This window comes from Sceloporus occidentalis, unplaced genomic scaffold, assembly GCF_023333645.1.
Source record: "Sceloporus occidentalis isolate IW3139 unplaced genomic scaffold, rSceOcc1.0.p SCAF_163, whole genome shotgun sequence".
In the NCBI taxonomy this organism is placed as follows: Eukaryota; Metazoa; Chordata; class Lepidosauria; order Squamata; family Phrynosomatidae; genus Sceloporus; species Sceloporus occidentalis.
Genome location: NW_028317143.1, coordinates 159,151 through 231,239, shown reverse-complemented (window position 1 = coordinate 231,239; position 72,089 = coordinate 159,151). Strand labels below are relative to the sequence as shown.

The 72,089-nt window shown below is 44.4% G+C and overlaps 1 protein-coding gene across 1 annotated transcript; it reads right to left on the bottom strand.

The window, feature by feature from the left end:
• Positions 1-14,078: 14,078 nt before the first annotated feature.
• LOC149279512 (solute carrier family 4 member 11-like) lies at positions 14,079-57,259 on the bottom strand. The gene is made up of 20 exons (XM_089501079.1): positions 57,251-57,259; positions 52,716-52,764; positions 44,370-44,528; positions 40,983-41,029; positions 38,521-38,752; positions 34,003-34,084; positions 32,522-32,645; positions 30,490-30,693; positions 27,666-27,750; positions 26,135-26,260; positions 24,846-24,959; positions 24,430-24,562; positions 23,749-23,822; positions 20,490-20,739; positions 20,083-20,189; positions 17,031-17,199; positions 16,425-16,598; positions 15,661-15,856; positions 14,370-14,539; positions 14,079-14,142 (listed from the first exon to the last, which is right to left on the bottom strand). Exons 2-20 carry the CDS (start codon positions 52,747-52,749, stop codon positions 14,079-14,081), a joined length of 2,544 nt encoding a protein of 847 aa, XP_089357205.1. The 5' UTR covers positions 52,750-52,764; positions 57,251-57,259.
• Positions 57,260-72,089: the final 14,830 nt, after the last annotated feature.

The following is a 72,089-nucleotide window of genomic DNA, read 5'->3' as shown; positions in this document are numbered from 1 at the left end:
TTGTTTTGTGCTGCATTATAGCGACATGGTGCTTAGAAGTGGTCAAGCACATTTAGGTTAGATGCCCAGGGACCTTCTCCTGTGATGTCCATGTAATGCAGTAAGGGACTTTCTATTGGTCTGTTCCACAAACGGATGGTATCCACGTCTCAAATAGGTTCATGTAATAAGTTGTGAAAGTAGATTACTGAACGATTCACATTATTTACACGACAGCCGACACCACCGTTTTTCAGTAAACCAGGAGAGCGGCATTCTGCATCCTTTTACTAAACAGATATGAGTCAGACCGGTTCCATTTCATGGCAATGCAAGAATTACGTATCGAACCGGTGATCCAGAACAATGAGCATCCCGGTGAATATGGAATGACTCCCTTAAATATTTATATCGGTCGTACAAAATTTATGAAGGTGGCTGTTCACGAGAACATTATTCACCCAAACAGCGAGCGGCTGATAAGTGCGCTGAAAGTCCAAATAATAGCAAAATCTAAAGCGATAATAGCGGGCATAGGTTAGGCACCCGCAATGAGCTTATTATATAGCAATAACGAATAGGAAGAAAATCCTATAAGATTGTTTTATTATTATTATTGTTAAGGATCTCCAAGAATCTGCAACATTTGTTACAGAAAAGCATCCCTTTGATATTTTGTGTCATGACTATTGCCCTAAGCTGGCTGCGCTGGGGATCTTCTGAAAAGGTCTAAGACGCGGCCATCTGGAGTAGTGGGTAAGAGTGGGATAGAAAAAGAAGATCGATCATCTCGCCATTAGCACTATGGAGGAACGCGTATCCTTTAAAGGATATGACATCGGGATATGATGTCATGTTCCGGCACTCAGAAGGATGGTGGCTCAGGGGAGATGGCTGGTGATGCTGCCCTGGGTTAAGCCTTGGATATCACCCAAAATTAATACCCCACCTATGCCCCATTAATCATAAGTAACCAAGCAATAGGATAAGGGTGAGTGAAGTGAGCAACCCTGCCCCATCCAAATAGATAGCAGATGGGATAGAGGAAAACGGTCAGGGACTAGTTAATTCATATCCCCCCCCCCACCTCCCCTGCTAAATAGCGGGTTTGGGGTCCCTTATTTATTAATTATTAATTATTAAAGGCGGAAGCTTGATTGAACAACTGTGTAATTAAATATTTGGGGAGGACTAATCATGCAGATCCTGAGAACAGGAAGTTACAACTGCTGCTCCTACACATCCAAAAGTGGGGTAAAATGACAGATCCATTTTAAGCTCCTTTTATTAATATGAGATCCGGTAAGGTGATGGTTACTCGTTGATTCATTACATAGTAAGAGAGACAAAAACATTAAATTCATCCTTTTTTTGATCCTTTTTTCATCGACTAAGAAGATATTCAAACCCAATATAACTAAAGAGCTTCACTGGAGAGGAATATCAATGTGTGTAACCTGAATATAGATATTTAGTTAGGATAATCCTAGATTAAAAAAACCCAAAAAACTTTACTTTTATTAAAATATATAAAAATATAATAATTATACTTTTGCTTATTTTACTAAAAGTTAAGTTGTATCTTTTTATTCTTATTTCTTCTTGATATCCAAAGCCACCAGTTACATTAAAGGGGAAGTATCATGGAAAAAAATGGTGATACCAGGAAAATGATGGTGGGTGTTCCTCTTTAAGGTTAATGTTCTAATGGTTTACCAGTGGTCCTTTTGCATGACGTGTGAAAACCGGTCAAATGGTGTTCAGCTCACCCCGGTAGAGTGTCCAGAAACAAGCCGAAACAAGCCGGTTTGTCTTTCTATTGCGACAGCTGAGAATCTGCAGTACATAATAGTTGCCACATGGCGGCAGTAGTGAACAATAGACCTTTAGGGGCTGTTACTCATAATCTTGACTTGTAACAAGTTCTAGAACAAGATGAAAACGTGTTTTGCAGGACGAGAAACAGCACAGACAGTTAAAAATAAATAAATAACTAGACACTGCTCCTAATCTCTGGGTACATTTAACGTGGGGTTTTTTTTGTTTTCTTCTGGATTGAACTCGATGGACTTGTCTTTTTTTTTTTCCATCTGTTACTATGTTGCAAGCCTATCGGAATTGCGAACACATCAAATGGTTAATATAGTAATGCATTGAACTCCAAAGTATTTCTTCGTCTGTTTCAGTGGCAAAGTTCATTCCATGCATGTATTTGCCACAAACTGCTTTAACCTGGCATTCATCATATAAGACATGGCGGGACACAATGAGCCGTCAAAATAAATCTTCTCTGATGGCTGGAACAGTAATGACTTCCATTAATAAATCATTATTGACCCTGAGTCCAGCATTTGGACCCAGAGGGGAAACTCTATTTCAAATCTAATGTAACTGTGGCGTTTCACAGCTCGTAGATGTCATCATACGTTCAATGTTCAGAAAAAAGGTATATTCTCCCCGGGATCGTGAGCTTACAATCTAAACTGGGGTAGTTGTGGCTAATCTTTACCACCCTAGCTATTGTAAACTGAAGTTCTCATGTTGCTGGTACATGCTGGCCTGTAGCTACTACTACTGGTCATTTCATTTTTCCTATTAATGGGTAGCTGACATTTCCCCCCTAGCAGGAAAAACCCCTCTACTGAACCAATGAAGGTAGACAATGGGGGGGAGGGGAGGAGGTATTGCGGTGGGAGAAAATCCTGCGGATGATCGTGGACCCGACATATTTTCCTTTACACATATACTGGGGCACGCTTTTGGCAATTCGTTGCTGTACATCATTGAACCACTAGGGGCATTTCAGACACTCTCTACAGCGGAAGAAACCTCAGCGGTCCATTAGAAGATGATCCATGTCTGAAAGTATTAAGTATCATCATGAAAAGGGGGATCCCCAATCCAATAAGAAAAAGCCTTCTTATGGGGCAAAAACTCATCCAACTTCTCACACTTTGGTAAATGCCCCGGCTTGTGTCACACCAGGCGGCTTTTATTCACACGGCGTATTAAGGGTTAATTTGGGTGAAAACTCCTGTATTATACAGAAGGGTCGCTGGTTATTTACACAAAGCATCTCTTTGGTTTTCATTTGCATACCTGGGAACTCCTCAGGTTTTGCCCGGGGACCCCGTGAGAATCGCCGGTTCTCTGGGTCGACATCTGAATCCTCCAGGGTCTCCCTTAAATTTGGTTGTGTCCCATGTGTAGTCCTGGCCACATCCCGCAAGAGTGGGGTCCGGGTAACCAGAGGCTAAAAGTTCCCATGTATCTGAATCTGTCCTTTATTCGCTAAAATAACTGTCATAAAACTTTACTGAGACAGTAGTAAATACATGGAACAGTCCCAGTTACCCTAATATATTAACCCCAGGGCCGGCCTTAGGGGTGTGCGACCTGTGCGGCCGCACAGGGCGCCATGGCAACAGGGGCATCTGCCCAGGACTTAAATTAAAACATCAGGGGTTTTTTTTAACTTTATTTAACATCCTCCATGTTAAATAAAGTTTTTTTTAACTTTATTTAACACAGAGGATGTTAAATAAAGTTAAAAAAAAATAAAAATGGTGTTTTAATTTAAGTCCCGGGCAGGGGCACCGAGTGGTCACTCGTGAAGTTTTCAGCAACAGCTTGGCGCCCCTCACTCTCCGTGATTTTCTGGCACTCAGCTGTTATTATATACAGATTATTATATTACAGTATATTATGTTATATCATGCAGGGAACATATACAGATTATTATATTACAGTATATTATGTTATATTATGCAGGAAACATATACAGATTATTATGTTACAGTATATCACTGCCTGATATAACATAATATACTGTAATATAATAAACTGGATATGTTCCCTGCCTGATATAACAAAATATACTGTAACATAATAATCTTTGTATGATCCCTGTCTGATATAATCAGGGCCGGCCCAAGGCAAAATGCCGCCTGGGGCGAATTTTAAAATGCTGCCCCCCCCCCTTATCTACCCTTCCTCTCCCTCCGTCCCTGCCGCCCCCCCCTTATCTACCCTTCCTCTCCCTCCATCCCTGCCGCCCCCCCCTTCTTGTACTTACCTTTCAGCAGTCCTGCGGCGAGTCTCCCTGTTCGGTCTCGGTGCCGGCTTGTAATGCTGAGCGCCGGAAATCTTCCGGCAGTCAGCATTACAAGCTGGCACCGAGACCGAACAGGGAGACTCGCCGCAGAGGAGAGAGCGAGGGGCGCCGAGCGGTACTGACAGTTTGGTAAGCGAAAACCACTCGGCGCCCCTTTCTCTCTCTTTCGCTTTTAAAAAAAAAAAAAAAAGGGGCGGCGAAGTGCCACCCCTTCAAGAGTCGGCCGGCCCTGGATATAATATACTTCAACATAATAATCTGTATATGTTCCCTGCCTGATATAACATTATATACATAGATCAGCCATAACATCATGAGCATTCTGACTCATTTACATCCTCCCAGTTGCCTCCCCACCTTTTCCAGAATCTTCTCCAAAAAAAAAAACCCACCTGCTCTCTGTTTGTATTTCCACCAACAGCCACACGAGGGCACTGTCACCCCATCGATATATATAAACACTTATTACACCCCATGTGAAATTGCCATAATTTCCACTTGAACCGCTTTATTGATTGACTGAGAAACATAATTCTATTCCGCTCTTGTTCAGCGTGTTATTTTCCGTGCTGATCTCAGCAGGATCAATATTCCCAGATAAATTCACACCATCCCAGCCGCGTGCGACTCACCGGCCCCCGAACGAAGCTCCAAAACTAAACATTTTGTAAAAAGTCTAAAAGCATTACGCTTATTAAATACTCCTGCTCCATTTTGTGATGAATCAATAGAGTTCGGCTTCAACGAGGGCATTGATCGGCCCAATCTATCAAATAAAAACTCGTCTCTTTGTGTCCACTGTGCTGGCTCTTCCGTAGTAGTCTATAGAGGGAATGGCAAACAACTGATAGATCTCTTGAAGGATACAGCGATCCATAGCCTCGTGGCTGGGTAAGGTCTTTTCAAAGAGCACAGAGAGTCATTTGTGTGCATCTCCTACTCTCAATACCAGAGTCGGCCTTAAGTGTTCTGGCACCCTCTGGCGCCCCTTCTCACTATCCCCCCCTCTCTGCCTCTTCTCACTAAACCCCCCCACCCCTTCTCACTACCCCCCCCTCCTGCCCCTTCTAACTATCTACTTCCTCTCCCTACATCTCATTATCCTCACTTACCTTGTTGCCGGAGTCCTGCGGTGGGAGCGGGAGGCGTCCGTCTTCCCGCTCTGCCGGGGTTCCGGCATTTCATGTTGAGCGCCGGAATATGATGTCAACATGAAATGCCGGCACCGCGATGGAGTCACGGAGAGTGAGGGGTGCCAAGCGGTTGCTGAAAACTTCACGAGCAACCGCTCGGCGCCCCTGCCCGGGACTTAAATTAATGCATGTTTTTTGTTTGTTTTTTTACTATATTTAACCTGAAGGAAGTTAAATAAAGTTTAAAAAAAACAAACAAACGATGTTTTAATTTAAGTCCCGGGCAGGCGCCCCTGCTGCCGCCATGGCGGCCGCACAGGTTGCACACCCCTAAGGCCGGCCCTGCTCAATACTCACAGCCCCTGCCTACGGTACATGCCACTTTCCCACCTGCTGAGGTCACGAAGCGTGCAATGTTCCCTGAATTAGTAACGTCTGATGTAGAACATTGTTTCCGAGCCACAACACCCCCCGTCCGTGGAGATTTCCATATTTTTCTCCTATGCTCTGGAAATTAAGGTCTCCATTAATTTACTCCCAGAGTCTCTGCCACCTTTCTGAGGTCCTACGTGAGCTTGTGTGTTTGAGTGATATCTCCGGTGGGATAAGGGAAACGATACATTTCGCTTCTTAACATCTGTGACATTTTGTAGCTGGCGCTCTAATCCACCGCGAACTCTAATGAGGAGGATGCAGCAGAAACTCAACGACCACGTCGGAACCCAGAAAAGATAAAAGGAATTTCTTGAATTACAAGATGGAAGGCGGCGGCTGGTCTGATGAATCCCGTTTTCTTTTACATCACGTGGATGGCCGGTTGCGTTGCTTACCTGGAGAGCCGGATACCACAGCGCAGCTTTAGAGGTCTAGCGGAGTCCATGCCTCGACCGGTCAAAAGGAGGCCCTACACAATATTAGGCAGGAGGTCATGATGTTATTGCCTGATTGGTGTATATAATATATAAATTTATATAAATACATTTTAACCAACATTCTTGGGTATTGTCAAGGCATGAGGAAAAAAAAATGGCTGAACAGAACCCTTCTCCCTGGATAGAGCTCCACTGCTTTGAGTCCTCTACACATCAGTAACAACCAGTAAAAGAATGAATGAAGAATGTTCTAAGCGCCAAGACGCCTACAACCTAGTCCTAGACCAAGACGTTTGGTGTTAAAACATCTCAACCACCATTGGTTCATTTAAAAAATGGAAACGTGACAGATTCAGGATAGTCAAATTAACTTAATCTTTTTCTGACAGTCATATTTTCTTTCTTCGGTAGTTTGAAATGAAAACAAAATGGAAATATTTGTTTTCTGTTGCTATGGCAATGATTTATTCTCCACCTATCGTCAACCTCTCTGCTTGTGTCACCCGGTTACATGATAAAGCGAAGGTGGATAAAAACAAAACAAAAAAAAAAGATATACTTTATGATTATGGTGCGACTAATAATAAAAAACGGCAAACCCCACAGAAAACCCCAGCTGTAAGTAACCCCGAAACCTCTGGAGTGATGACCTCAGGAAGGAAGCATTAGGATAAGATGTCAAAATGCTCTTCAAAGGTTTTGGCGAGGAAGAGGCACGCACCGGTCCCTGCCATGTCCCACCGGTGCCGAGTAAGACAGGCAGCTGCTGGATCATACGCACATCCGAATGGACCGGTGAGCTACACATCAGGTGTAGTACAATCAATGTATTCCCGGGTCACTGCCTCTTTTGTATTTTAAAAGCGCCGGTTTAGTTACCATCTGTTACAGGTTCACCGTACCCAAGGCTGGGTACCCCTGTTTGAGGGATGAGGAATCACCAGTCAGTCCCTCATACGGATCGCACTCAGCTATCCACGGATCATCCAGACCACCATTCGTAGCAAACCAAGAAGAACTCTCTTTATTACAAACACACAGAACTTATATACAATCTCAATGCAATGTGCACCGAACCCAACCCCCCATCTCATCAGCCACATCCCATCACAAATCCCATCAGTATACAGGGGATGTATCAGGTGAGGGGATTAAGGGATACAATGGGTTCCCCCACCTGTGTTATCCCCCCTGTAGTCTGGGCAGATAGGGCTGTGCTGGCTGATTAAGAGCCCCAGCCAGATTATAGGATCGTCTCTTTGAAGGCTGGAGCTGAATCCACATCAGTCTCTGGGCCGGTTACACAATAAACACAACATAAAATATTACCGGGTCACAGTATACAGAACCGGACACAAAAGTGCTCCGTGACCCGGCTAAACTTCATATGACCTATGAGCCAGCTAGCCTGGCCCTGTCACAGATCTAGCCTGGCCCTGTCACAGATCTAGCCTGGCCCTGTCACAGATCTCCCCCTTGACCAACGGTCCGGCAGACCAGGCAGATCCACACGGGTCTGCTGCAGGCTGTCCGAGTGGACAAAGTTCAAAGGTGCAGGCCTTAGTTCATGGCCCCCTTTGTCAGAAGCATCCATTGAAGGTGGGCCAGGGCCCTGGTTGCCCAAAAGGATAGTCAATAGTCCTCTGTGAATTGGAGGACGGTCCCAGCTCAGCCGGGGGCACATGGCTATCCCCCTCACCGGGGTAACAGGGGCACGTGGAGACTCTTGCTCCCTAGTCTTGGGAACTGAGTCTGGGGCAGCTGCCAGGCCAGGGTGGTTGCATGGAAGGAAAGCCCTGCTGATCGGGCCGGGGGCACTCGGGGAACCACGTAGAGGTAGTAAGCGAGGCCTCCCCCGGGACACTGGAGTGACCTAGAGGACACTCTGGGACAGGAACAGGTGCCCTTACAGGGTTATTGGGCGAGCTAAGCAGCTCTGCGGGGTACTCAGGGGACCCAGGGGAATACTCCGGGGCAGGGACAGGTGCCAATACTGGACCACCGGGAGGGTTAAGCAGACCCTCGATTTTCCTCTCTGGGACAGGTGCCTCTGCCTGGGCACGGGGAGAGTCAGAGGAACACTCTGGGACAGTGACCTGGGCTTCTAGGAGGACACTTGGGGAACCAGGGATCACTTCGGAGAACACAGGGATAGGAACCAGGGCCTGCGCCAGGCTACTGAGAGGACCCAGGGAACTCGGCAGCCCCTCTGGCATCCTCGCTAGGTTAGGGAATGGTGCCTCTACCGGGTCACCGGGGACTTCAGTGGGAACCTCTGGGGCAGTGACCCGGGCTTCTCCCAGGACACTCGGGAAATCAGGGGGACAATCTGGGGCCCTGGCTTCTACAGGCATAGATAAGGGTTTGGTGAGGGGGATTGTGCCACTTACTCGGGCGGTGGGGACAGTCATCTCTTCTGCCGGGGTAGAGCAGCCAGGGTTGTTGGTGAGGACTTGGGTCGGAGCTTTTGGCTTCCTCCTCCGCTTCTTTTTGCTGGCGAGGACCTCGGTTCTTCTCACCAGGGCAGGGGCCGAGGAGTAGGTGAAGAGGACCTCGGTCCCACTCCCGCAAGTTGTAGTATCATGCTCCCAGTCTCCTTGTAACTCCTGGAGCTCCACTCTCCGCAGCAATTCTTTATAGTCCCTCTCGAGCTGCCATTCCTCTTGGACCAGGCAATCCATAACAGCCTCCAGCTCGGGGGGAATAGTATAAACCAGGACTTCTGCACGGTTGTCCCAGATTGTATCCCTGCGATACTGGCAGGGGCTTCCGAAGGACGAGTCAAATTGGAAGGCATCATATATCAGTCCTGGGTCGACGGGGCTATACAGCATCAGATGGTCGCTGTGGTCTTCACCTGCTAACTGCTGGGAGAATCCCTGGTAGCGGCTCTGGAGGTCGAGCTCTGCATATATGAGACCCCTCAATTCGTCTTCGCACTCCGGCAACGGGTTCTCCCCCAGGAGTGGAACTCGTATATCCCACATTGTCCAGTATTGTGCCCAGTAAGTTTCAAAGTGGGGATGGGAGAAATCATCCCTCCAATCTGCAGGCACAGACTCCAACTGCCATTGCTGGTGTTCCAGCTCACACACCTCGGCTGTAACCTGGTCTGTCTCATCCTCTGGGTCTCGGAAGGGTTGGATATCCTGGTATGATATTTTGGCGGTCTGTTCCCCTAGTCTGGGAGATACAGACCCACTCTGGCTTAGTTCCTGGTGACACATTTTAATCACCGCCGTCACTTGCTCCGATGTAGCCCCTCCTGGGTACAGGGATAAGTGCCATAGAATGTTCTTTTTTAGAGCACTCAGTCCGAGGCTCTCCTCTAGGGCATCCTGGTGCTGGTCCATCTCTCTGCAGTCCGCAATCAGAGTAGCCTTTCCTTTGCTACAAACCTCCAGGAGCTCTCTTGGTGTCTCTCGTCTGCAATCCCAGTTGGTGGTTTGGATTTCACCCAAGTCGTGGGATTCATCCCACCGCTGCCAACCAATGTTACAGGGTCACCGTACCCAAGGCCGGGTCCCCCTGTTTGAGGGCTGAGGAATCACCAGTCAGTCCCTCATACGGATAGCACTCAGCTATCCACGGATCATCCAGACCACCATTCGTAGTAAACCAAGAAGAACTCTCTTTATTACAAACACACAGAACTTATATACAATCTCAATGCAATGTGTACCGAACCCAACCCCCAATCCCATCAGCCACATCCCATCACAAATCCCATCAGTATACAGGGGATGTATCAGGTGAGGGGATTAAGGGAAACAATGGGTTCCCCCACCTGTGTTATCCCCCCTGTAGTGCGGGTGCCGTCTGGGCAGATAGGGCTGTGCTGGCTGATTAAGAGCCCCAGCTAGATTATAGGATCGTCTCTTTGAAGGCTGGAGCTGAATCCACATCAGTCTCTGGGCCGGTTACACAATAAACACAACATAAAATATTACCGGGTCACGGTATACAGAACCGGACACAAAAGTGCTCCGTGACCCGGCTAAACTTCATATGACCTATGAGCCAGCTAGCCTGGCCCTGTCACACCATCACAATGACAACCGGCAAACTAAATAGCTTGGACCTCACCCTGATACACTTAGCTTCCCCCAACGCTGTTTGGAGAACGTAACCTACGCAAGCCCTCCTTATACTCTTTAAAAAGCCTTACTGTCCCTGTAAGATCACAGGTTCTGGTTCTTTTCACAAGTTTCCACCGCCGCGTTGATTCGCTTTCCACCAATCCAGCAGACGCCTGGCACTGTGCACACTGATCACGAAGCTCCCGGCACACAGCGCTTGTGACAGTTTCCAGAGGCAGCTTGGGACTCCGCAGTGAGAGATGGGAACTTCCATCGCCAATCCGTTCAGCACTAAGCGGCTCCACTCTGTGAGTGTGCATGATCTACCACTTTGTGGATGATCGGTTACTCCTAGACACTTAACTTCACAATAACAGCACTTACAGCAGACCGGAGCAGCAAGTCAGACGTTCCACAAACTGACAGCGCCACGTTTAAAGTCACTGAGCTCTCCAGTACAAACCGTTCTACCGCCAATGTCTGTCTACCGGGACGGCCGCCTTTTTTTTTTTATACACCTGTTAGTAACGAGTGCAGCTGAATCTCAAAAATTAGGAGTGGTGATCATACTTCCGGTCACATCGATTCACCATCGTCTTGTGGATTTATGCCCCAGGAGCGGATTACAAAGCAGTATGATTTCCACATGTTGCCTACATTTTTATTTTAACAGGTCATTGAATCGGGCTCCATTACTCTCCAAAATACTCTTGGTGACGTCTGCCATTATACCATAAAGAGACCGGACCACAGCAACCTTTTTTTCTACTGATCATGTTTAAACGTTCTGGTTGACCCCTGTGTGTCAAAGGAGGTCATTAGAGGCAGAAAAAAATAGGGAAAGTTAGAATAGAAACAGAGAATAGATTCTATCCTCCCCCGCCTCAAGTGGTTTCTCCCGTGGACACTTCCTGTCTGCAGTGTGAGCAGGGAGTGCTTCCTGCTGTGAGGGATACCCAGTTTGTGAGAACAGATGTGGTTCACTTGGCTTATTACTAATGTTCTCAGTGCGTTCCTGAATTGGTATATCGGTGATAATATGTAACCAGCTTGGAATCCCAACAGCAGATAGAAACAGCAAAAATTGGAACGCGTCAGTAACTAAAAGATTTAAAACACAATTAAAACTATAGCTTAAGGGGAGGCGCAAGATGTGCGCCTTTAATATAATCTCCATATAGACAAACAGATGCATATTTGTATATAAAATATATCATTTAAATAAAAGTTGGTCACAATGACTCGTTACGATGCTTTAATGGGAGTCACAATATAATACAGGTTTTTGTGCGATCTCATGTGTATGTTAAACATATGAAAGGGACCCAACAACAGAGTCCTGCCCAAGGACCCCATAAGAAAATCAGATGGCCCCGGACACGTCCTGCCCCCCCCCCAAAAAAACCCGAATAATCCATCCATTTAATCCAACACAAGACTACAGATTCTTATTGTTTTAAACCATTGTTTATTAATATAATTTTCTTCGGTGCTCTGTTCTTTGATTTCCAAACATCTTAAATATATACAGAATAGACCCGCTCATAGCATATACCCCTAAGCAGCACGTAGGATTAAAACCCCTCGGAGAAAGAGCGCGCGGCTTACTACGCCCCGTTCCCGCTGGCTCCCGTTCTCTCTCTCTCTCTCTCTCTATCCGGAAGCCACGGAAGAGAAGAGACGGGATCATTTGTTTTTTTGCTCGTCTCCTTCCCAACACTTCCACTTTCTTTAGCCCCATATAAGCCGGGTGACACTTTAAGGGGTTTGTTTTATGAAAGATGCATCCTGCAAGGCGGCCCTGGAGCAAGCATTTCTCATAAGCCTTGAAAAGCAAGTTTACTGACCTTACGGTTTAAATGCACAACACACTTTTTTGAGTTTCCCACGGTGTCTGAATGTGCAAGATTTGCAAGAGCCGGGCGCGCAGAGTGATACTTAGTATCCATATAGACGGCAGCATGCTCAAGGCTCAAGAAGAGATTGTTGGGGGAGGGGAGTTGGGGACCCCCAACACATATCATAAAATGCTGTCTTAAGAAACTAGGTTTCATATAACTTTTACAAAGCAAGAAACAAACAAACATCACAGCAAAAAATACAGAACAAGAACAGCGAGAGAGAGAGTTTTTGCCCCGAGCGTCGGAATCGAGTTTTGACCTCGAACCGACGTATTACATATTCACACAAAAATAGCCTTTTCTCTTAAAAATTTACCTTTCAGCCGTACGTTGACACCATCATGCAAAATTCACGTCAGATACTACAGAATTTAGACTTATATCGTAGTAGAGCCAGTTGTGCGTTACATTCGGATAGAAAAATGCTCATTTATTTATTTTATTATTATTATTTACGAGGACGCCGCGTCTGCACTTTGTGGCGAGACGCTGCGTTCGGTCGCCCGGCTGAACCAATGCCGCTACGGAACAGACAATGAAAACGTCTTTGGTGAGATGGAATGGACTAGACCCCTTCGACCTCTAGGTTTTATTTAAAAAAAAAAAAAAAAAAAAAAAAAAAAAAGCCTGCTTTGGACCAGACGGTTATCCCGCGGTCATCGTTGACCGAGGTCTAGTTAGGAGGACATTGTGATTATTTTGGTGATCACCCTTAAGATAGTCCTGCAAAAAAAAAAAAACGGTTTGAGATGCAAATCATTCTTTAAAAAAAATAAATATATATATATATATTTATACAAATAATGGGAAAAAAGCAGTTTTTAAGGATAATGGTGCATTGCGAGCGTAGAGGCGAAAACGCAGGGACGCCTATTTAACATTCGCCTAGCGGTCATCAACTCCAACTAGGGGTCCCGAGCATTTGTGTAAACTATAGTCAGACCTTTCCCGGCAACCGTCCAGATCCCGGGAAACAAGTGAATATTCCTTCGACGTCTTAAGCTTCGCAGCCGTCTGGCCTTCCAGAAGGAGGTCATTTATAAAAACGCTAGCGTGTTACGTTTCACTAGTGCTGTATAAACATTATACATAAATCTGCATTTTAAATCAGACATGCGTGTACTGATGTGTGTATGTACACACGTACGAATAGCACACATACACACGCACACACACACAAAAAAGCTTTAGGAGTTGAAAAGTGCTGGTATCCGAGTGAATTTCTGCATAATGCCACGTTTGCCGCTGTGCAAATTCACAACTTTTTTTTTTCTTCTCTACTTCAGACGGAACAAAAAAAAAAATAATTAGCAAAATTAAATTTCGAATAGCTTAAACTCTATGACAATATTTCGTAGCAACTAAACAATATATATATATATATAGAACACTTTTGGTTGATCGGTAGAGACTGAAAGGTGAGGGGGGGGGGGGGGTCTCCAGTTCTTCTGCCTTTAACGAAAAGGAATTCCGCTCACCCAACCCCCCCTCCGGAATCCACGGTTTGCAGTCCCCCCTTTTGTTGAGCGACATCACTTTATAAGTCATTTAAAAAAATATTTTGCCAGGTTCGTCGGAGAAAGAAAAAAAATAATTTATTTTTTTTCCTTCCCTTTTGGCCCCTGACCATTTTAAATCCTTCAAACGATATTCTCAGTCCTAGAAAAGTTGAAGATTTGGTTCATTCAGGATACAAAGTCTTAAAAAAAAAAAAAAAAATTAAACAAGAAAAAAAATTCGCTCTCTTTTCATATCCGAGGGCAAGAGACAGCATGAGATGAAGCATCGCGCAGGATCTTTGGGTGGCTTCCCGTAGCCGCGTCGTGTAAACTCGTCAGCCTTTGGATAGTTTTCTTTTTAAGAAAGTCACCTGATTTCGGCTTTGGTCATACATTCTACGTACAGATCGAGAATCGCTGGATTCCATAAGACACTACGACAGTTCTTTTAGCCGGGGAAGAAAAAAATCCTCCGCCGATTCCCAGGGTGGTTTGTCCGTTCTAGTGCTCGGCGTCCATCGCATCCAGGTATTTCGACTCGATGATCTTCGGTAGTAGGTTGTATCTAAAAAAACGCAAGATCAGCACGTTATACAAAATAATAACGGCGTTAAAAGAATGTATGTATGTATGACATCATATCCTAGCTTTAATATGTCATGGTCAGCGCATGGTCCTGTCCCCACCTCTCTACCAACAAAGGTGTCCCATTTTTTTTGCCCCCAAAATGTATAGAATTGAAGTGAAACCGCAATAAAATGACCAGGGAACCGATTTGAGCGATTATCGTACCTGATGGGTATCATCCCGATCATAATGAGAGGAAAGATCATCTTCATGTATGGGAGAGGAGACATCCCAAACCCACAGAGAATCACCAGCTGGAGGACCTGCAGGCCCGTGAAGTAGTGAATCTTTCTTTGAGGGACTCTTCTGATGTAATGAGTTGGCGGGTACGCCGTCTGCATTGAGAAAGAGGGGGGAAAGTTAATAAAAAAAACAACCAAAAAACGTTAGAATAAAATATAAGAACGGAGAGGAGTGTGGAGCAGAACGCACTCCACACGGTACGGACGCAGAGGCTATTTTATGGATACAAATTTAAAAGCAAAAAAATTATACATATCGTTTCCGTGAATTTAATTTACTAATACGGAATTACAGTAAACTGGGTCCCAAACGATATTGATTGCAGAATTATTTTTACAAAATGGCGTGAGCTGTATATACCGTATTTACTTGAATATAAGATGAGGTTTTTTCCAGAGCAAATGCTCCGAAAAATACCCCTCGTCTTATAATCGGACCTCAAATACAGGTCTGACTATAAGACTAAGATTTAGATCCTCCGCAGCGCTGCAGGGGACCCGGATCCTCCTCTCTGGTGGCCGGTGGATGTCTGAGCGATGCAGACATAATGTGACCTTCATGTGCTCAGTCTTAGAAGCCCCGGCAGAAGTGCCAAGCAGAAGCAGAGGTTGTCTGCATGCATCGCAGGGCTCTATACGGGGCAAAAAAACTAAAAACTCCACACATCGCATTTTTTTTTTTTTGCTAAAATGCAATTTATTGGGCCCTGAAAAACAGAACCAAATGTGCTTAATGGACATGTGGTGGGGGTAATGCAAAGTGTAATTACAGTGATGACGCAGAATTTATGACTTTCTAAGTTGGTTATCATCGACTTAAAGCATTTCCAGCTAATACACCAGGAATCTTTCAACACGCGCACTCTTATTAACGCACATTCTACCCGATCCGTATGGGTTCAAAAAACTCTCAAACGCCACCTGGAAACACAAAGCAATAAAACATGAACTTTCTCGGCTATTACATTTCTTTGGTCTTCTGTTCATTGTCGGTTTTTTCTTTAAACATTATATTACGTTTGATCTGTTAACCCAGACCAGGAAAAAACCCTGCGACGTATAGAAAACATTCTAAATCCCCAAAGCGCTATTAACCTCCACCTTTACACAATGGCGCCTTTGATCTGCGCCTTTTCGGTTCCGTTTAGAGGCAGCGATACACAATAAGTCCGTTTCCTGCGGAAAACGTATGTAGCGAATAAGCCTGGACGTACCTGCTCCTTCAACAGGAGGGCCACCCGCTCAAACAGCTGGCTGCCGTCAATGGAGGTCAGGGCGATGTACAGGAACAGGCCGTACAGCACAGGTTTGGGAATCCACTGCAGGGGATACGGCAGGAGGAAGAGCGAGAGGCCGACGAGGATGTTGGCGACGAGAGACGTCAGCCGCGTCTCCTTCACGCTCACGATCCTGGGGAGGAGAACAGGGAACATCAATGGTCAGGCAACGGAAAGGAGAGAGAGAGAGAGACTTGATATACCATTATTTTTACTTTTTGGGGAAAATGTCACATATATCCCAAAGATTTACAAGCCTTGGGCAACACTGATTCAAACCTATGCAAACGAGGTTTCTTTTTTTATTTATTTTTTATTATTATTTAATAATAGCATTCTTATTTTATTTAGACATCAAGACCACCATGTTGGCCATAATTTTGTCCACAGGTGCAGGGCTAGAAGACATCTAATGGCCATGGCCACACACGATGACATCTAAGCATTGCAGGCCAACGATAAATGAGAAAAGAAGAAAGGACTGTGGTTCTAATACCTGTGGAAAATCCTCAATGAGGGATATTATATAAGAGTACGCATGATGACCACACCACCACCTTCAGACAGAGCTACAACAGCTCGGCCATAGGTACAAGTTCCCTCCTAAGCACTGCCTCCATGGGAGAGCCCCACAAAAGCAAAGCCATGAATGGAGACCGAGATTTTTACGCCAACCTGAAGACGGGTCCGTCCGTACTTACGTCTCATAAATATGCCCGTGTTCCACTCTCTCCTCCACGTTGGCCAGGGCTCGGACATGCATGGGCGAGTGAGGATAGGCGGCGTGTATCCACGGCATCCCAAACAATGACAGTCCGGTGTTAATGAGGGCCACCAGCAGGAGGTCCCAGTGGTACGCTGTACCTTTAACCAATCTGATGATAAGAACAGAGGCAGAACACGTCTAATAATTAGAACGCGGGCTAACGGCATAATCAATCACGCAACGAAGAAAGGCTCTCCCCAACAGAGGCTCTGAACTTTTATTTATACATTTATCATTTTAAAACTTCTAGCCCTGAGGTGAAAAGATTTCCCAAATTAAAGTTTGAACTTTGTGCCATTAGAACGTTCCCATATTCTATAGAGTTGTGGGAGGACAATCAAAGGGAAAAAGGTCACCCTCTACGGTTTTCGCTTTTTCCCTGTAATCATTAAATCCATTAATACCATCGTGCCAGGCTAGGATTTCATTAATATTTTATTGAAATATTGGCACAATGACCCCTTTACACAGCTCCCAGGGGAGAGCCGACGGACCCCTGAAAGGTGAGAGGAGGCGAGATGAGGACGGGCAGCAAAATTACCTGTTCTCCGGCGCGTTGGTGAGAGAAGCCACGATATTCTGCTCTATGAAGAACAGCATCGACAAGAGGAATCCCAGCCCCATGGCACTGGTTATGGAGCCCATGGACAGAGATCCAATCTGGGCAAATACGAACAGGCTCTCCGTCTCAATGTAGTTAAACTTGGCAACTGCAAGACACAGACAGGTCACGGTGAGCAAACCTGGCGGTGGAGATCAAGTCATGGTGGAGATCAAGTCAACCGTTCTCTAAGAGGGACCTCGGAGATGGTTTAGCTGGCTCTACATTTTAAAGTACTACATTGGTTTGTTGTATAGCGCCAGAATCGGCTCATTCATTTAAATTTAACTTCTAGAAGCACCTAAATACTTCTCGTTTTACAGGAAGGGTCAATATTACCCTTCAACCAAGCTCCCATCTACTCCATGATGTATCTACCACGCTTTCCTCGTCAACCCTACATTCCATTATCTTCAGCCTTCTACTCAAGCGTCTCTCGCTCTTCTAGAGTTCTTTGCATAGTAATCCTGGGGTTTTAACAAATACTGACTTGCTAAAATATACAAAACCGGCTACAGGAGATATGTTTTGCCCAAAAAGGATACAAATGAATAATTTGTGGAACAAAGGTGTTCCCTCGTCTATCTTCACACTTATAAAAATAAATTACACTCGTATTTGCCAAACATACATATCATGGAACAACACCAGTGTCCCCGCAGGACAGCGTCAATTCCTGGCTGTCCTAAGTGCCTTTTCCTGGGGTGGAAACGTTACTCCGTGGTTTGTTTGTTTTTTGCCAAAAGATCCTATTGAGTTGCTACTTCCCATCGTGTGTCCAGATATCACCCACGCTCGACAATGACACACGCAAACGTGGAAAATAAACCCCCCACGGCCAAAAAAGCCTCGGCCTCACGGGTTGACGTCCAAACATCTGCATTGATGGCTACAAACCATCATCCTGTTTTGTTGATGAGAACAATTAAAGGGGGGGCATTTTCAAGAATTTTTTTTACCAGTTTGACTTTGTTGTTCCCATAAAAAATGTCCAAATTTTATGGGGTTTTTTGCGCACGCATTAAAACGAGCAATCTGTTTCCGCGTGAACTCTATTAAGATGCGGGGGCATGAGAAACTCTCCAACGGATCATTGGTATTAATCGCGCTCTACAGTACAAAAAAAAAAACACTATGCAAATTTGACAGTTTGGGATCAATTGCATTTTTTTTTTTCCCCCAACGCGGGGCTTTATTTATTTATTTTAATTAGACATTTTTATAAGCTGCGTATTTTATATATGAATTTTTTTTAGTAAATAGAATATAAAAAACTAAATATAAAAAATACACTGATAAATTTAGAACACCTTCCCAAAACGATGTATTCCATTGAGTCTTTGTAGTCGGAATCCACAAACCAGCCGAGCCTGGATCGTACCCAATTAGTTCGTTTTAAGTCGGCCAGACTAGGGGAATTTTTTTTTTTTTTTTTAATTAGCACAAGTCCTAAAGCCCTAATATCATAGCCTTTTTTTACTACGCCGTTAAGCGAGATCAAGGAGGTTCTAACACATTCTAAATTGACAGGGTTAAAAAGGTCGCAGGAAGTTAGGAAACTCGGTGAAGTGACTGACTTTTTGCATAAAAACAAGGAAATCAATGAAGTGTTAAAACTAATTAAATGAAAACAAATTTGACATTGTGCATGTCATAATTATATACATGAATAATAAAAATTATATAATATATATATATAAAGTTACGGTAGATTTGAAGCTATTTAATCTTGTTGATAATGCATTTCTCTTCTTAGATCAGATTTTTTTTTTGCATAGGTGAAAGTAAATATATATAACAAAAAGGCAATTTATGTGGTGGAGTATTAGCGGATAAGGTTAATTCTTTGTGGTTGGTAATATATTATCACCCCCCCACACACACACACACAAAAAAAAAAAAATACATAAAAAAAATAAATAAAATAAAAGGCTATTTATTTGCTATACAAGCATGGGCTTCTTGCTTCAAAACATGGTATTTCATGACGGACAGTGCGATGGGGCAATATACCCGTATTTGCTCGATTATAAGACGACCCCCCTAAAAATTTGAATATTAATTTAGAAGAAAAAAAATTAAAAAAAAGAAAAAGCCTGAATATAAGACGACACTATAAGAAAAAAAAAAGTTTTACCAGTAAATATTAATTCATGTAAACTATTTTTCATATTGATCTCTATTTGACGTCTGATTAGAAGACGACCTTGAATATAAGACGAGGGGTATTTGCATTTTTCGAGCAAACAGGTAATAAGCCCCAGAATACAGTAGCTTTTAGGTCTACATTATCTAACAGCTGGAATTATTTTAGGGCAATTGAACAGAATCATAAACGGCATAATTCATGTAGTATAACTCATACAGTTTGCAGACTCTGATTTCACGCGCCACCTGCTAAAATTAACCCTTTGGACACACAGCCGGGGGGGGGGGGGGGTTGGTTATTTTGCGTAGGATCCGTGCTGTAAACCTGAAACATGGAATTTGCTACTCAGTTCTTATGTGTTTTCTGGTGAAGTTTCCCCAAAGAGAGGGTTTAACCCCTTGGTGTTGGGTGGCCCAGAAACAGCAGAGCAATCAAAGAAGAAAGAGGATCGCTTGGTAACCCAATTCGACCCCCCCTATTTAACAAACAGGGGACCAAAGCTGGGCTGCTCTACAAAAAGAACTTCTAGAATCCCGCAAACGAAAGATTCCGCCGGTGAATAAAACGAGTAGGTCCGTGGGAACGCTTCCATCATTAGACTAATCCGTGTTACAGCGGAGCCCGCAAGGAACCCTCCCGAAGCAAAACATTTCCTCCATTCTGAACAAATTAACCAACGCCGGGGGGGGGGTTTAGGGTCGTTTGCGAGTGAAGGAGCGCTAATCCCCTTTAATTGTGAGATTAATACAATATCCCCACGCGATCCCGGCGCAGACCGCCGGCCAGCGCCAGCTCATGTTATGTCAACACGGTAAAAAAAAACGGTTAGAATGCGCCACTTACTGTGTATCTCCTTAAAGAAGTACGATCCCACCACGGAGAAGGTCAGCACGGAAATGGGCAACGCGCAGTCCGACAGCATCTCACGCACCCTCGAATGCAGGTACGGGCTGAACGTTCGAGAAAACAGGGACGTTAGAAAATAACATTTCATAAAATTAGTTCAATTCAGGGAAAGCCTGCGGTGCTTAGGAGACCAAGCCCACTGACACGGGTTATCCATACCCCACATCAAGGGCCCGGCCGGCCCCAACGAGAACGTTAAAGAGAATATTAAGATATGCTTCGGTGGTATACGGTGTTGGTAGATCGGCGCCGTCCGCTGATCGAGAACCTTATTTATGAATGGACTGGGTGGGGGAGGGGAGGCCGTGCCCCCCCCGTCGGTCATTACATTGGCCCTCGCTCACCTTTTTTTGAACTGGTACAGCGTGTGACCCAACCAGAGCGTCCCGAACATGAGCATGAGGCTGAGGACGGCGGACTCTCTCCCGTGCTGCGTGTGCTCGTGATCCGCGCTGTCGTTCTGCAGGAGCGAGCCGTTGAGGGCCGACCCGAAAAACACGTCGGGGGTGATGTTCAGGCTCGGCAAGGTTTCCGACGATCCCTTTTCATAATAGGCGTGGGGGTTTGGGACCTCCAGATAATACTTCTTAAAAACTGTGACAGAGCAAAGACAGAACATTAGGTTAACCAGGAGGAATCGGCGCTGGAGAGGGATCCGGACCCCAAAAAGGGACCCTTCGCTGTCATGGATTTTAGAAATTAATTAAAATAAATGTTATGTTTCCGGTTCAAAACTATCCCATTTTTGTGATATAATATTTCTATACTTAAAGATATATGTATAAAGGCACATTACACAAAGTCCTTATCACGCTGCCTTGCAGTAAACAATTGAATGGCTCGGTCTTGATAACCAAAGGGACCCTTTCACTCTATGGAGGAACGGACTTTACATCACCTTCACTACACAGGATAAGATCACTATGGGAACGTTGCCAAAATATCCCATTAATCTCCGTGAAGGTGACCCCTCGGCATCTAACATTCCAATGGGGAGGAATAACTAAGTAGATCCTGAGAACAGGAATTTACCTTTGCTATGGTATACATAATGTGTTCTTGTTTGTTTGTTTTTAGGCAGATAATGCATATTACAGAGGCTTATTTAGTGTACAGATCTGTACTACGTAGGAACAGGCACTAAATACGCTTAAAAAAAAAATTCACCTGCAATTTATTTATTTTTGGGGGTTTTTTTTTGGCTGCAATCCAAAATTGTTTTTAAAAAGTTGCATCAACGTGATGCTGTTCCAAAAAAAAAATTAAAAAAAATTTGCAATTAACAATTAATAGGATTTGCTTAAAGAATAAATGACCATAAATCTAAATGCAGAATTTATTCTTCAATATATATATATATATTTTAACTTAGTCATACTATATTCGCATTATAAACTATACATATTTTTTTTTCCCCACATAAAAGGATGTATTTTCCAAGGACGCCCGGCATAACGGCGCGTTTAGATAAATCGTTGGATCGGTTGGAACGCGGCATTGTGTGACTTCAAGGATTTTAACCACGAACTGGCTGCGCCGGCTTACGTTTCTATAGAAGTTCACGTTTTTACCCTTTCGTTTGCGAATTTCCGGGTTTTGCAAACAGATGATGTGCTGGTGACCCGGCCAAGGTCGCAGGAATAAAAATGTTGAATTCGTGTATTTAAATGTCAAACTTATCATAAATGACGCATATTCCTGGTGCAATATCGCTACTATTTACCCCAAAACAGGATAGCAATTGGAGAAATGGTTTACAAATTTTTTTTTTAGTAGGTATTTGGGACAGAACCTAGAACCTGCCGGCAGTATTGCCCTCCATCACTTTTTCCCCTAATTATTTAAGAACGATACGGCTAAATAAAGAAACTGGTTTCCATGGAGACGCTACCTATCCACTGATTTTCAAACCCATATTATCGCATTATTGGCATATTATTATGCGATCATTCCAGGTCTTCATCCCCACTCTCGGTCTTCTACTAAAATATTCAAAACCTACTGCCTTAAAAAAACAACAAAAAAAACCCTCCACCTCTTTTTAAAGAATTTAAAGGAGAAAAAAAAGTGGTTTTTTTTAAACCAATTTTTTTTTTTTTAACCCCTAAGGACAATGGGTGGTCTTAACCCTTAACCCATTGAAAACAATGCATTTTGAGCCCGTACATGTTGCTCCTTGGGGGCTTTGTCATTAAGGGGTTAAATTGAGTTTTAGGCTATCCAGAGGCCTTAAGGTTCCTTAAGAAGGCCTGCTGAGTCATTAAATGCAACAATAGAAAGTAGCCTGCAACATTAGATAGACATGCTATTTTCTTGGGGGGGGGGGGGGGAGAATTACTTAAAAAATATATTATATATATATACACATATAAAAATAAAAAATATATAAAAATATGAAAAATATTGTTTCCTTTAATACTTTGCGGATTTGCTGGTCAGCAAACGCCGCACTGATGGATGAGGAAGCAGAGGCAGAAGAGGCCGGTTGGTTTGACCAGGTGGCTTTCTATAAAGCGACCGACCTCGTGTGCCCAGGGACTCCAGCCGCTTCAACACTGCTTCCTGCGCTTAAACATCCGCGAGTGCCTGGACGGCCGTGACGGAAGTCTCACTTACACATTTATTAATAAAACGGAGTGGAAGCAATGGCAGAACACAGATATCTGACCTCAGATTAAAAAAAAACAACCCATCAGTTCCATTGAACGTTGTTCTATTTTGTTTTTTTGGACGGGCAATTTAAAGTTTGGGAAAGAAGTCCATAAGAAGCAGGGAAACGGGTCATGGAAAGAAAAAAATTCGTATATTCAGTTCCTCTGGTTGAATGACGGCCTCCGGGGTTCCCGATAAACCGGACACTTTAAAGAACGCGCGCCAAGCAGAGATTCAGAGCATTTCATCGGTTTTTCATCCAGTGTTTTTGGAACGAGATCAGAATCGATGCCCCCGGTATACGATTAAAGATACGATGTTCCCATTTTATGTTTTGGAGTTCTAGTTTCTGCCCCGTAATATAAAGTTTTCAGGCAGCTGCATATCAGCCGTTTGTATGATTCTCGCTCTGTTATCTGATCCCTGATCTACTAAACACCGCGACTCCTTATCATACTGCCTGTAGGGAACAATAGAATGGCTCAGTCTAAATCACCCAGATGGACTCTCTGATGAACAGACTTCATTAGCATCGCCATAAAGCATCAGCTCAGTCACATGACTGACAGCAATGGCGTATTTTTTCATTTTTTTTCAACATCAACCTATATTACCATATACAACACACGGGGGGGGGGGGGATGTTGGGGTTAATACTTATACAGTACCAGATTTCTGCTCAAAGAGAAAAAACAAACATTCTCCTTTAAATAGCTGGGTGTATTCCTGTGGCCCCCCAGGCAAACCCTGTATATTTACCACACTGCCTGCATTTAAACAAATCTCACTGATGATTTTCCGAGCGCTTTTTTCGATTCAGTAAACGCGGGGTGATCTCCGGGGAATTGTGTCGGAAATTCTTTCCTTTGGATATTTATCCTCCTTTCCGATCACTATAGAGGCGATTTATCCGCACCCGCCAGCCGACGCCGGGGTCGGCCCATTACTTACTTTTAATAATCCCTTTGAGTGCGTCCAGCACGAACGTTATGGAAATGAAAAGCGCGATAATCTCCTCCGTGGACCTGCGAAGAAACACGACACAGAGTGAAACGAGAACCGGAGCAGCAGAGAACAGCCCGAGGAAACGCGGGGGCCGGATAATACGGAGAGATATATACACTAGAGCGCTAGGCGGTCAAAGAAAGCGTCTGGAGAATAAGAACCCCCCCCCCTATACTAAACAATCGGGAAGATGTATTGGTGTTACACAGAGGTTCTGGATGTTTGGGTTCCAAGTTCTAGATCAGGATCTTGTTATTAACCCCAAGATTTGCTGAGATAAAACCTTAAGATGCTTCAGCTCTTGATAGACTCTGCCGGCAGATCGGCCCCATTCGGCCCTCACCTAGTCTGCCTACTCTGTAAAGACCTTAATCAGTCGTTGGTCTCGTCTTAGATTCAGGAGCCATATGCCTATCCCATGCATGTTTAATACCCTCACTGTATTACCCTCTACCACTTCTGCTGGGAGGCTGTTCCATTTATGTACCGCTTTCTCAGTAAAGTAAAACTTCCTTACATCCTAAGCCTTTGACTCCCTAGATTCTGGCCTCTTCTTCTAACATTTCCCCTCCTTTGACATAATCTTCCCTCCTGTACCCCATCGATATGAAAACGGGGCGGAAATACCTCTTGAAAAGCTTCATCAGCAGGCTGCAATTAAACAGAGAATAGAGGAAGAGGAAGCAGCTATTCCAGAGGCCGGTCCAGGCGTAAAACGCCTTAAAATCCAGATTGTAGTCATCGCAGATTCCTCGGATCACTGAGGGCAGAAAAGCACCGGGGTGTCAGACATCGGGCTGCGTACGGGCTGCGTAGCGGCAGCGACGTTAGAGCGCAATTACCCGACGTGCGAGTGGATTAGATCTCTATGAAGGCAGACGCGCAGCGCTTCAGGAGCCATAAGCCTATCCCATGCATGTTTAATACCCTCACTGTATTACCCTCTGCCACATCTCCTGGGAGGCTGTTCTGTTCCACAATCCCCTCAGTAAAAGTAAAAAAAAAAAAAATAAAAAAAAATTAAAAGCCAAGGTTGAACTCACCATTTATATATAAAGCCAACGGCGCAGTAGTTAACAGAACAACCAAAGGCTGCCCAGAAAACAGAGCGTAGATGACTCCACCGATACACTGACCGACAATCGTCTTCTGCACGTCTGGAACGAGAGCAGAAAAGGGCACTTAGCGGTGGTGCTCCCAGGACGCGGTGTGCGCATGTACACGTTTACAGTCATAAAGACACCACGCCAGGTCTTCAGTGATGCCCATACGCACATATCATATATTAAACGTACAATAACGCAGTTATTACAGAAGGGAAGCCCTCCCTGCTTTACATCAGGCATACTGCAGGGGGCAGCACTTTACAGGGGCAGGTCAACAACACGGGGAAAACCTCCCCCCCGATTAGAAAATAAAGTAATAGACAAAGGCATGATCAATAACTATTCAGTATCCTATTGATGGGGGAACCAGGTTCCTCATCGACTTGAGGCGTGAATGTATCGGGAAGGGGTCAGGAAGCAGACGTTCCTCATGGGAAGACCATCTGCGGCCCTCGTGCTGCAAACAATACCCTCTCCCCAAATAACTCTTAGCAAGTGAACCCCTTCAGCTACCGGGAGAGATTCCCTAAGAGCTGGAGGAGCTGGTTTTTAGGGGATGAAGCAGCAGCGACACTTACTCGAGAACTCAGAGATACGAGGCCAAGAAAAAAAAAAATACGTTTGGATATCCAACATGAGGGCAAACTTCCTATCCAAACCCCCCATCAACTTAAATACAGGGTTCTCCTACATGAAAGAGGTTTTTTTTTTGTTTTTTTTTTAAGGTATAAGACAGATTTGTATACATTTTACAGAATTCCTACAATCTTTACAGGAACTTCCTGCTCAGACAGTGCTCAAGAAAGTATGCGCAACAGAAAACTCATTCCCCCAGAAGATCATTTTATCTACGGATAAAATCTATGGATCCGTAGGGAAGCTGCATGTGACTATAACAACAAAAAACGATCTTTCACGAAGGAGAATCCTATAGTTTAGGTAAAAACAAACAAACAAAATAAACAAAAAAAACAGTTTTAACCCTTTAGAAGGCTGCATAGGATGTGGAGGAACTGCCAAGTGAGGGGTTCCTGTCCCACCAGCACCCACAGGATTTATCTCTACGGCTCTATCAATGCTTAGTTATTTTTTTTTCCTCTTGGCCACGTATCCCGCCAGAGGGTAAATAAATAGCGTTGCTGCTCAAAACCGCCACTGCTACCCACCTGTTCACTCTGTTCCAAGTTGATAGTTGCAAAACAAATGATCTTCAAAGAAAATCTTACCAATCACCCCTCCAGTGCTTTCATCGTTCAAAGAGCCAAAGGCTATGGAGGGCAGGAGGCACGCAAAGTACAAGAAAATCATAGTAGTTATGTACTTTCCTATGGCCTTGTTATTCCCGATTATACCTGCGGGGGTGGGGAACAGAGCGTTTTAGTAACCCTGAGCGCAGCAGGCAGACCACCGTAACAAGACAAAATACGCATATAACCGGCCTCTACCAGCTGTGACAAGACATATGCGGACTAGGACACCACTCGATAAAATCAGTAATATTAATAGGACGCCACTCGATAAAATCAGTAATATTAATAGGACGCCACTCGATAAAATCAGTAATATTAATAGGACGCCACTCGATAAAATCAGTAATATTAATAGGACGCCACTCGATAAAATCAGTAATATTAATAGGATGGCACTGTCTAAAATCGCTAAATATTGTTATTAATATTATTATAATGGGCACTATAAATTCAATAAATAATATTAATATGGACACTATAAATTCAACCAAAACGTAAATGGGAGGGGCACTCTATAAATTCAATAAGTAATACTAAAATTGTCTTATTAGTTAAATTAGACTTTTCTGAAATTTTAAATTAAATACGTCTGCAAAAAAAATAAAATAAAAATAATAGTAATAAAAAAAAAAAAAAAGGTTTGGATGAATCTGACAGGGTTATCAGAGCCCGGGGGTTATGTGACACCCTTGGCCATGAATTCACTATGTGCCGTGTTCTCTAAGTGTTCTATTAGCTGCATTCTCAGCTTTTCTCTGCGTCTGGATGGATAAAGATTGGAGTCTGACCCTTTTTTTTTTTCTGCATTTATCGTAATAGAAAAGAACTCTTCCTCTAGGACTCGAGAGCTGCTTGGAAGATGGTGTAGAAATGGGTCACACACCATTAGCGTTAAGAAACCCGCACTAAAGTATCCGTTCTCTCGGCGTCTCCTGCGCGGTGTTATAAAGGGAATAATTCTCTAACTGGCTACAAGGCATGGGCGGCGCTCCTCTCCTCCAAAAGCTTTTAATGTTAATTATGGAAATACATTGAAATATATATAAATGCATTCTATGAGACCAACGCTGTCCCTTATGGAGAATTTATGGCCCCTCACGACGCACGAGAGAATATCTTCTAACCCTCAACTGCTTCAATAAAAAAATACTCCACTACGTTTCGTTAATGGCTACGGGCAATGATTTTTTTTTTTTAATTAGATCAATGAAGAAGCCATATTTGCCGGCATACTAGCCAATTCGAGCAATGTGTAAACCTGGGGCAGGGCCAAGGGCCTTAATTACTACATCACAAAATCCTGACAGTTGGCGCCGTGGGACGTACTACTACGTCCTGGTCCTTTAAGCTTCGGTGGGGCTAAATCCCTACCTCGTGTGTCCTCTACCCCAAGTAGTGATCTAACACAACAACATTTAAAAACTATTAAAAAAAGTAAAAAACTAAGTGTAAAAAAAAAAAAAGAAATGCATAAACAAACAAAAAACAAAAAAACCCAAAAACTTACCGTCTGTAAAATCCAGAGGGTATACGGGCAGCCTGCGTGCAATGTCATCGAAAATTCCCTTTCCCACATTGAAAAACTCATGCATCTGGAGAGAGGAAGGAAACGGCATCAGACGAAGACGTCGGTGACAGCGACATTGTATCAGAGGCAGACAGAGACGACGGTTACAAATTGTGACATCTTACAACGTGAAGACGCAAACGAATGGACACCGGACACCCAGATGGTTCATGGAGGATGGAGGATGATGGCGAAAAAAGGGAGACTGCGTGGACAACTCAACGCCGCTGAATGGGGCAACGCGGAACGGAAACACGGACGGAGACTCTGCTCTGTTTTCAGATTGAAGATCGTGCCCCCAATTTGTATTTGTGTCCAGAATTGTCCCCTAAATACCCCTTAAGTTTAAATGATATCTCAAAAGGTTGTTTTGCTCATTAAATGTGTTTATTATTGGCAGTGGCTTTATGAAAAATCCAAACCGGACGACTTATATATCTCTATCTCAGATGAGTTCTAGTATCGCGGATACATTTCTTTCTTGTATAATACTTAAACATTCTGGACATTTAAATTATAGGAAAGAGAACTGTATAAAGTGGAGAGTTCTATGGTTGAAGAACCATGCAATGCTGCTGAAAGAAGAGCCCTAATTTGCCTCAAAAGCTTACAATCTATGGTAATTCAGTTAGCTGATTCAAGAGTTCCTAGTGATCCAAGACACTCGACGCTTGTGAACACTTGTGAAACAACAAGGTGCACAATGGAGAAAGGGTGCACTAGTAGCATCCAGCGTTCCTCCGAAGGCGACGAGCCCTGACACCGGCGAGTGGACTCGATAATTACGTGCTAAATGGTGAGCCGCATAAGGCATTGGACAACGACAGGTCAATGGTTTGCCCACTTTAATGGTAACAATGGTGGAGACAAGGAGGGACAGCGGCGGCAGCACATGGAAAAGCAGAGGAAAGAGGATGGGTGCCAGTAATCTATTACATATACCATGTAGTAATGGTGGAAGCGTATGGCAAGCACTGATAATACAGAGTGATTACCAAGGGCAGTGAAATCTTATATATATATATAAATAAAAGGGAAAATATATATCCTCAAATCCCCTTCGGGACTTAGACGTCGCTGTGTTTCGCGGATCCTAACGTATTGTGTCAGTTATTTCACCTTGCAGTGTACCTGTCCTAATCGGGTCACGTGACTAACGAAAGACTTCATTAGCATAATCAGGACTTCATTAGCATTGCCATAAAGCATCATCTCCAGAGCTGCAGATCTTCTAACTTGTTTATTTCAGCGGTTAATATATCGCTTTGGGACTCTGTATCGCAGCAGATAAGTGCTATGGCTCTCGTGTGAATGGAAACGCTGTATTGCCAGTAAGCCCACATTAATAATGCCCTATAACAGTCATGGAGCATTGAATGGCAGGACCACGGGCTGGCTGGTCTGCGAGGGAGGGATGTACCCGCGTTGGGTACATGACAATAAATGTCACCTACTAAGTGCCAACTTTTTCCACCTGAAGCCCCAGGGGCTCAACAGCCCTCCTGCAGAACCTTTAGAAGAGCCGAGCTGTTGGCCCTGTTACCTATAGATAGCCCCATGTGGTTAGTATAGTCCCGGCCCTCTAGCCAAAGCGTTAAGCGTATGTAGTGAAAGCTGCCAGCCAGCCCCTGGGTCATACTACAGTAAGAAGGCTGTCCACAGGCATCAGACACAGACCAGCAGGCAGAAGAAGGGTTGGTGGCAGACCTGTCTGGGGTGCCCAGTGGTTGGAACAAGAAGCAGATCCTCCAGGGGGGGGAGGGGGGAGAGAAAAAAAAAGCAAGAACAGAAAATAAAACATATGCATAAAAATACATTAATACAGCTCATAGTATGACATCTGCAGCAAAAGGATGCAAGATCTCCAATAACCCCGAGCAGCTGTATGTGACCACAGGGGGTCCTCCTGCTTCTCCTTCATTGGTCACAAGTAAGGTTCCAACTGGGAACACTGACACACGGGGGGTGGGACCCTTCCAACTGGGAACACGGACACATGGGGGGGCTTCCAACTGGGAACGCGGACACACGGGGGGTGCGACCCTTCCAACTGGGAACACGGACCCACGGGGGAGCTTCCAACTGGGAACACGGACACACGGGGGAGCTTCCAACTGGGAACACGGACACACGGGGGAGCTTCCAACTGGGAACACGGACACACGGGGGGGTGCGACCCTTCCAACTGGGAACACGGACACACGGGGGGCTTCCAACTGGGAACACGGACACACAGGGGGTGCGACCCTTCCAACTGGGAACACGGACCCACGGGGGGTGCGACCCTTCCAACTGGGAACATGGACACATGGGGGGGGCTTCCAACTGGGAACACGGACACACGGGGGGGTGCGACCCTTCCAACTGGGAACACGGACACACGGGGGGGTGCGACCCTTCCAACTGGGAACACGGACCCACGGGGGGTGCGACCCTTCCAACTGGGAACACGGACACAAGGGGGGGGCTTCCAACTGGGAACACGGACCCACGGGGGGTGCGACCCTTCCAACTGGGAACACGGACACACGGGGGGACGACCCTTCCAACTGGGAACACGGACCCACGGGGGGGGGGGGCTTCCAACTGGGAACACTGACATACATTAACGTTCCACCTTGGAACACTGACACACATTAAAGGGACAGTCATCAGTCAAGATGCAAACGTATTAGATTGGGTGGACGGCCCATTGGCTGCCTGACTTAACCCTTCAGGGTAAGTAAATGGCCGGTGAGCGGATATGAACGCTCGGAAGACCTACCTTTAAAGGTTTGTGGCTGTGCATCTTGTGGCTGTCGCTGACAGACGTGTGCCGGTTTACGACCGTCAAGAGGTGTCTCTGATGCACCAAGGCTTCCTTAAACTCCTCTTCCGTTTTGGTTTCTAAAAGCTTCTGCCGAAAAGTGATATCAGAAAACATGGTTGCAAACGTTCTCCCGACCTCCGTGGCGGTCTTGGTGCTTTTCTGTAATACAAGGGACAAAAAAAAAAAAAAAAAAAAAGTTATAAGCGAAATGAAACGGGGAGGAAAAAAAAAACAAAAAACGAGGTATCCCAAACCTTAGAAGATACAAATTGTATCTAAAGGGGGTTTCTTTAACGAGTTTGTGTCCCGTGAGGATCTACAATGGCTGCCCTGCACAACACATCCCAGCCTGCCCCCTGCGCATGCACAATTATCATATACAATCGATAAAGCCGAGATGCCCATTCGCACAAACACTCCGGGGCCGCGGAATTTATTTGTAGCATTGACAGTATTAATAGGAGCCCCTTGGCCCTGTGACCACCCCTGATCAAGTTGTTCTTAAAGGGCCAGTCTAATGCCTTTAAAAATTAGTGGGGAGGTGGAGAGTAAGCGTGCAAAATACTCAATTTAAAGGCGGCACGATGAGGCATCGCTCTGATCTCTGTTTATTTACAAGCTTAAAAATGTAAAAAAAAAAACAAAAAAAATAAATCGCCAAACCGGCCGAAACCCCCCCGACCATTTATTTCAATTCATGTTTTGCCTAAAGCGGTTCAGACACTTTGTAAAACGTCTTGGCAAAGATTAAAAGAACGTTCGTATTTCACACTTCCCAGAAACACTTAAGCCATTGATTCTTTCATTTTAACATATAAATATGTTTTTATTTATACACCCCCCCCCCCTCATTTTACATTGCCAAGTGGCTTATTCAACCTCCAACCCAAGATGGCTCAAAAATGTGCAGTAGCGGGCAGCATTTGGAGCCCAGGGGCAAAAATAGATAGAAAAAAAAAAAAAAATGAAAAGGGGCCAAAACTAAATGCAAAAGAAAAAAAAAATATTCTAAGATTCCCAAATGAAATGCTTAAAACGTTCCATAATTACACAGCACATACAGAGAAGAACATTACGAGTCCTATATAATTTGTATTTTATTATTAATATTTTGTTTTATTATTTTATTATTATTTTTATTATTTATATATTTTTTTTGTTATTCTAAGCATGCGCTGCCCTGCTGTGAATTGTTGTCGGGCTTTCTGACCACTCACTCCGTATTATTTTAATCCTCATATCTGGGTATTCTGAGCACTAGCGAGGCCGGGGAGCCCCCCATTCTTTTTCTGCGTTTGCCGTTATTTACGGGTATAACCGATTCAAACAAATGAATGCATTTCCTCTTCCAAATGACTGAATGGGCCTTTAGAGAAAGAACTCGCAAATTAACTCAATTGACTGCTTTTTTTTTTTTTTTCTTACTAAAAGTTTCTGGAAGCAAAAATGTGCATTTAATAAAAGGTTTGGAAGCCAGAATGAAAGATGAATTGAGCTCCGAAGGCGGCGGCGGGAGTAGAACTCAGCAGCGCCCGGCTATCGTGAAGTGTCATTAACGCGGCTTCATGGGATATGATATATAAATATATATATGATAGATAGATATAATATACACACAGATCTGATTTTTGCATAATACAGAGTTTTCAAGCGGCTGCATAATTGCAACAACGTTCTCGCTCTATTATCTGAGCCCAATCTACTAGACAAACACCCAAAAGAATGGCTCAGTTTTAATCACCCAGCAGGACACTAATGAAAGTCTCTGGAGGAACGGACTTCATTAGCATTGCCATAAAGCAGCAGCCCAGTGTGATGTCTGTGCAGGGAAGTTATATCACTGTACCCAGCGCTGGGTGGGTGGGGGAGGGGGTTATTGTACCCAGCGCTGGGGAGGAAAGGGGGGGGGGGTTACTGTACCCAGCGCTGGGGGTAGTTTTAATAATATTATTTCTGTCATCAACAGTGGCTTGAAACCCGAACTTACCATTTTAGGAGGAGCCAGAACCAGAATGACGAACCTCACTTCGCAGGAGTTCTCGCCCCAGTTCTGCGGCCTCTCCAGTCGGCTGATGCAAACGTGTCGCCTCTGAAGGGATTTTATAGTGCAACTATACGGGCAAAAAACAAAAAGGGGGTTAGGTGTGAAGACCGAGCCCCCTAGATTTCCAGGGAGGGGTTTCAGCGCATGTTTCTGATAACGTTACTACTACACGAAGAATTCATTTCAAGTCACAATTAACTCAACATGCGTATCCTCCATACAGGAACAATAATGAGATCAAAAGACAGAGGATATGACATCATTATCCCATGACCCAGCATCACCACACAAGGCAGCCGAAGTAGTAGTGTCTGGATCTACCGCCTCCCACAAACACTTTCTACCCGCCGTCTATGAAAAGTACAGAGCGGTATGAAGCTTTATCCCACGGCATAAGAGATCCAGGCTCTATAACAGAGACAAAGCACCATTTCTTCATTGCCCTGTAACACAGAATCGCCTACGGTGCATGCCAGAGCTGGAAAATACTTATATTAAAAAAATATATTTTCATGTTTTCATACGAGACAACCCCCCCCCCTGCAAAATGAAAAAAAAAATTAGAGAAAAAAAGAAAATGAAGAAAAAAAAATGAAAAAAAATAAATAATTAGCCTTTTTTTTTTTTTTTTAAGGATTACCCCCGCTTCAATAATTCAAACAGAATGTGATATAATGTGTATGGTGTAAAATAAATTAAAAAAAAAAACAAAAAAAAAAAAAAACGTGCTGGACTTAAGAACAAGGACCGCTCTGAATGGGCTCATTGTTCCTCGCAGATCCAAACAACGAACTCTTAAGCATATCCACATGGAGGGTTTCACCAGCGAACGGGTATTCCACGGACTCTTTGATGGTTAAATTGCCAGTTTTATGCAATAGAGAAAAAAAAACCAAAAAAAAAAACTTGGCAGCCAAACCAAGAGCTCCGTGTCGGTTCCACTAAACGCAGCAAGATTCTTTCCCTATTATCTGAAATCTCTCTGGAATCACGGAAGGAACGTCTCGTTCTTTTTCACTTTATGATTAAAAGGTCCCTTTTAAGCGTTTTATCTTCTTTAAAGCTGCGACCGAACAATCTGCCCTCGAGGTGCCCATGGATATGAATCGGATTAACCCCGAACTCCGAGTATTGGCCGTTTTATTCTGAAAGATTTCGGCGACCCGGGGAGACCGCCTGGTTTATTTAGTCTATTAGTATATAGTAAATATATATTATTATTCATATATATTATTGTTCCATTTGTAGAAGTGGAGATCAGCGGCAGCCCGTGGCAGAGCCAGCATTATCTGATCAATTTCCTGTCCCCACGGCATACATCGTAATCCGTATACGTTCAGCGTATAGAACGCAGAGAGATTTTCTCGAAGGACATTTTTCACCGCTTGAGTTCAGGGTTAGCGTGCAGCCCACGTAATACTCACATAATGCAGAGCCAAGACTGCTGGTACTGGACGCCAGTGGCCGTCGCTGTGACCCCCTGAATCGTATCGGAGAGAAGGTGAACTGCAAAGAAAGGAAAAACAAAAACGTAAAGACAAATCCCAGAGTATTCTGATTTTAAGGTGACCTGCGGCCCAAAGGCGGACAGGGCACGCTCTACGCGCGGGTACTCTGCCCGGCACGCTCTACACGCGGGTACTCTGCCCGGCACGCTCTACACGGGGGTACTCTGCCCGGCACGCTCTACACGCGGGTACTCTGCCCGGCACGCTCTACACTGCACACTCTACACGCGGGTACTCTGCACTGCACACTCTACACGCGGGTACTCTGCCCGGCACGCTCTACACTGCACACTCTACACGCGGGTACTCTGCACTGCACACTCTACACGCGGGTACTCTGCCCGGCACGCTCTACACGCGGACACATACGTGCACAGGCCTGGCTGATGTGTCTTCTACAACTCACCAGAGACAAGAAGGGTGAATGATTGGAAATGAACAGAACTTTGTTATTTAAAGGGACCCCCAGCAGGGGGCGTTTAATGCTTGCCGAGCGTCCCTTTAAATTTTTGTTAGGTCTGGAGCGTCCCTGTAAATGGGATTGACCGACAATATTTATGCTCGGGGACACAACATGCATCTAAAAGCGTCTCTAGTGCTTCGCCAAACGATACCCTAAAGACTACCACGTGGAAAGCAAATGATCACATATTGTACATTTTTATTAAGAAATTTTGTATATTCAAGAAAAACAATTTACTTTTTATGTATTTTTATTTTGTTTATTTTTTTGTATTAATTCTATTAAATTTATTATTCTTATTGTTATTTTTTTCACCGCCGATGCGTTCTCATTACCAGCACAGAACATTCAAAAGAAAAATACATTCAAAAAGTGGATTTCAGCGGCTGCCAGATAAAAGGCAGCATCCGGCTGCCGAGGCCGAAGCTTTATGCCGGCGTTCTCTCTGTATATCTGCTTGTGTCTATTACCTCCCAAACGCCCCGATTTAGTATAGTCAGTCCCTTCATTGAGACCCAAATGGCTCTGTTCCCCTCTCCTTTCCTGGCATACAGGGTAATTATAAAGAGCCATCAGAGCAATCAGCAAGCCTGGTTCAGAACAGCTCTCTATAAAAATATTAATTATAATACATTTAAAGCGGCGGCGGGTCTTTATCACCTAAATCCCGCTACTATCACACTATTTTGTGGAGTCCCAAGCAGGAAGTTGTACGCAACTTCCTGTTCTCTCCCGGCACGTGCCCAAAACCCTTCCCAAGTTCCCCCGTTATCATTAAAGGCAATCCATGAGAAAAGTATAATTAAAGAAAAAAAAATAAATAAAAAAAATACAAAAAAATTTCCCTTATTCTGCAATTTTTCCCCCCAAAGCACCAATAAAGAATTTTAGAATGTTGAGCCATTCAAATTTAGATTTAAATTAATTTTGTTTCCGTGCGCTTCTACATTTCTTCCCCTCCCCCGCCCTGTAAACAGAGAAGGGTCCACAAAGCGTTGTGAAGCGGAGCGGGTCTGACGGCTGGCGATCGATCGCCGTCTGGCAGCCGTTTCACCCCCCCCCCCCATGCGCTGGAAGGAATTACACGGTCTTGGTGATCAACGGTAACGAGTCATCTCCGAAATATTCACGGAGAGAGAAGACAGAAACGCTAATTGGCATCCCCTCCGTCTGCGACTTCATTCAATCAGCGACCCGAGCAGCTCTCTCGGTGCCAGAAACCGGAGTAAACATTGGAATTCTGCATTATTATTATTATTATTATTATTGCATCAACAGCGTCTGCGTCCGGCCCCCGTTTATTTCTCTCAATATGTGATAAACGAAAAAGAAAATAAGGAAAAGGAAAAGAGCGAGGAGGAAATCTACAAACGACACAAGACTAGGGCTGCAACTAACGATTATTTTCATAATCGATTAGCTGGCCGATTATTTTTTCGATTAATCGATTAATCGGATAAAAAAATGAATGTACATTTTTTATTTATTTAAAATAATGTAATAAACAAATTATATTAAATACAAACAGCAGAATAAAAAAAACTTTGATAAAATGCATTTCTTGCCTTTATTTCGCAACCAGCCCCCCCCAATTTATGCACGTTTGAGCCCAGGCTTGCCACGCTGCCTCCCAGACATGCCACGCTGCCTCCCACATATACCACTCCACGCTGCCTCCCACATATGCCACTCCACGCTGCCTCCCACATATGCCACTCCACGCTGCCTCCCAGACATGCCACGCTGCCTCCCACATATGCCACTCCACGCTGCCTCCCACATATACCACTCCACGCTGCCTCCCACATATGCCACTCCACGCTGCCTCCCAGACATGCCACGCTGCCTCCCACATATGCCACTCCACTCTACCCCCACATATGCCACTGTGCCTGATACACCTTATACCCCGATACACCACTCCATCCTCCCCAGACATGCCATCCTGCCCTCCCCACATATGCCACTCCACTCTACCCCCAGATATGCCACTGTGGCCCCAGATCTGCCTTATACACCCTGATACACCACTCTGTCCTCCCCAGACATGCCACACTGCCCTCCCCACATATGCCTTATATAATGTATATGCCTTATACCCCCAGATATGTCACTCCGTCCTCCCCAGATATGCCATATACCCCCCAGATATCTCATAGTCCCCTCATAGAGTCACAGACCATACTTTTATAAATAAGTACTGGGTTAATCTTCACTGCCCCCAGGATTTAGATTCCCCTTAGTTTGCCCCCCTTTATCTCTAACTGCACCTTAAGTTAACTTTAATAAATTAATAAAATTAACCCTCAGTCCTCATCATTAAATTAACCCTAAACACCCCATTAACCATAACTGCCCCTAAATTAACCATAAAGACCCCATCAACCACAGCATCCGCTAAATTAACCCTAAAGACCCCATGAACCACAACAGCCCCTAAATTAACCCTAAACATACCATTAACCAAAACTGCCTCAAATTAACCCCAAACACCCCATTAACCATAGCTGCCCCTAAATTAACCCTAAACACCACATTAACCATAGCTGCCCCTAAATTAACCCTAAACACCCTATTAACCATAACTGTCCCTAAATGATCCCTAAACACCCCATTAACCATAACTGCCCCTAAATGAACCCTAAACACCCCATTAACCATAACAGCCCCTAAATTAACCCCCACCTCCCCTAACTTTCAGCAGCCCAAATATTAATGTTATACTTACAGTTAGATGAGTGTCACAGCCATGTGGTTCTGGCCTTCTGGGAGAAGGAAGGGGGCGGGGCCAGTTGTCACAGTGATTACAGGGAGGGGCTGGTAAGTAGGAGCTGCTGCTGTGAGTCACTAAAACGGATTATATAATGAGGGGGATTTTTCAGAGCGTTTGCTCTGAAAAAACCCTCATTTAATAATCGATAAAAATCGATTCAACTAATCGATAATGAAATTCGTTTGCAACGATTTTCATTATCGATTATTATCGATTAGTTGTTGCAGCCCTACACAAGACCGTAGCTACAATCACTCCAAATGGCTGGAGGGACTGTTTTGTTTTAGGGGGCATAAGTCATTATGGGGGCTTTAAAAAAATTGGAATCCCTGGGGTCAGTGGAAATGACTAAAAAGGTGAAAAGCAGTACCCAGGTGTCCTTGTAACGCCACAATGGAAGTTGAATCCCCCGACCTTCATCTTTGGGGGTCGCGCCTGTTTGAAGGTTTATGTAACCCCCTTCCTTTTCCCCCCGTGGGGCATCAGAGGAGCGGAGAAGGGCATAGCGGCTGGAAGCCCAAACAGGGACTTGGCAAGACTAAACCCAGACACTTGTAATGCGCAACGTCGAAGGCGTTGGGTACATTTTAGTCCTGTGAGTTCTTCCCGACGCATTTTGCTCCTCCGTCTATTTATCAGATGATCCCTACACCCGTCTAGATCTAAACCGCATCTCGGGTAATCTGGAGACAGTGATACAGCAGCCATTCCCGAAGAATAAAGCAATCCCGAAAGAATTCTGGACCTGCCGACCCATCGGGCGGTGACGAGGAGAAGAAGAAAAGGAAAAAGCTGCGGCGTTCCCACTAAAGTTCACGGCTTCCTTGTCTCCTAACGGGCAGATCTTTCCTTTGAAGCCAAGTATTATGCCAGGTTCCAGAAACTGTGCGCCAAAGTCTATGACATCATACTTTAGCAGCTCCAGTCACTGACATCAGAGATAAGGACACAGCGGGATATGGGGAGGAAGAATAGATGATGTCTAACAGCGCGACAAAATGGCGTTTTTTTTATATATATATATTTTTTAACCCGGTTCTAGTCTGGGTTACAAAATATTTAAAAAATAAATAAACTTTTTTGCTTATATATCATGGCCCATAACAGGGGCTGATAAATATAAATACCGTACTAAACATTCTATTCAGTGGCCGGACACAAGTGACACAGTAGGGTTACACGTTCTGGGGACGCTCACCGTTGCCCTCCCTGGGAGCTCCGGAGTCCGTGAATAAAGTGCTCATGATTTTCTCGAAGTTGCAGGTGGGCTCCGCGTTTTCGGGGTCTTCCACAAAGTGCTTTAGCATTTCCCGAAGGATGTCGTCCAGAGAGGTTGCCGTCTCGTCCAGGATAATGCTGGCTTTGGCAAGGAAGCCATCGAGGTCCCGGTGCGCCCGCACCTCCTCCTCGAAGTTCTTTAATTTTAGATACTGCGCAAAAAAAAAAACAAAAACAAAAAACAGGCATTAGTTAAAAGACCCCCAAAAGAAGACAATTCAATAGTACTAGCACGAAGCTGTTCTTCGGGTCAGAATCTGCGGTCAGACCAGATCCAGTAAGCCAAGGAGAAAAATCACAATATGCTATAACAAACATAAAATCAACACACATTTATATAAAATACATAACATATACCGTATTTGCTCGATTATAAGACGAGGTTTTTTCCCCAGAGCAAATGCTCTGAAAAATACCCCTCTCGTCTTATAATCGGGGTCGTCTTATAATCAGACCTCAAATAGGTCTGACTAAGATCCAGACCCCCGGCAGCGATGCAGGGGACCTGGATCCTCCTGTGTTATGCCCCCCCCACAATTTACCGGTGCTTCTGAGTCCCCGGTGCTTAGTCCGGGCAGCCTGTAGAGCTCTACGTGATTCGCGTAGAGCGGAAGTTGTCTACGCGAATACACGCTGCCCGGACTAAGCACCGGGGACTCAGAAGCACCGGTAAGTTTGGAGGAGGGAGGGGGAGGGAGTGTTAAATGGGGGGTGTAAGGCATTTCTGGAGGCAGAGTGCTCTGTGAAATGCCTTTTAACCCCCTTAATGCCACTCTGCCTCCAGAAATGCCTTTTAACCCTCTATACGCCACTCTGCCTCCTGAAATGCCTTATACCTCCCTATATACCACTCTGCCCCATAATATGCCTTTTAACCCCCTAAGTGCCAGAGTGGCATATAGGGGTATAAGGCATTTCATGGGGCACAGTGGCACATAGGGGGTCAAAAGGCATATCATGGGGCACAGTGGCATATAGAGGGTTAAAAGGCATATCATGAGGCACAGTGGCATATATGGGGTATAAGGCATTTCTGGGGCAGAGTGGCAAGCCTGGGGGCAGATGTGCATAACTGGGTGGGGGGCAGGTTGAAAAAAAAGGAAATAAAAACAAAATATTTTTCTCAATCGTAGCTTTTATTAATAAACAATAGTTTAGATGAATTAGCATTTACTTATAACCGAGCAAAAACGGTAATAATAGTATATAAATATATAACATAATATAATAGTATATAATATATAAACATAATATAATAGTATAAAATATATAACAATAGCATATAATATATAATCATATAATATATAACATAATAACATATATTATATATATAACAATACAACAGAATAATAGCATATAATATATAACATAACATAATAGCATATAATACATAAACATCGTACAATATATAACATAATAGCATATATTATATATATATATATAATATAATAGTATATAATATATAACAATATAATAGCATATAATATATAAACATCATATAATATATAACATAATTATATATATAACATAATATAATTCAGCTGTGTCAACCAAACCGTTCATAATCTGATTGATGGAAATTACTTGATCCAACCCCAAACCCGACGATTTAAATTACACTGGAAGCCGGAGAAGAACAAAAAAAAATAATAAAAAAAAAAATGTAAAAAGTTGAAAGTTGTATTTTGCTTAAAAATCCAGAACCAGCCGTTTCCGCTGTTGGGGTTTATTGAGACAGTAAGGGGATAAATTGAATTAAAGCCGCATTCTCCCTATGAATCACGTCTAGAAGAAACAATGCCCGCAGGGTCACACGAGACCGCAGCGTAATTAAAAGATCCCCGCTTTATATAACGTAACGGGTTAAGGACACTTTGGGAATGTCTTTTATAACTCGCCAGAAATGCGGAATTCTTGTAATGAAACGCGTTTTGTCCTGGAGAAGGTAAACAGACAAAAAAAACAAAAACCCAAAACTAGGAGGATGAGACAGATTATTGGTTCACAGCATATTTATTTAATAAAAAATAATTAAAAACTCCCTGATTGTCACTCAATATTTACATTTCTGTTACCACTTTCTACAATTTTACTGAATTTTAAGCTCTGCTTTTTTGTCCTTTTTAGCAGTATTTAAAACCCCAGAAAGAGGGGGTTAAGATTTTATTATTGTAATTATTATTATTTATTTTATTTAGAACTTTAACCTCTCCTTCCTTGAACTCCTGGCGACTGGGGACATCTTTTCAGTTCGAAATAATACAACCAAAAGTGTTTCAATTAAGTTTTTTGGTTTTTTTTCTATAAATCATCTGATCAGGTTTATTTAAATTAGCGATTCATCTTAATCAGGAGAAGCGGAATAAAAAGCGCCAATCTTACCTTTCGTGAAGTATGCAGCAATACACAGCCGGAACTCTCGTTTTCTGCTGAAATTCAATAAAAGCTCGATGTTAAATAGATGCAATGATAATATAAATACTTTATATTCAGTATATATAATTATATATATATATATATATATATATATATATATATATATATATATATATATATATATATATATATAATGTGATATACAGAATATCCCACAAGGCTCGAGCTTTAGGTAAACCGTAGACGAACCAAACTTCAGAGCGTGGCGAAGAGTCCGAGCGGGAGCCGCAACGGAGGACGGCACGGTGAAAAGCATTCCTATTTACAGCACCCCGGGGCGGCCAGCGGAGATCAGACGAACTCGCCAACTGCCTGCAAAAGTGTGACGGCGGGGCAGCTACCTGACACAGTGCCTGAAAATCAGGACTGTTGGGAGGTATTCGTGTAGGAATTTATTTTTTTTTTAACGAAAAAAAAAAAAAAAAACAAAAAAAAATTAGAATCCATGCTTTATTTTTTTTTACCCACCAATCACCATTTACGTGCATCTATTTAATGATATATTTCTAGATAATATTTATATATTGAAGGCGTCCTGTTTCGGTTCGTGAACACCGGCTCCGTATTTATTAGCTATGGTGTTTGTTAACATAACGCTTTCTCATATTTGAGGAGAAAAAAAAAAAAAAGGTATTTATTAGCGCTGCAGTAATTTAAATCCATTTAGTACCAAAACAAGATTTATACACGAGAAAAGGGGCCCGATGACTTTGTGTTACACCACTGACAACCCGAAAACGTATTCAAATATACTAAATTCCAAATTACGGTTGGTGCCAGAGATAAAAGCAGCCCCCCCCCCCGCAAAAAAAACAAAAAACAAAAAAAAAAGGTCAAACTGCACAACGAGTAATTAATTAAAGAGCGAAGAGTTGAGCGGCAGCTTCAGGGGATCTCTGCACTCCGTGCGATACCTTAAAGGTTTTAGGAGAGGAATGTCACCAAAAATGCCGAAACACCGCATTACAGCAAATTCTGCTGATCATCTATCAAAAAAAAAAAAAGAATCTAAACATTTTTACCGTTCCTGCGAACTATTTGGTTTTTAAAGATACAGATCAGCGCAGTTTGCACATTATAATGGGGGGGGGGGCAGATTGTCCTCTTAGCAGTAATGAGTAGTAGCAAGTAATGAGAAATGCTAAAAAAAAAAATAAAAAAATTAAAAAAGGACATTTTTAATATTGCAGTCGTATGGATCTAAAAATTATTATTATTATTTTTTATTTTTATTTTTTTATTATTGATGTCATAACCTTGTTGGGCAGTCAGGGGGCCGCAGATCTCCGACCGAAACTTATCAATGTGAAAATCCAAAGCGCAGGATTCGCGGTTTTTATAAAATCCATTTTATCCGTCGGCTGCTGGAGGGGCAGATAAAATATTGATCAGCAATTGAAAACGTTCCGCCGCGGGGTGCCTTTATTCCGATCCGGGATCTTCGCGAAGAATTATTCTCCTCGACGGGCGGACCGCGATACTTTTATTATCTTCCGTGGACTCGGGATCCGGTGCTCTGCGCTGTAGAACGCGTCAGGACCGAGGCTCTAGAATTCACCTGAAAGTCCAACGGGAGTCACAAAGTCCAGAACTCGCAGAGATCTTCACACCCGACGCGGAGGAAGCAGCACAAGTTATAGATTCTATGTAATTCGGGGCGCTTAACTCAAGATTAAGAGCGAGACTTTAAAGTTAGCGATGGGAATGAAACCAACAGTCCGACGGAGCCGGTCGGCGACCAAGTAGAGGGCAGAACATGGAAGCAAGAGGCAGGGTAGAAGGATATTGGGAACAAGGAGACGACACTGGATAGAGAGGGACTGGTAGCCGTAGAGGTGATCGTTTCGGGGACAATAAAAAGGTGAAGGGGCAGTTGGGTAAATGAGGAACGATAAGCCGTCAGCTTGAAGATGGTGACGGGAGTTCTTAATAAGAAAAACAATTCTCCCCAGACTGCGCTCGTTCTGCAGAGCGGTTATCTCCCCCTGCCTCTTAATAAGGGGTACGTTAAGTATTTTAAGGGGCTAGGGTGCAATCCAGGAATGGCCCCCGCAGGCTTAACCCAGACCATTACCGCTAGGGGTGAATGAGAGCTGTTATCACACCGCCACACAGACGGCAGCTACCAGGACAACGAGAGGGATATCACAGGCAGAGGGGCGTCAGATGAGCATGAATACCCCCCCCCCCCCCGGCTGATGGCGTTGGGCAATGACTGGGTTAGGCTGCAGTGTTTCAGAGGCTGTTAGCCGGGATGCATTGCGCTGGATACCGGGCGGACAGACACGACACGCTGCACCGAGCACGGGGTGAAGGCGCTCTCCATCTGTCGGCGCGCGGGATAAAAGCACAGAAATCACTGCATTATTTATGGCAGAGAAAGGCGCCAGCTGGCAACGGCAAGCATTAGGCCTGATAATATTACAGACGGGGTACAAATCTAAGCACAGGTTATCTTACTTCACTAAGAGGGTGGTAGATAAGGGGAACAACCTCCCAGTAGAAGTGGTAGTGGGTAATACAGCGAGGGGATTTAAACATGCATGGGATAGGCACCTAAGACAATACGGTAAACTAGCCACGGGGTCTTGGGTGTTCCTGGTAGAAGGTTCAATAATCGGCTAAAATATTGCATTTTATATAGAAAAAAAATTAAGACGTTTACAAAATGATGAATTCTTCCAACTCTCTTCCCATCCGCGGCCAACAGCAGCGCAGGTTCTATGAATATTTACAACATTCCTATCAGAATTGCTGGATTACAAGAGAAATTCTAAGCAATTCGTCTCTTGCGGGATTTTTTTCCTTCTGAAGGGAATTCTGAATTATCAAAAACCTCCTTATCGCGATGACATTATGTGCAAAAGGCGGCAGAGATTAATAACGCTGGTCCCGGGATCGGAAATAAATATTTTTGAGCTCGAACGCGACGAGTTCATGGTTCCTGTGTTATCCACCAAGTCCACCATATTTGCTCAGCCAACGGTGGTCCGCCAAGTCCTGTACCTCAACACCGACATTCTTATTAAGAGACACAATCTCTATTCCACAAGCACTTAGTATGATGCTGATCTAACGGGACTACGTGCCAGGTCTACAAATGCGTGACCTTATTTTTCCCAATGTTATACTCGGAGATTCCTTCAGAGAACCGGCGGCTGGAAGTTGGATCCTTTGAAGGAATTAGAATCCTAACTCTGGTCGACTGACTCCTAGTTAAAGATCCCATGTGCCAAGCCGTCATATACCCCACTAACACACTAATTGGCGCTAACTAAGCGCTGCATTTGTGTCACCGCAACCCCCCCCTTATGATTCCTCTCCGGGACTTACCTGCAGCACTTTGCGGGACTTCCAAATTGACATTCACAAAAAAACGTATGCTCTCCCCAGAAACGATGGATGAGTGCACGGTGTCAAAAAGCTCCTCTCCTCCTCCCCCTTCCTCTTCTTTGGGGTCACAGCCGTCATCGGTGTCACACTTAAGGTAACCTGGAACGATACAAACATGCCTTAAAGTCAATAGTACTTAGATACGTTACCCGTTTAATTGCATTTAAAAGCGCTGCACATACACACACCTACATACCCCCCCCCCACACACACACGGTATGTAGATTTCAGATACCCCTCCCCTGACTTCTAACGCATCCGATGTCTTCTCTGGCGATGAGAATAGGACAGAAGCTCCAGATCCGGAAACGGGATTTAATCGAACGGCTAATTAACCGATGCAAGTCCACTGCAAGCGCCAAAACACACACATCAGCCGAAGACAAACAGCTCTCCCTTCTGAAAACGGGCCAGAAGCTGGAGCAGTAGCGTACCTAGCGGGGGGCGGGGGGGGGCGGTCCGCACCGGGTGCCGCTCATCAGGGGGGTGCCAACTTGCCGGCACCCCTCCAGAGACGGACAGCAATGTCCGCCGCTGGAGGAGCAGGCTTGCAAGAGAGCGGTATCGGAGGTCTTTAGCAGACCTCCGGCTCCCTTGAGTGATTTTAAGCCGGGTTCAACCTCCGATACCGCTCCCTTGCGATCCGCGCGGCAACAGCTGCTGTGCGCCGGGATTTGTTGTCAGATCCCGGCGCACAACACTGAAGCCGCGCCCACCGCTGTCCGTGCCCTCTGACCCGGAAGAAGACAGAAGAACTGAAGAAGAGGTGCGAAGAGGAGGAAAAGAAGCTGTAAGGAGAAAAGAGGAAAGGTAGGAAAGCATTCAGTGAGTGAGAGTTGATTGGTGTGTGTGTGGATTGGTGTGTGTGTGAGAGTGATGGGTGTTATGCTGTACCATTTCCAATGTATTTTTCATTATATAATTATGCTCTAGTACATCATAACTCCCATCACTCTATACTGTTCCATACAGTGGCAGAGCTGGGAGACAGAGGCCTTGCACCCCCACCGCAGGACTCCTGAAAGGTAAATGAACTTCAAAGTGGGAAGATAGTTAGGAGGGGGTAGATAGGGAGAAGGGAGTGAGACGGGGGGATAGGGGGTAGATAGGGAGAAGGGAGTGAGAAGGGGTAGGTAGGACAAAAGGGAGTGAGAAGGGGTAGATAGGGCAATCATACTCCTATCATGCCAAGTCTGCGAGTACATCCTGGAATCTGGGTATGCCTGGGCATGATAGAAATGTGATTGCTGTTAACAATCATATATATATATATTGTTATTTAATTGTTTTGTCCTATTTTGGTGCGTTACTTACTTGAAATAAAAGTGTTAGATTTTTTTAATGTTGTTGGGGGGGCCCATATTCGGTTTCGGCCAGGTAAATGCTGCATTTTCGGTTTCAGTCCAGAATTCGTTTCGGTGCATCCCTACTACTAATGAAGTGGTAGGCCTACACCACATCAATGTTTGGCTTGGTATATAGTGATAGGAGTTATGCTGCACTATTGTCAATGTCTGGCTCAATGTATAGTGATAGGGATTACGCTGTACCACCGTCAATGTGTGCCTCAGTATATAGTGATAGGTGTTATGCTGTACCACCGTCAATGTCTGCCTCAGTACTCATGATAACAGTAAGTGTTATGCTGTACCACCTTCAGTGTCTGCGCCGGTATATAACGGTAGAAGCTATGCAGTTTTAAAGTGTGTGGGGGGGTGCCACATACAGGATCCGCCCCAGGTGCCAAATACTCTAGGTACGCCCCTGAGCTGGAGTAACCCTCTACAGGCAGTTACGACGCGCTGGGGTACTTTGGGCACTCGAGATGCAGCGGACTACGTTTACCATAATCCTCAGCCAGTCGAATGGAGCGGCTATGGTCAGCCATTACCAGAGGTTTGGTGTGATAATGCTCGGTAAGGGCCGTTAATTAAGGCTTCTGCCCCAACCAAGCTTTCAAGCCAACTCAACCTATGGAGTTTGCCATATGGACTACAGCTGACCCCCCTTTCCCCCCCCAGCTAGGGTAGACAACCAGGCTTATCTCTCTACCTTGGAAGGTTTCTAAATGAGCCGGCTCAAAAATGAACCCTTTAATAGAGATCACGATTCTACTGCAGTAGTTATAGCACATAGGTACACCATGACTTGTCAAGGAAGTGGATATATTCTGAAGTCACCTGTAGTCAAGCAGGGATTTAAGCAGCGATATAGCAGTGAGAAAAGCTCCCATCGGCATGCTTGCAAAGAATTAAGTCAGAGAATCTGACTTAATGTGACCCAGAGAATCAGCCCATTGACCCCCAAGGCCGGGGTAGAAACCCCGACAGCTCCCAGGCAGGCTTATGTCAAAACACAGCATGGACCAATTAATATTAAACCTTGTGGGGGCAACAACAAGCCTTATAAGAAAAAATCTCAAGACAGTTGGTAGTAGGGCTGAAACAACGAATCGATAAAATCGATAATAATCGATAACGGAAATCGTTGTCGACGATTTCCGTTATCGATTAATCGAGTGATCGATTCGTTGTTGGAGCACTCGGCTCCTTTTACTTACCTCCGCGAGCGTTCCCCGCTTCCGCTACACGCGCCTTCTTTTAGTTGCGGTTCGCTCTGTGCGAGTGGCTCCGTTCGCACAGAGCGATTCGCGGGGGTGGGGGTGGGGTTTCAGGGGATGCAGGGCAGAGTGGGGGTGGGGGGGCAGGCCAGGGTAGGAGACTGAGTGCAGGGCAGGGTGGGGGTGGGGATGCAGGGCAGGGTGTGAGTGTGGGGGCAGGGCAGGAGACTGGGTGCAGGGCAGAGTGGGGGTGGGGGTGCAGGGCAGAGTTGGAGACTGGGTGCAGGGCAGAGTGTGAGTGCAGAGCAGAGTGGGTGCAGGGTGTGAGTGTGGGGGCAGGGCAGAATGTGGGGGCAGGGCTGGGTGCAGGGCAGAGTTGGAGACTGGGTGCAGGGGCACAGTGCAAAGTGCTGGGTGCAAAGTGCCAGGGCTGGGTGCAAAGTGCCAGGGCTGGGTGCAAAGTTCTGGGTGCAAAGTGCCAGGGCTGGGTGCAAAGTGCCAGGGCTGGGTGCAAAGTGCCAGGGCTGGGTGCAAAGTGCTGGGTGCAAAGTGCCGGGGGTGGGGCAAAGTGCTGGGTGCAAAGTGCCAGGGCTGGGTGCAAAGTGCCGGGTGCAAAGTGCTGGGTGCAAAGTTTCTTGAACAGTAATAGTCCACCTCTTTTCAGAATGTTTGGGGTTATTTTGTTTCATAAATATTGTGTTTGGGTTTTTGTACTTTGAAAATATCGTTTTTTTATTACATCATAACAAAATAAGAATGTTAATGTAAATTTTAAGTTGTTTTTTAACATCCAGTTCATTAAATTATTTTAAACAAAAAATTTGCATATTGTTTTTTTTATCCGATTAATCGATTAATCGAAAAAATAATCGGCCAACTAATCGATTATTAAAATAATCGTTAGTTGCAGCCCTAGTTGGTAGCTATCAAAATACAGACAGGAGAGACAAAAATACCGTCAGTTTTTCAGACTCGCTCAGCGCTGCTTCGCATTAAGATCGAGTCAGACTCCAACAACATTACTAACGATGAGTACCGCAGTCATTAATAATAATTATTAATTAATACCCGGATATTCCAAACCACGCTATGAAATGATTTCTCTAACGAGGCAGACAGCGGGGCGATCAAAGCGACTGATACCAACGTAAATAACCTGGAAAAAAACTCATTTCAAGCAGGCTTTGAAGATGCCTGCAATACCCCGGCGTGCGAGGAACTCCCAGAAGCCGATTCTATCGGATATTAATTCATATCAGAATGTTTCAAATTTAGCCAGGAGCTCCCATGGTGAATATTTGTATTCAGGTCACAGCACAAGATTCATTAATTAAATATGGGTGAAATCGTGTTATTTAAGGTTTAAAAAGAACTGACAGGGTGGCGGAGAAGAAGTGTAGTTTTTACCCCGTAATATGTTTTCAGTGATTTGTATGATTCTCGCTCTGTTATCTGATCCCTGATCTACTAAACACCGCGACTCCTTATCACACTGCCTGTGGGGAACAACAGAATGGCTCAGTCTTATCTAGCCGGACTCTCTCACTAATGAGAGTCTATGGAGGAACGGACTTCATTAGCATCGCCATAAAGCATCAGCTCAGTATTGGGTTTGAGCCGGGAAAGTCACCCAAAATATCACATGACTGACAGCGACGGCGGCTCCAGGCCTGCAGATAAAGGGAGTTTATTGGGATCGATAAAACCAGGATTTTTTTTTTATTTTTTTTTTACAGCGCACAGGGGCAGGGGAATTGCTGTACACAGCACCGGGGTTGTATTTATCTTACAGCGTAAAGGATTTTGTTCCAGTAAGTGAAGGGTGACTCAGGCCATCGGCAATAAGAATTCTCCAAAGAACCAGCATGCAGCATTCTGCCCGAGGGGCCGCGAGGAAGGTCTCGCTCATCACCCAACCGGTAACCGCCGTGCTAACTGAATGGAGAGCTGCACCGCTACCTCACAACATTACAGCCCAGTAACGTCCGTCGTGGAAAGACTCGCGCAGGTCCCCGACGCCTCCGGGGACGTTTAGTGAAAAAATCATCCACAAAACCAGTCGCTTTCTGCCCCCGGGAAAGCCGCGACGCGCGCATGTTTGATGATTGAAGCAATTACAGAACGGTTTATGTAACGATCGGGTAAAACTGGTTTTCTGGTTTATTCCGTAACGCAGCCTCGAGCAAAAAAGTTCAGCGTTCAAAAAGGTCTGTAGGAACGCGGAGCCCGACGGCCGTCGAGATGAAATCGCTCACGGACTTACACTCTAATTCCACCAAGATGGCGGGTCACACATAAGCTCACGCTCATCCTCCCTGGGCTTCACTCTGTATTTCCCCTGCGCATCACCATCACACCTACCGCTCATCACACCCTCACGTACCATTTTAAGGACGACTTTGCCCCTCTTCATCTGGATCTTCCCCTTAGAATGAAGCCAGACACCCCATCCTTCTCTGCAAAATTGCCCAACGTTCTCCCATCTGAAGGGTGTATTCATACTTTCCAACAGTCCCGATTTCCAGGGACAGTCCCGTCGTCCTTTATAGGTACCCCATTAATCTGCTTTTGCAAGCATTGGGGACCAGGGAGATCGGCCGACAGACCAAGGGAGGTGAAAAGTACATGGGGGTTTGTGCTGTCGTATTTGCCCCATGGAGAGCACACATCTGTGGTGACCAAACTGTGATGAGCACCAGGAAATGACATCACAGGTCGCAGTGATGTGTAGGGGCAGACCAGCGATCTGTTACGGGTGATTAACGCTTCCTCCACTATTCACTGCGTGCATGGTTTAGGCGATCCTGCCCTTATAGCCCTCAGCCTCCAGCTTGGAGATGAAGTCTATCGCTTACCCCATTAATCGGGCTCTGTAGGTTTTATTTAGAAGACGGAGACACCGTTAACATTTTATACGCAGCCAAATGCATATACGATTAGATTAGATTAGACCCCCAAGCCGCACGGCGGCACCACCGGTCTCGGGAAGCACATGGAGAACAAGCCCCAGGTTTTGTTAGGAAAGTCCCAACATCCGTAACACCAACGAAGCTCCCAAGGGCTCGCAATGTCCTACTCTGCCATCTTTATTCCTATTTCTTATTCTGAAAGAACGGATGGAGAAGTTTAAAGAGGCAATCCCGCCATCATATGCGCTTTAATGTGCACGATAGCTGTGTGGTCCCTTTAAATGTACCCGGTACCCCTTTGCAATGAATAGGGGGGACCCCGTGCACTTTAATGGGAATCCATTAATTTCACCGACCAGCGGCATTAAAACTATTTTCAAAGGAGACGTCCGAGACACAGCTCTTCGTATACAAAGAGGTAAGTCTGGTCCTATGGTGTGTAATTTTAACAATGTACATAATATATACTACAATATAGTGTGCATATGTGCATGTGTGTACGTATGTCCGAGTATGTGTACGTGTGTACCTTTCGTTTTCCCATTAGATATAGCTTTTTTTTTTTGCCTATAATAAAGCACACAGGGGTGCGCACGTCCGCATTTAACCCTACGTTCGCTGTTCCACCACGCCAGCGGCTTTTTGCATGACATTTTTTTTCCCCCAACGATAACTAAAAGATGAAAAGCAGCGGCAGCCCCATTGTCTGGGTGACCAGCGTCATGTTCTAAGTTCGTACCGTTGCTGTAAAACGCCTGGGCATTGTTTCTGGGACACAATGCGGACACTTTACACAACAAAAAGAGGAAGACCCGCACCCTGATATACGGTCGGGGTGGGGGGGGGGGCGGATTTAAGATCACCAACGCCAGAGCCACCGCATATTTTTTAATATATTTTAAATGGATTTTAAGCAGCAATACAAGTGATTCCCTCTAATAAAAAAAAATAAAAAAGAGATCATAAATAAAAAAAAATAAAAAATAAAAAAAATAAAGTTACTTTAAAAAGGACCAAACTATCCCATAACGAACTTAAGAGTCTGAGAAAGCCCAACTACAAATGATGAAAAAAATTATATACGAGTTAAATAAACTGTACTGTAATATACTGTTCTCCCCACATATCCCTTTAGGGCTTTATCAGTATACACGGTGTATAGGGTATTAGCGGGATGGTTACCGCGACGCCTATCATTACCTGGAGACGTATGTGAAATATTACATATAATGTGAAATATTACATATAATAATATAATGTGAAATAATCTCCCAGGCTGAGCGTGCGGCTTTCCTACATTCCTCTATTCTAACATAATTCATTCCTCGTAGGAAGAGATCACAGCGCGGCCCCCCATATAAATCCAGCGCTGGTAAAGCCGCGCACGTATTTATCCCCCGCTGAATATTCGATGCTCACGTCCCGCTAAAAGGAAATAAAACCCAACATGTAGAACATCAAAGCTGGCGTTTCCATCGAGTCTCCGTTCTTGGATACTTTGTTACCAGCTTTGATCTTTACAGAGCCGGCGGGTTTGTCGGCTTAAAGTCACAGCGTCTCATCATAACGAGGACCGACGGGACCCTTTCATTCGGAGAAGCCCACCCAAAGAGCAACAGAATAAACTGGTGGGTGTTTAAAATAAAAGCAGGGGGCTTTACATCATTCAGAAGCACACGGCCAGGTCCATTTATCTTCCATGCCTTTCCCCTCAGTGTTACACAACATCCCGGCACTCATCCGCTTAACGGTGCGCGGCTCCGGATACAGCGGGGATCGACAAATTTGGTTTGGATTTTGCCCCCATCGTGTTTTTACTTCCATTTATTACCCCCTGGTCTGCAGTTAAAGGATGTTTATTGGGGCAATACAATATAAAGCACACTTTGCTTCATTTCTGCACTACTTTGTACAGTACCGCAATTAACCCCTCATGGCATATTTTACACAACAAAGACTCAAGCTTGTATGTTTAACCATTATTCTTACACCATACAGTAACACACACACACACACACACACACGCTAACGACTTATGCTCACAAACACTAACACCTTACAGTAACACACATTAACATTCTACACTCATGTTCACACATGCTAACACCATATGCTGGCATACACACCACTATACATACTAACACATTATATATAAATACACACTAACGCTACGCACACATACACTCACCTACACTACTTCCCCTCACACGCCACGTCCTATCTTCCGCCATTGTGAATCCGACACCCTATGCTTACCTGTGGGGGTGCAGCGAAGCACCCAGCGGGGTCACTTAAAGTGCATTACATGCCCCCCCCTGGGCATCACACGGCACCCACTTCAACGCAGCCCCCCACCCCCCCCGGTGCCGGATTCACAACATCAGCCCTGGCCAGTTTTTAACGCAAAACCCCGGGCCGGGTCTTTGTCGAGGCCTGGGGTATCGGAGGCTGGGGAGGCCGCGCAGGCTCAGCACATTCCTCCATAGTGGAAATCAAAGATATCGCCTGTAACCGGCCCATACAAACCAGGGAGCCCGACATGCCTGAGTTTGTGGCACAGGGGCCGGCGACTTCCTATAACCCCCCCCCTGGGGCGGCCGTTGCAGGTAAGGCATCAAAAGTTACAGCAGGTTATTTTTGGTTAAGAGGGCCGTCGCAGTTGGAATTCAGATAAATATTTCTTAGTGCATTTATTTTAAATAATTTTATACATTGGGGGGGGGGTAAAGTGGTTCAAGGAAGCCTTGTGTCCGACTTAATGTATCCACTCGACAGAATACATCGGTGCCCACGATATAATAAACATATTAAACTCACCAGTCTCTTCAAAGAAGTATCCATTTCTGGACATCGCTGCCGGAGGGCTCTCTGGAATAAAAAATAATAAATAAATTAAAAAAAGGATCTCTTGTTTAAGGCTTTGATTATTTTTACACTTGACAAAAAGTTAATAGAAATTTTACAGCTAAATATATCATTCCAATATTTTCCCCCATTTCCCTCCTGTATTTATAACCATTATACAGCAAGCCTATTACATAAGGAATATTATTGGGGGGGAAAAAGTAAATTTATATTTATTGTGTAAAAAAAAATAAAAATAAAAATAGAATAAAAATAAAATGTAAATAAAAATAAAAAAAATCTGCAAACATAGTATATATCTTAAAATTCATTAATTCATGTTTGAGAAGTCTCAAAAACGTTATTTAAAAAACAAAACCAGCGCAGGACCGTGGCAGTCCCGGGCCCCCTCCCCTTACATGTAATTATAAATTACAAGCCCCACCGCAGCACCGAGCACATTTCAAGCTCTAGCGAGAACCAATAATTATGGTTTTGGCCCGAAAAAAACAGGAATCCACCGATTTTTTTTTCTCTTTCTCTGCTCATAATACATTGCAAACTAAACGACAAACTTTGGCAAGCGATGATTTTTCTTTTTTTTTTTTTTTTTATTATTTTTTTAGACCTTCTCGGTCAAGCTCTATAATTTAATAAAAACAACTGCCTATTGTTTTCGTCCCATCAGGCCCAACATCAGCAGGAGACGGCATTCATTGAGAGATTCTGGACTGCCCCAGTATGCCTGGAAGTACTAAAGTGGTTAAACTGGTAAATGTTCCGACTCTGGTCTGGTCTTAGATTCAGGAGCCGTATGTCTATCCCATGCATGTTTAAATCCCCTCACTGTATTACCCTCTACCACTTCCGCTGGGAGTCTGTTCCACTAATCCACCACCCTCTCCGTAAAGTAAAGCTTCCTTATATTACATGCAAGCTTCCTACCTGGACGGTCATTATAAATAAAACCAATGTGAGAAAGTAACACGAAACGCTATTGGCAACAATTAAAAGTATCACGTTATACACTCATTGTTTGCACACAAAAAAGAAAGACCGTGGAAAACGAGACTTGGGTGAGCGACCTGCCGCACGGTATGTATCAAAACCCCACCGGAGAACGGAAGGACAGGAGCTCCTTTCAAACTAACAGCCCTTTTGAGTTTCCGCCAGGTCCCCGACAACCTGCCACCGACATTCAATACCCAGCAGCTCCGCGGGAAACATCATTAACCACAAACACGCTCAGACCCGTAAAATAATAATAAAAAACAAAGAAAATATTAAAAACAGACATTCAGAAACGTAACGCTTTTATAGGCCGGCGCAAGTACAGATAGCAAGACGCGTAGAAGGATATATACGCCTATTCCACAAACATCGTTATTTATTATAAAAGATCCTGTATTGATGGGTTTTTGGCTTCATTTTGTTCTTAGAAGCATTTATGATTGACAGTAGCAGGTCCTTGACTGGATCCTTTCCAGACAGCACTGATCTACGCCATATACGTGTAATTTTTGTGTTAAATGCGTATTGGAGCTGATTTCGCACGGACAGCGGCGGATTTTACTGCATGCCAATCGGCGCAGCCGTTCTGTAGTTATTGGAGATTGTCTGTCTTTATTTAACTCCGCCCCCAGCTGCCACGACCGAAAGCAGGAAGTGTACTGCGGTATGCTCCTCGCACATGCTCAGTAGAAGCCGTCAATCACACGTATCATATCTGAACACTGATTTTTTGTTAACGTACATGGGATTTTCTGCTGTTTTTCTACACATTATCGGGGCTTTTAGGGCTGTAGAACCCTGCGATCCCCTCATACCCAGCAAACATTCTGACCTCCTGGAAAAGAGGGCGTCAGGGGAGGAGAGAGGGGCAACAGGGGAGGAGAGAGGGGACTGAGCTGTGGGGTTAGAAGATATAAGGGCCAAACCAGCTGTGGCTCAGAAGACAACCTACCGATGGCCGACACAGAGCTCCCGTTTTCCGTTACTTGCATTCAGGTGAACAAAGCCCTTAATCCATACATAACAAGAGCAAATTTCCGACATGAATTTGCTGCATTCCAGCTCCGATAACCGAATGAAATGCATCTGCTCGGAGGTTTGTAATAAAACGCACCGGCCGACAGTTATTCCAGGATTACTGTTCAGATACCGGGGCCCCCAAAAAAGAGCCAAAACAATTCACATTCCCCGGATGCTTCGGAGCTGGAAGCAGATGAAGCGCCGCGGGCGTTTAATTAGGAGGACACAATCAAAGCGGATTTGTTTCGCCGCCGCACAGACGGCCAACAAGCCCCGGCTCTCGCAGAAATTCGCAATTATACCTTCGCCCCCCCCCGGCACAAAAACAAGCTCAGCGTTCCCCCAATTTATACGGCGGGTTATCGTAAACCTCCTAATGCAAGACTTCAAATATGCAGAACGCTTCGAGTCGCAGCGCAGACCAGAAAAACATAAATAAAAGTGCTATTAACCCCTTAAGGACAATGGGCGGTCCCACAACCCATTGAAAGCAATGCATTTTGAGCGCGTACATGTACGGGCTTTGTCATTATGGGGTTAAATAATTAAAGGGGGAGCTTTTCCTGCAAGACATATTTATTAAGAATACCCTTTCCACTCAATTTCGTTATTTAGGACATGGACATTAAGGGGCTCACATTTGCTTTCCCAAAGAAGGACTGGCAAAAGAAAAACAGGGACACTTGGGAGGTTTTGCTCATTCATTTACACTATATTTGCAAAAAAATAAATTAAAAACAAACAAAAGAAAAAAGTGAAACTTGTGTTTGTTTGGGACGGGATTGGGGAGCCCCCCCCACTAAATATAAGAGAGGCTACTGTTACTCACTTTGAACATTCTATTACAAACATTCTATTTGGAGAGATCCAAAGGTTTGAATCGTCCCGCGAGGATATAAAAACTGCTGGTAGGACAGATGCAGTAAGAGGAGACTAATCTACAAACTCCGTGTGCGTGGAATTTCCCTTCATGGAAAAAAACCCCACACTTTACTCGATAACCTTCAACACGGACGGTCAGAGAGGTCCTTTTTTTTTTTTTTTTTTACCAGTAGTTTCTGCCCCATAATATGTTTTCTCGCTCTTATCTGATCCCCAATCTACTAGACAAACACCCGACTCCTTATCATTCTGCCTGTGGGAAACAAAAGAATGGCTTAGTCTTAATTACCTAGCTGGACTCTGTGACTAATGGAAACCTATGGATGGACAGACTTCATTAGCATCGCCATAAAGCATTCGCTCAGTGCGGTGTTTGAGCCGGGAAAGTCACCCAAAATAGACTGAAAAAAAATGAAAGCACACACCTATACATATTATATATATACACATACATATACACACTATATATATATATATACACATATACACATACATACACGCACACTTAATTTATAAAACGAATATGTAGTATTTGGAAAATGTGCTGCTTCCACTTTAAAGGCTCTTCTATACATGTCCCGCTACTAAAGTACGCAATATATTAGAAGGTGACTTCCTCGGCTTCCTGTTATGGGGATCTGCATGATTATTCCTCCCCAATAAGCTGCTAACGTTTGTAGATTGCTTCATGCATTGTTCGTAAAGGGGGGGGGGTCATATGAATAACATGTCAGTGTCTGAGTGGTGATGTTTTCCCGCAGGTTAATCGCATGTTCATTCATTAACTGCCAAGCGAAGAATGAACGGCTTCCAGGTAGAACGCAGGCGCAGGATACAAAGTTACCCGCTGAGTGAGAGCGATCAGTGCGATGTGCTGCGTACGGAGAGCGGCCCGTTCTTTTTCATAACAGCTGATAAACTCACGCGCTTCTCGTTATTCTTTTAGCACCGCGGCACTCGTTATATTCCGCCATCCTCCCCGCTGCTGGGATTAGAAACTTAGACGGGGTTAAAGAAAATCTATTACAGGGCTAGAAGCAAATAAGAATTTCTTGAATCACAGACTGAAGGGTGGTAGAGAAGGAGAGCAGCCCCCCAGCAGAAGTGGTAGAGGGTAATACAGTGAGGGTATTAAACATGCATGGGATCGGCATATGGCTCCTGAATCTAAGACGAGACCAACGGCTGATTAAGGTTTGATTCTTTACAGCAAGAGAAACGGGCGACTAGACGGGGGCCGGATGGGGCCGATATGCAGGTAGATTCTATGTTTACTTATCCTGTTGGGTTTGGGGATAAGCCGCGAAAAGCCTCCAGGTCCGGCGCTTTTACACCTGGCTTATTTGGAGGATGACAGTATTTACATGAAACGCACACAAAAAAAAAAAAAAAAAACGTAAAGCATTACCGGCTGAGGGATCCGTGAGGATTGAGTGAGGATTGAGTGAGGATCGGCTTTATGTACGGTGCCTTGGAGGGATTTGGACAATACCCTCCTGCAGTTGAAAACCACTTTTTTAACATTTAATTGGAACGTATATTTATCCAGGTTATGGTGAGCAAGAAAAAAAAAAAAAAAAAAAAAGCCAAAAAGCATCCACGGCACAGCCACCAAAATCACAAATCCCTTTCTCAATACAGGCGGACCTTAAAACACTCCGGCTCAGGTAACATAAGGACACGGAGCGCGTTATTTTGATTCCCTACCCATAACTACAAAGGCTCTCTCATTTGCATAGCCCAACCCCTTAATCACTGGGTCTCTTCAGGGCAGGATAGGAGCAGGACTCGCATTTGTCAAATTGTCTCTCGTACGGGCCTAATTTACTCGCGGTTACAGTCTATTAAACCGACAAACATCACCCAGATCGTCCGTAACAAAATATCCAATTTACCAAAAAGAGGAATCAACAAGCGATTCTTTCCTTTTTAAACTAAAAAAAAAAATTAAAAAAAATTATATATATATAAAAGCTCTTTTTACTCAAGCCTTAATCAGTCGTTGGTCTCGTCTTAGATTCAGGAGCCGTATGTCTATCCCATGCATGTTTAATCCCCTCACTGTATTACCCTCTACCACTTCTACTGGGAGGCTGTTCCACTTATCCAACACCCTCTAACAAAGTAGGACTTCCTTACATTCCATCTAAGCCTCTGAAGCTTTAAAAGGTCCAAAAACAGCATCTCTTATGAAAAAAAGAACAAAAAACAAACAAAAAAAAAAACAAAGATCTGATCTACAACGATACACAGATATCCGTTCCTTCTACAAATGTTAATCAAATTGTGATTTCGCCCCCCCATACCCTTTGGATACGGGATTTATGGCTGGACGGACGGACGGACGGACAGTCCGACTGACTGCCCATGGAACGGACTATTTAAAGGCTGGATATATAACGGAGGCTTCATATAAATCACTGATTCTAGTGCAAAGCTACAAAATCTGGCCTTATCACCATAGCAACCAATGCTTTAGTCTAATCAACTGGAAAACGTTATTTGTTGCTATGGCGATTATTGTTTTCTATTGCACCAGCGCAATGATAATTCACCAATAACGTAAAAGAAGCAAAAAAATTATCACAAGAGACACAAAGGCAGGCTTGTTGCCATAGAAACTGAAAGGCTTCTTAAAAGTTGGCACGGATCGCGCATGTGCACGGGGAGCTAGAATGTAGTTCGAGGCGACAGAGCCCCCTTTATAAGGCCGGGGTGTAATAACCACACACGGAAACCGATCCGTGTAACTACCCACAATGCACCTCGGCCCCTACTGCTGCCCCTCATGCCAAATAAACTTGCAACGGCCGGCCTTGGTGAATTCGGGGAAAGTCTCAAAAGCGTCAGAGGTGTGTGTTTAATGTACGGCTACTTTACAGAGAGGGTAGTAGAAGAGTGGAACAGGCTGCCAGCAGAGGCGGTAGAGGTTAATACAGTGAGGGAACCTGCCCTTCTCTCCAATGGAATATGCCTCGTTATTACGTCTCGAGACAAAGCAGATCCGCGCGCTTAACTTAATTTCACATAAAGATCCGCTCGTCCGGGGGGAGGGCAGCCGACGGCCAGGAGAGCATCTGCACGCCAACACGCCAACACACCTACTCGCCTACACGCCAACGCTATACGTCACAGCGAGAAGTTACTGCGTGCCGGGCGGCATCCTCTGTATCCCGTGACAGAACCCGGTCCCCAAACACAACATCTCCCCGCACGCTAAAATACAGCGGAGACATCACCGCCGGACGCACGATACAGAGAGCGTCGCTTTCCCTATAGCATGCGCCGGACGCAGGATACAGAACGCCGCTTTCCCTATAGCATGCGCCGGACGCAGGATACAGAACGCCGCTTTCCCTATAGCATGCGCCGGACGCACGATACAGAGAGCGTCGCTTTCCCTATAGCATGCGCCGGACGCAGGATACAGAACGCCGCTTTCCCTATAGCATGCGCCGGACGCAGGATACAGAAGCCGCTTCCCCTATAGCATGCGCCGGACGCACCATACAGAGCACACTGTCGGCTTGGTGGAAGGAACAGTAGACAACTAACCAGCTAAAAGCCCCAAATGCGCGATATTCTCTGCGGGCTGCGGGGTAACGTGCTGTATGGACTGCCCGCGCATGCGCTGTAACATGTATAAGAGCTGCCCCTTCCGCCTCCTTACAGCTCACGCGCATCCATCACACGGGGGAAGCGCATGTCACACCTCGCGCCTGCGCCCCAAAACCTTCCCAATCTACCTCCTATAAACTTAACTGTTATTATTACTCCTTGTTTCATATAGCGCCAACATACTCCAGAGCCCTGTACAATGCCTTACTAAATACAGCCGGTCATGAAGCCCCTCTTGCATTAAGAAGCCCCGCACAGTCGGCCGAGGAACAGAATCTGCCGGCGGTGAGACCCAGCCTGCCCGTCTAGCCGGTGAGAGCCGTGAAGACTCAAACCTTAATCAGTCGTTGGTCTCGTCTTAGATTCAGGAGCCGTATGTCTATCCCATGCATGTTTAATACCCTCACTGTACTACCCTCTACCACTGCTGCTGGGAGGCTGCTCCACTTATTTCCCTGTTTGGCATTGCCAATTTCAATAATAAATCAATCATTTAAAACAATTAAAGACATGAAACCTTTCAAGCCTCCCAACTGAGTTAACAGCCAGCAATAATTCATGGTATCGCACAGCAATATTCTCTAACGGACCTCAGTGAAAGAGGATGATGATAAAAGGAACAGCATTTAAGAGGGTGGTAGACTCCCGGCAGAGGTGGTAGAGGGTAATACAGCGAGGGGATTAAACATGCATACGGCTCCTGAATCTAAGCCGAGACCAACGACTGATTAAGGTTTGAGTCGTTACAGCAGGAGAAACGGGCGACTAGACGGGGGGCCGGATGGGGCCGATCTGCCGGCAGGTTCTGTATTAATAAGCAACTCTATTTATTTCAGACTACAAAGCCGCGTGAAGACAATATAACGAGGAATAAAGCACACATGAATATTGCATGCCCAGGACTCGCTCGGAGCCCGATCCGCTTCCCGGCCGATTGCTCCCCTATTTGCCTTCGGAAAATGAAAATACATGCAAATAAAAAGGATCGCCCCAGCGTCACTTTCACCCTGGACAGGAAAGGGTTATTTACATTCGCCGCTTGCAATGTACCGCTGCCCCTTCCACCTTAACCGCCCTCGAAAATTTCACGTTACAATGAATTACCGTTTGATTAAAACACCAGGATACCCGTTATTCCTCCCCATCCCCAAGCCTAATTCTTTACAAGTCCCCGGTATAACCGCGGCAACAGGTAAATCGTAACTCTTTCGGAATATGCTGCTCCCGAGGCACACGCAAAAGGGTTAAGATTTACATTTTTACAAGAAGTTGGAAACAAAATATATAAATTTAAAAAAAAAAAAAAAGAAGAAAAAAAGGGGGGGGGGAATCAACTCACCTGTTAGGAGGTAAAAATGGCAACGAGATTCTAAAGAAAATAAAGCGGGAAAACGAGAGAATTTCTGCAGAATGCGAATAAACTTGGTGGGACCGAGGATCCGGAGCGTGAGGAGCGAGCAGTGACAGTGACGGCCGTTTCCTCTCCTCGCTGCACTCTATTGGCGTGCGGCAAAAAAAAAAAATAAAAAAAATACACAAAACGAGGCGGAGTTACAACAGGAGAACGGGCTGTCAGCCGGCAGCGAGCTAACACTCTAATCCCGACCGCCGGACCAACAATGGGAGAAACAGGAGAGGAGAAGGATAAATAGGAGAGGAGAGAAGAGAAGGATAAAGAGGAGAGGAGAGAAGAGAGGAGAGGAGAGAAGGAGTAAGAGGAGAGAAGAAAGAGGAGAGGGAAGAAGAGAAGAGGAGAGGAGAGGGGAGAAGAGAAGAGGAGAGGGGAGAAGAGAAGAGGAGAGGAGACTGAGATGGAGCTGCGGAGACGCCAAGAATTCGAGGAATGGTGGAATTACTGTCCCCGACTTCAATAAAAATGCTGAGTAATGAAATATTGCGATGCCCGCGGATATTCCCTGCGAAGATCATACACCGAGCCGGCACCTGCGTTCTAAACAGGTACCCGGGGGGGGGGGGGGGGGGGGGGGGGGGGACCTCAGGGTTTTTTATCGAACCCGTCAATAGTGAAGTGTAAGGAGCTGAGCCATGTATTCACGCGAAGGGTTAAAGCTGCGCGCTCGGAATGATGCAATTAGCAGGGCTCTTTTTCGGTGTACCGCAGCCAGGTGTGTACTACCCCACGGGGACACCAGGTTAACCCTTTGCTGTTCCACAGCTAGCACAGGGTTAAGAAGCGCGACTCCCGAAATGATGACCGCCGTGGCTTCCAATAACAAACGATTTAAAGACTGGAACCGATTATATTTTATACAGGTCCGCGGCACGTTCATCGGCAGATTTAGCGGAAGTCGCTGAGCCCCATTATTAGATTTATTCGCTTTACTTTAAATGCGACATTCACTGTGGCACCCTGCTTCCCCCGCTGGCAGGGAAGGGGTTAAATGTCCCATTTCCTATTTTTTGACTGTGACATGGATAAAAGCAGGATGGGGGGGTAATAAATGGGGGATAGGGGCATTTACGGAAACAATATTTTCCAGCCTCCCGGTGTTACCACGACAGGGGCAGTGGTGCCCATATTAAGGGTTAATGCCGGGGAAACGGCCTCGAGTCTCGGTGTTTTTTTTTTTTTACCCCAGTCCGAGAGTCTCTGGGTGAAGGGGTAGATTCTCAGGGGCTCTTATTTAACTAATGTAAAGCTGCAGTCCCAATAATTTTAATAAAATGAGGGGGTCCGGCGTCCGTAACAATACCAGCTTAAACCCCTGCCTGAATACAGGTGAAACCGCTGCCTGAATACAGGTGACTTCAGACAAGTCATGGTTATAGTAAACATAGAGATATCTCTATCTATATCAAATCAGCCAGTTGTGAATAAGGAATTTTACTGAGAGGGTAATAGATAAGTGGAACAGCCTCCCAGTAGAAGTGGTAGAGGGTAATACAGTGAGGGTATTAATCATCCATGGGATAGACATACAGCTCCTGAATCTAAGACGAGACCAACGACTGATTAAGGTTTGAATCGTTACAGCAGGAGAAACGGCAGACTAGACGGGGGGCCGGATGGGGCCGATCTGCTGGCAGGTTCTATGTTACTGGCAAACATTCTAAAAGTCTTGAATTCAGCTCAGCTGCCCAGTTATGTTTTAATGGAGACGATACCTGGGGGGGGCAGCGAACAAATAAAGACGAAAAAGAAGGAGCGGAAGCGGAGCTGCGGGAAAGGAGACGGCGACACAGAAGGCAGGGAGAGCTGGAGAGATGTTTCGGGATTTTAATACACAGAATTACAGAACATGCCGGCAGATCGGCCCCATCCGGCCCCCCGTCTAGTCGCCCGTTTCTCCTGCTGTAAAGACTCAAACCTTAATTGGTCTTATACCGGGGACTTGTAAAGAATTAGGCTTGGGGATGGGGAGGAATAACGGGTATCCTGGTGTTTTAATCAAACGGTAATTCATTGTAACGTGAAATTTTCGAGGGCGGTTAAGGTGGAAGGGGCAGCGGTACGTTGCAAGCGGCGAATGTAAATAACCCTTTCCTGTCCAGGGTGAAAGTGACGCTGGGGCGATCCTTTTTATTTGCATGTATTTTCATTTTCCGAAGGCAAATAGGGGAGCAATCGGCCGGGAAGCGGATCGGGCTCCGAGCGAGTCCTGGGCATGCAATATTCATGTGTGCTTTATTCCTCGTTATATTGTCTTCACGCGGCTTTGTAGTCTGAAATAAATAGAGTTGCTTATTAATACAGAACCTGCCGGCAGATCGGCCCCATCCGGCCCCCGTCTAGTCGCCCGTTTCTCCTGCTGTAACGACTCAAACCTTAATCAGTCGTTGGTCTCATCTTAGATTCAGGAGCCGTATGTCTATCCCGTGCATGTTTAATACCCTCATTATATTACCCTCTACCACTTCTGCTGGGAGGCTGTTCCCCTTATTTATTACAAAGATATTGTTCCTCTGTAATTGAACATCAAAAAAACACCCCCCCCCCGACAAATAAAAATCAAACAAATCATTGTTTATCTGGAACTCGTGGCGCTTGTTACATGCAATCGGTTCATAGGGCCGAGTGCATCAACCACCTACATGGAGCCCATGGGGGGGGGGGGGGTCACCCTGTATCGGGGCAGACGGCGGTGGTGGGTGACGGCAGAACACGGAAGTCGCGTGTAGACTTGGCAGAGATGTCTCCCTTTATTGAAATCAGCACGCGATTTCATTTACTCCTCAACGACATAAATACCCGCAAAACACACAAAAAACCCACAAACCCACAATTATCACCGGATTTTATATTTATATGTAGACTGTATAGAATTTATTTTCTCATTATTTTTATATTTTATTACTAATTTTAATTTTATATTTTTATTAAATTTTTTATTATTATTACTTATTTGCACAGTTTTATTTATAACCCCATTTCTATACACATTATCGGGGCTTTAAGGGCAGTAGAACCCTGCGATACGCTCATACCCAGCAAACATTCAGACCTCCTAGAAAAGAGGGGGCAGCAGGGGAGGAAAAAGGGAATAGAGGGGCTTGGATCCCAATAGATTTTGATATCGCACAGCCTGCGACGTGCGCTTCTATCTAGACCCCGATACACGTGGCGGCGCACGCATTCACACAACAAGGGGTTAATAGAAAAACCGACCGCCACTGTCAAATAAAAAAGTGCGTGAAAAGGTTTATTAAGATACTCTTATCGCTTAGCAACAGAGGCCTGTCACTCACCCCTGAGCGGGTCCTAATACATCGGAAGCAGTTCACGCTTTCTGATTGGTCGGTTGGCTTTTGGGTTGATTTTGAGAAAGCCGAATCTGTCCGCGCAGAAAGTGTCCCTACTAATCTCCATGGGAGCGCTTTCCTGCCGCAGACCAAGTAGCCAGACCACGGAAGAAGCTGCAACAGCAGGGCTGCATTTTCTGTGTCGGGTAAGAGTTTTTTATTTTTTTTTTTTTTTTTTTTATTTTCTTTCATGCATATTAAAAGAATTGAGAGAGCAACCATCATCTATAGTGGGGGGGGGGGGGGTCAGGGATATTAGATTGACCCTTTGAAAACAATGCATTTTGAGCCTGTACATGTACAGGCTTTGTCATTAAGGGGTTAATGGACACATTCCAACGTTTTCCTTATTAAGTATTAACGCTTTTATATAATATACACATTAATATCCGATTGGATATGCGTTTTATCCTTTTTAGTGTGTTGCCCTATTTTTTTTTTTTATATTTTATGTCCGGTATTCTTTAGAGGGGTTCATGCCCTTATGATACATCGGCTAAAATTGCTATTAAAATGTAAAATACATTTTTTTTTTGGAAACCCGTTTGTTTTGCTGATGTTCAGTTTTTTTTAGCGCTGTGGAATGCATGCGCCGCGACCTTTAACTTCTCAGCTGGACATCATAAGAAAATTCATGAACTCAGCAAAAAAAAAAACAAAAAAAAACAAAAAAACAATTAGCACTAAAAATATAGGCAGGGATCGGAAACCATGAAAGGATCCAACTTCAAAAGAGAATTTCAAACGATCGAATATATATTGTTTCATTAAAAAAAAAATGAATTCCCTATAGTCACGGGGGGGGGGGGGCGAATCTTTAGAATAATAGAATTAATATAATGCAGAATTAAAGTTCTGAATTCGCATTCACGGTTTTTTGCTTTTGTTTTTTGTAGAGACAGACAGGCTTCCCCGCTAAACGGCATTTCCTGGCCCGTTACGGCCGTAAAGGAGAATTACCCAGCTCTTGAAACGATAATTACCATCTTTGGGGGGATAAAAAGCGTTTAAAATACAGAGGAGGCTGGATTTACCAATAATGACCAATCGAGGATCAATCCCATGTAACGAAAACCAAGCGTTTGGGGAAAATGACTTCAAGGCACCGTATCCAACGGCTCATTCACTGCCATGGATTAGAGGATCGGGCTTCCCAACCACTCAAGAAATGCCTTCTCCCATAAGCATACCTCCTAAATGCCCCTTGGTGTGCCAAGTCCCTCTTTCCTCCCCTGCTGCCCCTCTTTTCCAGGAGGTCGGAATGTTTGCTGGGTACGAGGGTATCGCAGGGTTCTACAGCCCTACAACCCCGGATAATGTGTATAGAAACAGCAGGTTAATAAAGTAAATCATGTAAATGTCGCACGTTATTTGTTTTGTAAATGCTTCGCTCGTTACAGAAGCAGCCAGTAATATGCACCAGAGAGACGGCAGGTACAGCTGCAGAGCATATGAGAAGCAGTATAATGGAGTTCATTTAACCCCTTAAAAGAAGGGGCGTTTTTTTTTGTTTCATTCCCGACAAAGGCTTTTTTTTTTTTTCTTCTTTTTAACATTTCTGTTGTGTTTGGCTGTACATTATTTTTCTATATATTATATTTTTTTTCTTTAGACGCCATTACTTTGAGCACATCATATATTATATTAAAAAAAAAAAAAAATAACTGAAAAACCTGCTAAATAGACAGTTTTTAGCACGTTATATGGCAATAATTGCAAGACGCATCCTGCTAGAATTATAATTAAATATCTTTTATGATTCCCTGAATCACCCCCACGTGTACATATTGTTCAAAAGTAGACAACCCGGGGTATTCGATGTGGGGTATTTTGACACTTTTCATGCAGTCATTTTATCGACGATCTTTGCCAAACGACCACAGAGCTAAACATTTTTGTGATTTGTTTTTTTTCAACACATATAGCAATTTAGATAAAACATTTAAGAGTAATTAAAGAGTTACTTAGAAACATTCCAACATGTGTTCAGCAACATCCCCTGAATACAGTGATACCACCCATGCATACTTTTGTCAGGTTGTTTGGGGGTTAAAAAGCAACATTTGGGAGCCACGCATTAGTCCATTTGGAATTTTTACATCCTGCGCCCACGTCCTATTTGGGAAATCTTTGACACCGACCAATTCTATTTACCCCATAAATCCATGTATTTTTAAAAGCTAGAGACCCCAGAGAACTTAAATGCTGGTATTTTTTACTCTTTCCATGCACTAATTCCACCCCCAGTTTTTGGCAAAGTCTGTGGTAGTAATTGAATTTAGGGCTGCAACAACTAATCGATGATAATCGATAATGAAATTCGTTGGCAACGAATTTCATTATCGATTAGTTGAATCGATTATAAAATGAGGGTTTTTCAGAGCAAATGCTCTGAAAAATACCCCTCGTGTTATAATCAGTTTAGTGCGACTCACAGGAGTCACAGCAGCAGTTGCTACTTACAGTCACTGCCGACTGGCCCGACCACTTCCTTTTTCCAGTCCCTCCCTGCAATCGCTGCTGGAGAAAGAAAGGGGCGGGGCCAATAGGCAGTGGCTGCAGGGAGGGACAGGGAAGAAGAAAGGGGCGGAGCCAAACGGCCAATTGGCTCCGCCCATTTCCTTAGCATCGCCATGGCTGTGACACTCATCTAACCGAGTATAAAATTAATATTTGGGCTGCTGGAAGTTAGGGGAGGTGGGGGTTAATTTAGGGGCAGTTATAGTTAATGGGGTGTTTAGGGTTAACTTAGGGGCAGTTATAGTTAATGGGGTGTTTAGGGTTAACTTAGGGGCAGTTATAGTTAATGGGGTGTTTAGTGTTAATTTTGGGGCAGTTGTGGTTAATGGGGTGTTTAGGGTTAATTTTGGGGCAGTTGTGGTTGATGGGGTCTTCAGGGTTAATTTAGGGGCAGTTGTGGTTAATGGGGTCTTCTCTTCAGGATTAATTTAATGCTGAGGACTGAGGGTTAATTTAATTAATTTAATAAAGTTAACTTAAGGTGCAGTTAGAGGTAAAGGGGGGCAAACTGAGGGGAATCTAAATCCTGGGGGCAGTGAAGATTAACCCAGTACTTATTTATAAAAGTATGGTCTGTGACTCTATGAGGGGACTATGAGATATCTGGGGGGTATATGGCATATCTGGGGAGGACGGAGTGACATATCTGGGGGTATAAGGCATATAGGGTATATAAGGCATATGTGGGGAGGGCAGTGTGGCAAGCCTGGGCTCAAATATGCATAACTGGGGGGCAGGTTGGGGAAATAAAAACCAAGAAAAAAAATTTTTATTCTGCCGTTTGTTTTTAACATCCTACGTTACTTTATTAAATAATTTAAAGTAAATGAAAAATTTAATTTTTTTATCCGATTAATCGAAAAAATGATCGGCCAACTAATCGATTATGAAAATAACAGTTAGTTGCTGCCCTAATTGAATTACACACAAAAAAAAACACAAAAAAAAAAAAAAAAAAAAAAAAAAAAAAGACCGCGACAAACTTTGACACAGAAAGTACACAGAAATTGCAAGCAGCCTCTGTACCGGACACTACATTTCCCCTATACATAGCGGCAGCAGGTCTCATAGCCGGTGACATTGTATGTATATTATATACGTATCTACAGATATACAGCTTGGCAACTGCTAACGGCCGCTCAAACCCTTCTGTAAAGGGTAACGAGCATTACAAATAAATAAGCATTAACGAGCGTCCCAAGCCCATGAATTCCCTTTAAGGGACGTACAGCAGGAAGGGCTCACTCCCCGCAACCATAAATAATAAATGATCCTGTAACGATCGTCTCCAGCCAGTGATTTCTGCATTACCCCAAGAGGCGTTTCCGGGCAAATGGATTTTAAGTAACACGGAGAGAAATGCTGCGATACGGGGAGCAGCCGGTCCCAATAACGGCGGGGGGGGGGGGGGGTATTATTAAAATAGTCAAATCCGCACATGCCAACGGGGCGGAAACGGACACTTCTGATTGACTTATCAGACCCAATTAATGTAATAGGAGTAATGTATTTAGAACAATAAAGGGAATTTAAACATGCAAGCCCAGTCGGGCCGAATGGGGCCGAACTGCCGGTAAATTCTATGTACATCATTTTATTTATAAATACATTATTGTAATAGGATATTTATTTATATATTTTTTTTTTTTAATATCTGTTGGCTCTGCTTACTCTTTAAAAACACTGAAGCTAGCAGAGCACGCAAAGGGATGCGTATAGTTTTGAGGTCGCAAAGGGTCATCATTTAAACACTTCTGTAACTAAAAAGCAGCAGAGAAAAAAAAAAAAAAAAAAAAAGTTAAAATGCCCCAAAACAACACTTTCATTATGTAAACGTTTGCCTCATTCATAATTTTGCCGGGAATATTTAATCATCACGTGACACAAACACACGCACTGACAGGTCGAGACTGAAACCTCGTACTGAAGCGCAGTACAACGGGGGTGTAGACGCGATACAAACAGCTGCGTTCGCCGATGACACCGGCGTGACAGCCTCAGGTGCTACACGAGTCCAACGGACAGGCTTTCCCACGCCAACAGGTATGTCTGCCACTCCAATCCGAGTCTGGCTGAGCGTCATTGGAGTTTCAATCCAGCATGTTCCACTATGGCTTTTAAGGAGAATTTAGAAGTAACCCTTTCAGCCCCAGAGTGCCCAAACAAACATAATATTGACAAAAAATATAAAAAAAAAAAAAAAGAATTTAGGTTGTGAGATGTGTGTGTGTGTGAGATGTGTGTGTGTGTGTGTGTATAGGGATTTTTTATTAATGAAAATATACATCTTTTTAAATTAATATTAAGTATTTAATATTGTGAAATATATATATATATATACAGAGATTTTTTTTTAATAAAAATATTTGTATAATTTTTTCTTCTCTATAAATACGGTATTACGCTGGCTGGTGTTACGCAATACCGATTTTCTTACGACTCTGTTTACGAAATGTATTCTTGGAACAAACATCTCCACGTGGCTCTGACAGCCCTGATTTCACTAATCTCGGGCTGATGAACATCAGAGGTAGCAGCCCAGATGCGGTAATCTCGGCGAGGGAGAGGCCCGCGAAACAAAGTCTCTGCACGTAAACATTTAGACCCGACCGGAGAAATCCCACGGGCCGGGTAAACACGGCAAATAAAAAGATATAGAAGGCCTGTTTAGGTAATGTCGCAGAAATGTAAACATGAATGGGATTTTTACTAAGAGGGAGGTGGATAAGGGGAACAGCCTCCCAGCAGAAGTGGTAGAGAATATTAAACACGCATGGGATAGGCATATGGCTCCTGAATGTAAGACTAGACCAAGGCGGGCTGAATGGGTCTGATGTGCCCGGTTACCAAGCAGGTCCAACGCCAGAAGACGGCACTGGTGGCAGCGATGGGATCTCTGCCTTCATTCATCACGTCCCGTGCTACGCCTCACGATCTTCACCCCTCTTTACTACGAAGCTGCAATCCTGTTATTTACTGGAAAGGGGGTTAAAAAAAAAAAAAAAAAGTGCCCCCTATTGCAGAAGACTTGGGCAAAAACCTTCAAAAATGAGTTAAAACACGTCAACTAGTCGTTAAAGATCCAGTAATAGGCTTCTCACCGACGTCGTCCTACTCGGGTGAATATAATAAGCGGGGGGTCCCACAGGTACAACAGCGTCACCATGTCTTTTAACCCTTTCATGGTTTTACATGGTTTTTATCAGTTTTTTGGGGGGGTTAAGGACCCCTCTCGCAGGGATCAGTGAGAAGTTCTCTACAGTCCTGTAAATTCCCCTTCTGACCTTTGATAACCTCAGTATCAGAAAATGCTACTTTTATAAAAAGAGGGTTTCTTGGGGGGGGGGGTAATCTCCATAGCAACCAATGGAATGGTCTTGTCACTTTGTTTTTAGTACAATGTATCAAGAAAGAGGACACTTCCTATAAAACAAAGCTTGGAATCTTTTAGGCGACCATCAAAAAGGTATATAATAAAAATAAATAAAACGAACGCGGTTTAGAAGTTATGTTCCGGATGCCGGAGAGACCCTCAGCCGCTAGCGGAGAGACCCTCAGCCATTACCGGAGGAGCCCATCAAGGCGGTGTTTTAGGGGCTTCTGAAACATCTGGCGGCTGGAAGCGTGGAGGGAAATTCAATGTTTTATAAGCGAGGCAGAATTAGAGTTTATTTTCACGTAAATGTTATCTCGCTGCCGACAAGGAGAAGAAGAAGAAGGGGCTCCTATCCGCAGTAAACGGGGGGGGCGCTTCGTTCTCAAACCGCCAAGGACAGGGGTCAGCAGAAACCGACGGCTCCAGATGGGTTGCCGGATAATTTACGACGCGGAGGGAGAGCGAGGAACACGAGTTACATATATGGGGAGCAGCCGAGGACACGGCACACGGTCACGGTTACTGAATCACGTAATTATACGCAGCCCAATAAATATTTTGCATTCAATAGCCGAACATATAATACTGCGGCAAAAGAGGAGATTTCACACAAAATATCCACGCACAACACCAACCACGGTTAAGGATATCCTCGCAGAATAAGCGAAGGGCCCGGCGGATACAGGAATCCCATCTGACTTTTATTCCCGCTAGTAGCAGCTTCCAAATCTATGCCATTTGTATGATTCTCGCTCTGTTATCTGAGCCCCAATCTACTAAACACCCCGACTTCCTGTGGGAAAGAGAATGTCTCAGCCTAAATCACCCATATGGACTCTGTGACTAATGAAAGTCTATGGAGGAACGGACTTCATTAGCATCGCCATAAAGCATCAGCTCAGTGTTGGGTTTCAGCTGGTAAAGTCACCCAAAATATCACATGACTGACAGCAACGGCGACTCCAGGTCTGCAGATAAAGGGAGTTTATTGTATACAGCGCTGGGGGGTTATATTACTGTATACAGCGCTGGGGGTATATATTACGGTATACAGCGCTGGGGGTTATATTACAGTATACAGCGCTGGGGGTTATATTACTGTATACAGCGCTGGGGGGTTATATTACTGTATACAGCACTGGGGGGTTATATTATTGTATACAGCGCTGGGGGGTTATATTACTGTATACAGTGCTGGGGGGGGCTATTACTGTATATAGTGCTGGCTTGCTTTAGCATATAATATATCTAGAAATCTGAATATATGCCATCAGGTTATTTGTGGAAAATAATCAGTGTTCAGGCAGTAAAGCGGAAAGGATTACGTAAGAAAGACGCGTTTATATAAAATGTAAATAAGATGCGCTTTGCGTTGAGGAAGAGAAATCCATTTACCTAGAAAGTCTACAGAAAGCTTACGGCCGGCATCACATCGACAAAGAACAAATAAGACGTTCCGACAACACCTACACGAGAACAAAGCCCGCCGCGCCCCGGGCTCGGGCAGGTAGGTGTCCCCATTCCTTTATACAGGGAGAAGTGTTTGTTTCACCTGGTTGCCACGGAGACGGTCCCTAGCTGAATCCAGACAGGTGTACGATCGAAGACAATCACAGGTTAACGTTACGAGCCGTCGGCAGATAGAACAGACGGTCGCCGGGGGATTAAAGCCAGGAGGGAGTCCCAAAGCAGGGCCTCAAAATACACGCAGAAACCAGACTGCTGAGGCTCTCGTTTTAACAACAATCTATATGGAACGCAAAATATACATTTTAATCATTTTATTTAACCTCTTCTTTACCACAGGTATAGCGTTCCCTAAAGCCTAAAGTTTTTTACCTTACTGCACGTTGAACCACGATTCCCCTTTATCACAAATATTATATTTTTACCCCAAATACCTGTACATTTAAGACCTTTATTTTAGTTTTATTTTAGTTTTATTTTTTTTTAACAGAATTTCCCCCCATTATTTCCCAATACTTGCCAAAGCAAATAGGATTTTTTTTATACTACAAATGTTTATGAACCTCCTCCTTTAGTAAACGTATCGTATGTCGGAAGTTATACATGCGTGTGCCACGCAGCCCACGTGGATGACTGTACAGGACATATGGCACATAAAATGTCAGAAAAACACTTTAGTGAAAAAAAAAAAA

What these genes read in the sequence shown, in the direction of transcription:
- LOC149279512 (XM_089501079.1), bottom strand. Translation starts at nt 52,749, where the DNA reads ATGTCCAGAAATGGATACTTCTTTGAAGAGACTG. An exon ending in ATACTTCTTTGAAGAGACTG is followed by an intron (nt 44,529 to 52,715) that starts GTGAGTTTAATA and finishes GTATCGTTCCAG; the next exon opens with GTTACCTTAAGTGTGACACC. An exon ending in AGCTCCCAGGGAGGGCAACG is followed by an intron (nt 34,085 to 38,520) that starts GTGAGCGTCCCC and finishes CTTTCTTTGCAG; the next exon opens with TTCACCTTCTCTCCGATACG.